The 60,948-nt window shown below is 35.8% G+C and overlaps 3 protein-coding genes across 3 annotated transcripts; all 3 read right to left on the minus strand.

Moving 5' to 3' along the window:
* Positions 1–5,085: 5,085 nt before the first annotated feature.
* LOC134256130 (golgin subfamily A member 6-like protein 7) lies at positions 5,086–5,589 on the minus strand. The gene has a single exon (XM_062738737.1). It carries the CDS (start codon positions 5,587–5,589, stop codon positions 5,086–5,088), a length of 504 nt encoding a protein of 167 aa, XP_062594721.1.
* A 22,937-nt stretch (positions 5,590–28,526) lies between these two features.
* Positions 28,527–29,402, minus strand: LOC134256131 (uncharacterized). Its single transcript, XM_062738739.1, has one exon. It carries the CDS (start codon positions 29,400–29,402, stop codon positions 28,527–28,529), a length of 876 nt encoding a protein of 291 aa, XP_062594723.1.
* A 27,689-nt stretch (positions 29,403–57,091) lies between these two features.
* On the minus strand, positions 57,092–60,005 carry LOC134256077 (tripartite motif-containing protein 3-like). The gene is made up of 2 exons (XM_062738675.1): positions 58,704–60,005; positions 57,092–57,963 (listed from the first exon to the last, which is right to left on the minus strand). Exons 1-2 carry the CDS (start codon positions 60,003–60,005, stop codon positions 57,304–57,306), a joined length of 1,962 nt encoding a protein of 653 aa, XP_062594659.1. The 3' UTR covers positions 57,092–57,303.
* Positions 60,006–60,948: the final 943 nt, after the last annotated feature.

A 60,948-nucleotide genomic window follows, 5' to 3' on the forward strand; every position in this document is an offset into this window, starting at 1 on the left:
ACAGACGGACAGACAGACAGACAGACAGACGGACGGACGACGGACACCTTACTATCGCATAAGCTCTTCTGGTCTCTGACCAGTAGAGCTAAAAACCAATACACAGAATTATGTACCTTATTGTAGTCTACTTGTGTGCCAAGTTTTATTGAAATCACACCAAAACTGTAGGAGGAGTAGCATTTTGAAAGAATTTCACAGAAATTTCAATTTTTAGTAAACACCTTTCATCGAAATCAAAAACCGATAAATAGAATTATGTATCTTAGTGTAGTCTACTTTTGCGCCAAGTTATATTGAAATCAGACCAACACTGTAGGAGAAGTAGCATTTTGAAAAATTTCACAAAAAATTCTATTTTTAGTAACCACTGCAACACCGTTCATCGAAATCAAAAACCGATACACAGAATTATGTATCTTAATGTAGTCTACTTGTGTGCCAAGTTATACTGATATCAGACCAAAACTGTAGGAGGAGTAGCATTTTGAAAGAATTTTACAGAAATTTCTATTTTTAGTAACCATGGCAACATCTTTCATCAAAATCAAAAACCAAATACACAGAATTATGTATCTTAGTGTAGTCTACTTGAGTGCCAAGTTATATTGAAATCAGACCAAAACTGTAGGAGGAGTAGCATTTTGAAAGAATTTTACAGAAATTTCTATTTTTAGTAACCACGGCAACACCGATCATCGAAATCAAAAACCGATACACAGAATTATGTACTTTAGTGTAGTCTACTTGTGTGCCAAGTTATATTGAAATCAGACCAAAACTGAAGGAGGAGTAGCATTTTGAAAGAATTTTACAGAAATTTCTATTTTTAGTAACCACGGCAACACCGATCATCGAAATCAAAAACCGATACACAGAATTATGTACTTTAGTGTAGTCTACTTGTGTGCCAAGTTATATTGAAATCTGACCAAAACTGTAGGAGGAGTAGCATTTTGAAAAATTGTTTACAGACAGACGGACAGACAGACAGACAGACAGACGGACGGACGACGGACACCTTACTATCGCATAAGCTCTTCTGGTCTCTGACCAGTAGAGCTAAAAACCAATACACAGAATTATGTACCTTATTGTAGTCTACTTGTGTGCCAAGTTTTATTGAAATCACACCAAAACTGTAGGAGGAGTAGCATTTTGAAAGAATTTCACAGAAATTTCAATTTTTAGTAAACACCTTTCATCGAAATCAAAAACCGATAAATAGAATTATGTATCTTAGTGTAGTCTACTTTTGCGCCAAGTTATATTGAAATCAGACCAACACTGTAGGAGAAGTAGCATTTTGAAAAATTTCACAAAAAATTCTATTTTTAGTAACCACTGCAACACCGTTCATCGAAATCAAAAACCGATACACAGAATTATGTATCTTAATGTAGTCTACTTGTGTGCCAAGTTATACTGATATCAGACCAAAACTGTAGGAGGAGTAGCATTTTGAAAGAATTTTACAGAAATTTCTATTTTTAGTAACCATGGCAACATCTTTCATCAAAATCAAAAACCAAATACACAGAATTATGTATCTTAGTGTAGTCTACTTGAGTGCCAAGTTATATTGAAATCAGACCAAAACTGTAGGAGGAGTAGCATTTTGAAAGAATTTTACAGAAATTTCTATTTTTAGTAACCACGGCAACACCGATCATCGAAATCAAAAACCGATACACAGAATTATGTACTTTAGTGTAGTCTACTTGTGTGCCAAGTTATATTGAAATCAGACCAAAACTGAAGGAGGAGTAGCATTTTGAAAGAATTTTACAGAAATTTCTATTTTTAGTAACCACGGCAACACCGATCATCGAAATCAAAAACCGATACACAGAATTATGTATCTTAGTGTAGTCTACTTGTGTGCCAAGTTATATTGAAATCAGACCAAAACTGTAGGAGGAGTAGCATTTTGAAAAATTGTTTACAGACGGACAGACAGACAGACAGACAGACAGACAGACGGACGGACGACGGACGCATTACCATCGCATAAGCTCTTCTGGTCTCTGACCAGTAGAGCTAAAAAACTGATGAACGCCATTGTAAAATAGCGTGCAACACTGAATATTTATTTTTCTTCTGATTTAAGTAATTTTTTGATTATAACTATATTTAAAATACAAGATAATGCGTGCGTGTTCTTTTTAAGTTTATAAATAAAGTTAAATCACAATACCTTTGTGTTTTATTAGAACCGATGAGTGAAGGATGAGATCAATGATACATTTGAATAAATCATCCCAGTAACCGGGTACTCGATCGGAAGATTATGCGAGTAACCGGTTACGAAAAATCGTCCGATTTGCCAACACTAGTCAATAGTAATGTCTTTTGGCTGAATGCAAGTATCAAATGGAAGGCCACTTAATCTACTTCTTTCATCCTCTTCATCAGATGTGTTGTCTTCATCATTGGTTTCTGATTCAGAGTTTTCAGAATATGTGTTAATTAAAGTGGTCCACAAATTGTCGTCTTTCTCTTGAGCTTCTTGCGTCCAATTCTCATTTAAAATAACATCCTCATATAGAGGATTTTTCATCACATACTTTAGATTTTGTAAAGCATTTTCAATCTTCCTAGGTCTGATATTTTGCATGTAAACATGGCCTTTGTATTTGATCTTCCTTTTGAGTTTAACAGTAATAAATGAATCTGATGATGGAACTCTCGGAAGTACAGATAAAGTCTGTTGTATTTCTATAGGAATATTTACAACGCAACCATGTATTGATTTTTGTTTTCCCCTAGGTAAAGCAACCAATTTCATAAATGGAATTCTTCTAGAAATGAAAACTGCTTCTAAACTATTTAAATCTTTCAACTCATTTGGAAGTTCATCAAGTTTCAGTCCATTGGCGACTGAGATGCTTGGAATAGTACATGTACCTTTAAGAATAGAAGACTTGCAAGAGCTACATATGTACTCAAGTCCACCATGTGATTTTACAGAGGATATACATGACGACAATAATTCTTCTTGAATATTCACAAAGTTTTCCATATTGAGACGAGAGACAGATGACCGATATAATAGTCTTTGACAAGAAACACAAATAAATGAAGGTCCTTCAAAAATTTTTCTCTTGAAAAGACTGATTGCATTATTTTCTAATGTTGGAGGAGCTCTCTTATTTCTTCTTGCAACTGTTTCTATTGATCGTTCATTCTCTCTAATGCTAGGATTCTTACGTTTATTTCTTCTAGCACTAGTATCTCTCAACTGTTCCTGCTGTCTTATTTGAGGATCTTCACGGTTTCTTTTCCTGGAAAGAGTGTTCTTTAGTTGTTCTTCTTTTGATATTTGAGGGTCTGTTCTTTTTAGCTCTACTGGTCAGAGACCAGAAGAGCTTATGCGATAGTAATGCGTCCGTCGTCCGTCCGCCTGTCTAGCTGTCCGTTTGTCTGTCTGTAAACAATTTTTTAAAATGCTACTCCTCCTACAGTTTTGGTCTGATTTCAATATAACTTGGCACACAAGTAGACTACACTAAGATACATAATTCTGTGTATCGGTTTTTGATTTCGAGGAACGGTGTTGCTGTGGTTACTAAAAATAGAAATTTCTGTGAAATTCTTTTAAAAATGCTTCTCCTCCTACAGTTTTAGTCTGATTTCAATATAACTTGGCACACAAGTAGACTACACTAAGATACATAATTCTGTGTATCGGTTTTTGATTTCGATGAACGGTGTTGCTGTGGTTACTAAAAATAGAAATTTCTGTGAAATTCTTTCAAAATGCTACTCCTCCTACAGTTTTGGTCTGATTTCAATATAACTTGGCACACAAGTAGACTACACTAAGATACCTAATTCTGTATATCGGTTTTTGATTTCGATGAACGGTGTTGCCGTGGTTACTAAAAATAGAAATTTCTGTGAAATTCTTTCAAAATGCTACTCCTCCTACAGTTTTGGTCTGATTTCAATATAACTTGGCACACAAGTAGACTACACTAAGGTATGTAATTCTATATATCGGTTTTTGATTTCGAGGAACGGTGTTGCCGTAGTTACTAAAAATAGAAATTTCTGTGAAATTCTTTCAAAATGCTACACCTCCTACAGTTATGGTCTTATTTCAATATAACTTGGCACACAGGTAGACTACACTAAGGTACATAATTCTGTATATCAGTTTTTCACTTCAATGAATGGTGTTGCCATGGTTACTAAAAATAGATATTTCTATTAAATAGTTTCAATTTCCAACTGCTTAAGTACTTTTCTCTTGCTTTGCTATAAGTACAAACCAGTAGAGCTTCAGTCTCGATAGAGACTTCTGGTTTCTCTTCTAGCACTAGTATCTCTCAACTGCTCCTTTTTTCTTATTTGAGGATCTTCACGCTTTCTTTTCCTGGAAAGAATGTTCTTTAGTTGTTCTTCTTTTGATATTTGTGGGTCTTTTCTTTTTTCTCTTCTAGCACTAGTATCTCTCAACTGTTCCTGTTTTCTTACTTGAGGATCTTCACGCTTTTTTTCCTGGAAAGAGTGTTCTTAAGTTGTTCTTCTTTTGATATTTGAGGATCTTGTCTTTTTTCTCTTCTAGCACTAGTATCTCTCAATTGCTCCTGTTTTCTTACTTGAGGATCTTCACGCTTTTTTTCCTGGATAGAGTATCTTTTACTTGTTCATCTTTTGATATTTGAGGGTCTTTCCTTTTATCTCTTCTAGCACTAGTATCTCTCAACTGTTCCTGTTTTCTAACTTGAGGATCTTCACGTTTTTTTTCCTGGAAAGAGTGTTCTTTAGTTGTTCTTCTTTTGATATTTGTGGATCTTGTCTTTTTTCTCTTCTAGTGCTAGTATTTCTCAACTGTTCTTGTTTTCTTACTTGAGGATCTTCACGCTTTTTTTTTCCTGGACTGAGTGTTCTTTAGTTGTTCTTCTTTTGATATTTGTGGGTCTTTTCTTTTTTCTCTTCTAGCACTAGTATCTTTCAACTGCTCCTGTTTTCTTACTTGAGAATCTTCACGCTTTCTTTTCCTGGATAGAGTATCTTTTACTTGTTCATCTTTTGATATTTGAGGGTCTTTCCTTTTTTCCCTTCTAGCACTAGTATCTCTCAACTGCTCCTGTTTCTTATTTGAGGATCTTCACGCTTTCTTTTCCTGGACTGAGTGTTCTTTAGTTGTTCTTCTTTTGATATTTGAGGGTCTTTTCTTTTTTCACTTTTAGCTTTAGCGTCTTTGACTTTTTCTTCTTGTCTTTTAACAATATCTTGTCTCCGATTCCTTTTATTTAACATATCCCTTTGTCGTTCTCTACTGCGATATTCAGGGTCAAGTCTTTTGACTTGCATTCTACATGCATTCTTGGTAGGGATGTGTTGAGTTTTACAGGATGCGTGGTTTTGTTGCTTAACATGCTGGTCTTTTAAGTATGAATTCATCCATTGAGGAACATTCTGCGAATATACTTGAAAACTTTCATCTGATAATTTTTCATCTTCTTTTTCTATTACATGTGGTTCTGTAGAAGAATCTCTTTTTAAGATACTTTTATTTTGAGATAATAATCTTTCTCTCCTTTTTCTCAGTCTTTCTTCTTCTTTTGTTCTTCTATTCATGCTTAGTCTGCAAAAAAGAAATTATTTAGAATTAAATTGTGAATGGGTGATGAATATGTAATCACTCCATCCATTGGCAATTTCTCATAAGATTAATATGTAGGTTTGTATACACAAGAAACCTTCGGGCAGATACACCCACCTATTATGCTAGCCTGAACATTTACATGCCCAAAATTTTATCAATTTATTTTATTCTAATTTGCCTTTTCATGCTAAGAAAATGATCTGAAATCTATTCTATCGATGTATTGCCTCACCAGTAATATTGTTAATATTGCTTTCAATCTGTGCATTTTTTGTGTCTCCTTTGCAAAAGTTTCTTGGAAATCACGGTAGAATAAACTGTCATTAAAATTTTATTTTGTGTTTCAATGTAGAGTGAAATTAATGACTATTAACACGCCTGCTAATCGATCACTTGCACAACCAGCAGTTGTGTATAACAATCAAAAGAGATCGATTTCCGGTTATGCAAGTGAATCAAACTTTTTTAACACACACATGGTAAGTTGACCCGATACAGGCAATAATTGAAATTTTAATTAAAATATAAGAATGTGATTCCATGAGCAATTTATTTTTCTTTTATTTCACACTCTAATAAAATGCAAGGATTGTCGTTTAGCGACGATTTTTGTTTTGAAGCAATTGCCGGTAGAGCGAAAACGCTGATTGAAAACATGTTTACCGACTGGAATTCGTCTTACTCTCAACTAACCTTAAATATTCTGAGTTCCCCATTAGACTGCATCAATTACATCTTATCCACACAAATTTGGACTTTAGTATGTGTATTGTTTGGTCAATATTCGAAGTAAATAACGTTGCCGATGCAGGAGATCCTTCAGTTGTGAAAGAGATCTCGGGTTATGCCTGAGATTAATAACAAAAAGTTTCAAAATTTTTATGCGATCTCCATTATCCACCTACTACACCACATTTCCCCTTTTTAATGATCAAATTTTTAAGTATTGGCTATAATATGAAGACATTTCATTATATTTGCAAGCACATTTTGACTTTTCTATGCCTTTGAAGGAAAATCAAATGCTGCATTGTTCATTATCAATATTTTTATAAATTCATGCATTTTATTCATCGATGATCATGCACATGATGATATTATTAAACTTTACTTAAAGTGTATTTGCGACCTAGAACTGATCATCGAAATATATTGGACATGCGGTAAAATTAATGTTGATTTTTAACCCCCCCCTCCAAAAAAAAAAAGGTATGGAAATACATGTAATAAACTTTTTAACCATTTCTTTAATGATGTATCACTGCGTTATTTGGTGATTAATTAAAAGCTTGAACCTTTAAAATAGGACAGGAGTCGTCAGTAGAATTTAACGTGTTTATTTCTTGAAGTCCGAGGAAAAAGTGGTTCATAAGGTAATCATTGAATCACAAAATAATACTAGCAAATTTTTTAATGCCACTGTAAAAATTTAAACATGCGGTGGCACAGATAATTTCACTGCGCATTACACCTTGAAAACAATAATTAGGTTTCACATTTGTTTACAAATAATTAGCATTGCCATGATGTATTATAAAAAAAAATTATACTGTAAGTAATAAAATAAGATGTGTGGTGACACGATAGTTTCATGTGTAAGGGCAAAGTTGCACATCATTGACTTTACAGATATTGAGTGAAACAAATGAAATCTTATTAGAATGAAATGGAAATAAAAAATTACTCAAACATTAACAGAACTTCGCTTTGCATCGAGCGATGTTATTTCATACAGACATGAATCATTAAGTTTGTTATAAAACCCAAACAGATTATGGTTAAATATTCTCTCCAACAATTACACTGACCCTGATTACAAATAATTGATTCTTTTACGCTTCTTCATAATTTAAATATATTATTATACATGTTATACACTATTGCAGATGTCTAGTTTAGGCAGAAAAGAATTTAAGTGCAGACAGTGCACCAAATGCTACTCGCAGAAGGGGAGACTTTTATCCCATGAAAAGAGAGCTCATGGAAAAGAAGAAAAGCTGTTCAAATGTAATTATTGCGAAAAATCATTTAATGTTAAATCCAACACAAAGAGACATGAACGTGTAGTGCACCTGCAAATCAAGTTGTTTCAGTGTGAGCTATGTCCAGATACATTCGCTACGAAGGTTTCTTTTGAGGGACATAAAAGAACAATGCATGGGTGTTCAAAGTTTGCATGCGCCTGTGGTTCACAATTTGCATATGCATACAATTTAATTGATCACAAAAAAAGATGCAGCTTAACTAAATCTGCAGCGCCACCACAGAACAAATGTGATATATGTCAGCACACATTTACTACAATCAGGGCTTTGAGACGTCACTCCAGGTATGGTCACCGAGACAGCAGCTTCATGTGCGAAAAATGTGGGAAGTCCTACCAATACCCATCATCTTTGAAGATTCACAAAGAGAAATATCACAGTGACTAACTGTTTATCAGAGTAGACCAAAACAAACTCGTACGTTTCAATTATGTTTACTACATTTGGTCAATTAATGTGTTACAATGCACAACCTTGTTACGAATTCGGTTCATGTACAAGATGTCAAGACAGACATTTTTATGCAACGGTTTATGTTTATTGCATGCATTCATGCAATTTCATTTAATATTTAATTTTTAAAATTGTTCATTCATTTTTTTGATAAGTTTAACCTTGCTGTCAAGACCGACTTTTTAAGTAGATGAAGAAAACATTTTAAAGTTTTTACTAAAATGCACAATATTCATTAAAGATTGGTTCTGCTGTATTAAACGTCATCTAAATTCAGTCCAAGTCTTTTCGAAGGTAGTATTTTTGCCTCATTAATGCGATACCCGTATTGCTGACGTATCGGTTGGTCCCCACGAGCTGGTGCATTGATTTCCGAAAATTGGAATGGTTTGTCCTGATGATGCTGACATCTAGCACGGTCGGCTGTATCAAAGAAATGATCCCTGCAAAAAAAGATAAATAACCTGATTGCGATGTTCATAATTCTCTCTCTTTCTCTTCCCTACCTTCCTGTGTATGTATGTGTGCAAGAGGACGTGTGTAAAGGAGGGTGCGTTTGAAGTGCGTATGTCAGGGTGAGTGAGTGTGTGTGTGTGTGTGTATATGAAAACAAACCTTGGTTGTATGCAGCTGATCAGATTGTTAGCTCGGCATCTGCATGTTCCACTGTGATCAAATATGGATGATTGCTCCGGAAGAGAAGGAATGTGCTGCAATGGGTAGGCTGTGGATCTCTTAGTTTTGACAAAAAAAGGCCTGATTCGAGGAAAATGTAATTTCATAAATACCTGCGTTTTGGAAACAGTTCAAGTTCTGCAGTTTATAATGTCTTTTTTCATTATTATTTTGTAGCAATTGCTCAAAGCAATAAAATCATGCAAAAGTTTTCATTAATGCCCACGTGTGTATATTAACATGATCATGTCATATAAATAAAATAATCGTGTACATACTTATCATCCTTCATTTTCATCGCCGTTACCATTGTAAAATCTGTTATGTATTTTTCCACTCCACTCGTTGACAATATTCCCTGTCCCCAGGGATCCATCTCTTGCATTGTAGAGAAGAATGATTCAGAACACAGGGTGTTGGCAGCTCTAACGCAGTAGGTACCTTTCTTGGGAAGGACATAAAGGTATAACTTAGCTTCCATACTGGTTCTGAGGCCTTCATAAAGTATATAGGACAACCCTTTAATTCTTGACCCGTACGGAGGAAATTCACCAAAGTTTACTCCCTCATCAAGCCATTTAATAAGTGCCATGCGATATCTACATCTTTCTAGAGCACTTATGCCTGGTTGATCGTCTGCAATATACAGAGCCTCCCTTATAACTTTGCAAAAGTTTGCCTCATTGATATCATGATTCTGCAACATGATAGATTCAACATTCTTGCTAAACATATTTCTTGCCAAAGCTTCCTTCATTTGGTCCACAATCTTTCCCTCTTCTGATACTTCCAACAAAGTAGGATTTAAAATATTTGGGTTTGAATTTGAGACTTTCTGCCATGCTTTTTTTGAAATTCAATCTACTTTGTCAACACAGACTGCTTTTCTCAGATTGCTACCTAGATGCGTCTTATCGTAGACAAAAACCTCAAATTCACCTTCCTGATTTAAATCTGGTACGTAGTATGGGATCAGTGTATCTTCTATACCCATTATCTTTATTTCAGGAAGCACATGGGCGGTGCTGTACCACAACTGCAATCGGTCAGACCATATGAACTGACAAAATGCAATGTTTAACACTTGCTTTGGATATTTCTTCATCATAATAGCACGCCTTACTATGTCTTTCAGTGGAACTACACGTCCTTTTCTTTTGCGTCTATTCGCCTTTTCAATTGTTGTCCCATCAGAAAGGACGTTAGAAAGTTGGTTGACCAGATCCGCTTTAAGAACCCTTCCTGTTTATAGAACAACTTTGTTCCGCCTTTTGTGCACATTCCAGTAATTTGTTATTTCAACCAACTCTTTCACAGTGAATTTCTTCAAAGTTTCTGCTGATTCAAAGTAGCTTGCAAGCATTTTTGGAGTCTGGCTTTACCATTTCTTTGTGTTAAGATTTATAAGCACTTTCAAAATCTCTTTTATTTCTTCTTCTGTGAGTTTTGCTTCCTTTTCTGGTTGACCTTCAATCTCCATTGAACTCTTTTCAACTGTGTCATCTTCATGATAATATAGAATTGTAGTGTCGCAATCCACTCCACCTGCACGTTGATCATTGATATCGTCTGCATTGCTTTCTGCCATATGTCCATAATTTTCATCATCTGAATTGGCCATCTTCTCAGACTCTGTCTTCTTTGATTGATCTTTCTAACCTTTGCTGGGTGTACATGTTTTTTTCAAAGAGGAATTGTGTGATTCGATATATAGTATTTTGCAAAACTGTGACTCGGTATTTTGAGAGTAAACCAGATGTGCTATTGGTTTCTTGCATTCGTTTTCAAACCTCTCCAATATTTCACCTTTCTTCATTCTGCAAACCTCTGACCATAAATCTTTACTCAACTGAAACTTTGATAGTGGACGACCGTCTCTGCTTCGTACCATAAGAGGGTAAAATTCTCCATCCGAAGAGCAGGCTACAATATCTAATCCATTTTTTCTACATTCCTCTTTACAATTCTCTAATAATTTCCTCATTTTGTCCATTGGCAAGCTATAACCTCTGAAAAAATACATAATTGGGACAGCATGAGGCTGTTCCAACTTCCAAAAACGATCGAGGTCTGCGAGAAGTACAACTATAACCTGTGATGCCATCTGCCTTTGTAATTCATAAGCTTCGTCCACAACTTCTTTACTAATCAAAAGATGTTTTATTACATCATCATAAGTGATTAGTCGGTGCTGCAAGGGATCGTGTGAGACTTTCTGCATTTCAAAATATGGTGATTCTGGGTCGCTGTTGGAAAATTGCTTTGAATAATATCCGAAGACAGAAGGAAATTCTCCAAGAAACTTGCAAGTTTTTGAAATATCTACTAATGCTGCTTTAATTTCCTTTGAAGCCTCAGAAATCTTTCCTGGTCGTTTAGGAATCGTGACGTTATATACACTATGTAACTCCTTTTTTATTTGATTGCAGACATCTTTGTGAGGAGGAATTAGAAAAACTGTAGTGCTTTCAGGTGACCATGATAGGTAAACTGTCCCATTTGCTTCTAACACCCTTTGTTCAAAAAGTACTTGAGAAATATATCTATCTGGTACTCTGTAATGAACAGGTGTCGTAAACGGGTTATCAACAGGAGCCTTTCCTTCGAAAGCATATTCAAGTTTTCCCCCAGACCGTAAGCTTCCATCTGGCGAAACGAGTATATTTTCAGTTTCGTAACAACCTTCTTCGTAAAAAACGAGATCTGGGAAAAGGACTGGCATGATTATGCTGCATATTGTTGCAATTTCGTGTATTTCACTGTCTGTCCCATGTTTCATGTTCTTTTTTTGTTCTTGAGATGGTTCAGGGGGCTCAATTTTACTAACTACTCTGTCAAAGTGTTCTCTTTGTTTTTTCAGACCATCACAACCCAAAGCAGTGAAAATTGTGCTTCCTGTAACCTTTTTATCTTTTCGGGCTGAATACCATTCCTCTGTTCGCTGCTTTGTTATGCTTTCATCTAAGAACGATGTATTCCAATCCCTTTTTATGTCTTTAGGATCTCGTAATATTTTCAGGTTTTCTTGAAATGATAAATCAACTCTCTCCGAGTGTGAAAAAAGATGTTCGACGCCATTCAAAGTTGACATTACTTCACAAAACATCCTCTGTGCAGCAATTGACTTTGTAATGCAATTTTCGATTTTGTACAGCTGTGTCATACACATATCAATTGCATATACAAATTTAGATCCTCTCCAGTTTGACCCCGCTTTTTCTTTTAATCTGTTCAAATTCAACGACTTAGATTTTTTCATGTCTCTTAACTGTTGAAGAATAAGCGACAGTAACTGAATGATAGCTAAGATTTCATTCTTTATTTCTGATTTGTCTTTTGACAATGTTTCTCCCACCCTGTTTGTTTGTTCTTGCATTTTCTTAGCAACATCTATCGCTGATTTTATGGTTTGCAAACCATTTTCCTTCTCTTGCTTTCTTTCTTGCAGTGGCCGATCTTCATGTCCCAGAAGATCGACATCACCACCTCTCTTCACCTTTTTTCCATCAAACATAAGAATGTAGGATGTAGCATTGTCATCTTGTGCTTTTTTCAACGCGATAACCGAATTTAAGATTCCCGGCTTCAGAGTATCGGGAAATGCTTCCCCCATTGGATTAATTCCACACAGGATATTTTCGCCAGGACAAGCAAAATTGATTTTGGACTGTTGCGGATGAAGCATATTTTGTCCAACCAAAAAGTCTGTTTCGTTTTTTAAACCAGACATAAATCTAATGAACTTTCCACCAAATAATTTTTTACCTAACCAGAAAAATTGCATTGTTTCTGATGAGTATCGCATCAACCTGGTATCACTTAATCCATACCATTGGTCAACATCTGCCCATAAACGCAGCGCAATATTATTAAGGGGGAATTTCTTTTCAGCCACGAGCTTCAGAAAGTTCTGAAGCAATGTTCCATAGCCTTCTTTCTCTAGTTCTTTGAGAACTGATGGTACCAAGTTTACAATGGTATTCAAATCATCATTTCTGTTATCAGGCGATGGGACTGGATGACATTCCTTTAGCTCAATATGGTCACCTGAGATTTCCCTAATGTTAAGAAAGCTAAACTGCTCTTCCAAATTTTCTGAACTATTGTTTGTTTGATTACATGCACCTTGATCACTAAACTGCAATTTTTTTTTGCCTTGTAAAATTGGAGATAAACATAATGGCTTTTCTACATTTTTGGCGATTTACTGCATGCTGCACAGGTGTTGATATAAATATAGAATCATTAACTTTCGCCGGTGAACACAATCTCAATCTTTTATGTAACGGAGAATTTATTTGACTGTGTACAAGTTGAACACATGAGGGTTTAGAATTCCTTTTGCAATAGTATCTCTTCTTCAGGGAAAGTCTTAAACCACGTTTGCGCTTCCCCTTAAAAAGTCCCATACCCGTTTTTTTTTAATGTCTGTTCCTAAAAAAAAGAACATATATTAAACTTGTTTTTTGTCTTACTCCAATTATGATACTTCTGATTGTGTTATCTTTATTGATTTTCAAGGAATTACTGTTTTAAAAACCTGAAACATAATATTAATGTAGGATAAAAGGGCGACTATGTAATTTAAACAATATCTGTAATGTTGTCTGCATAATAGACATATATCAGCGATACTTTGGGTTTTTCAACTGAAAAGCATACATAGAATTTGAGATGTATAAATGGACATATAGAAAATGTAAGTGTAATTATATTTAAATTAGTTTGCAACTTTGCACTGATTGTATAAATGGACCCCCCCCCCCCAACAGATCTACTTCAATAGTTTAAATATCTTTGGATTTATTTAATCTTGTTTTGCAGTAAAATCCCAAGTTTTACTTTTTACATTTTTGGAAAAGTACGTTATAATACGTTATTATTATATAATATTCAGTTTTAATAACCTTGCATAAAAAATTTGAAACTTTTTGTTATCAATCTCATGCATAACCCGAGATCTCTTTCACAACTGAGGGATCTCCTGCATCGGCAACGTTATTTACTTCGAATATTGACCAAACAATACACATACTAAAGTCCAAATTTGTGTGGATAAGATGTAATTGATGCAGTCTAATGGGGAACTCAGAATATTTAAGGTTAGTTGAGAGTAAGACGAATTCCAGTCGGTAAACATGTTTTCAATCAGCGTTTTCGCTCTACCGGCAATTGCTTCAAAACAAAAATCGTCGCTAAACGACAATCCTTGCATTTTATAAGAGTGTGAAATAAAAGAAAAATAAATTGCTCATGGAATCACATTCTTATATTTTAATTAAAATTTCAATTATTGCCTGTATCGGGTCAACTTACCATGTGTGTGTTAAAAAAGTTTGATTCACTTGCATAACCGGAAATCGATCTCTTTTGATTGTTATACACAACTGCTGGTTGTGCAAGTGATCGATTAGCAGGCGTGATTAAGTGCATTTAATGTTATTGATTTTTAGCTCTACTGGTCAGAGACCAGAAGAGCTTATGCGATAGTAATGCGTCCGTCGTCCGTCCGTCAGTCTGTCCGTCCGTGTGTCTGTCTGTCTGTAAACAATTTTTCAAAATGCTACTCCTCCTACAGATTTGGTCTGATTTCAATATAACTTGGCACACAAGTAGACTACACTATGATACATTATTCTGTGTATTGGTTTTTGATTTCGATGAACGGTGTTGCCGTGGTTACTAAAAGTAGAAATTTCTGTGAAATTCTTTCAAAATGCTACTCCTCCTACAGTTTTAGTCTGATTTCAATATAACTTGGCACGCAAGTAGACTACACTAAGATACATAATTCTGTGCATCGGTTTTTGATTTCGATGAACGGTGTTGACGTTGTTACTAAAAATAGAAATTTCTGTGAAATTCTTTCAAAATGCTACTCCTCCTACAGTTTTAGTCTGATTTCAATATAACTTGGCACACAAGTACAGTGTAGACTACACTAAGATACACAATTCTGTGTATCGGTTTTTGATTTCGATGAACGGTGTTGCCGTGGTTACTAAAAGTAGAAATTTCTGTGAAATTCTTTCAAAATTTACTCCTAGAGTTTTAGTCTGATTTCAATATAACTTGGCACACAAGTAGACTACAATAAGATACATAATTCTGTATATCAGTTTTTGATTTCGATGAACGGTGTTGCCGTGGTTACTAAAAATAGAAATTTCTGTAAAATTCTTTCAAAATGCTACTCCTTCTACAGTTTTAGTCTGATTTCAATATAACTTGGCACACAAGTAGACTACAATAAGATACATAATTCTGTGTATCGGTTTTTGATTTCGATGAACGGTGTTGCCGTGGTTACTATAAATAGAAATTTCTGTGAAATTCTTTCAAAATGCTACTCCAAATACAATTTTAGTCTGATTATAATATAAATGTGGCATGCAAGTAGACTGCACTAAGAACATAAAGAGACTTAATCAAGGATCATTATTCTATTTATTGCTGTTGAAAAGTTTCAATTTCCAACTGCTTAAGTACTTTTCTCTTCCTTTGCTATGAGTACAAACCAGTAGAGCTTCAGTCTCGACAGAGACTTCTGGTTGTTTTATTTTATAATGCTGAGGCTTATGCGTCAGAATTTACATGCCCTTTAAACTTGGAAGAGTACCTGCTTCAAATTTATTTAGGTCCCGGACTTTGGGTTCCTGGTATTTTTTTTTTTTTTTTTTTTTTTTTTTTTAGAATTATTTATCTGCAGTTGAGCAGTATTTTTTTACCCCTCTCTGACTTCCCAATAAACATAGCTGTGTCCTTTGTTTGTGTCTGAATGAGGCTTATGCGTCAGAATTTACAGTTATGTTGTGAACAGTTGAATGAATGAAAAGTGATTACAGATAGGTATATACAACACAAAACAGCAATAAAAGGTGAAATAATGTTTTTCTTATTTTAGCTTGTCATTAAATGACAAAAATGGGATCATTCAAAAATTTGTGTGATATTAGAAGGAACATGCATACGTGGTTGGACAGTTTTCCTTATTCCTAGCAAAAACATACCACGTAAGCTCTAATATAGTTTTGAAAAATATACTCACAAGAAAAACCGATTAATGATCGAGTCTTCCTGAAAGTCTCATGCTATAACTGAAAACAATTATCTACACAGTTAAAATGAAGTTATGGGAAGAAAGTGCGAGCTACTGAGCTACTACGAGTCCGGAGTATGTTTGTATTTATCGTAAATAGTGTAAACGTCACGACAATCTCGAAATTGTGAAGAATATTCGACGATAATAATACCCATTTTATTCCAAATTATGAAATATTTGTCAATACGTATGAATATGTTTAAATTTAGGTTTAAATTTACATTTAAACATTTAAGAAGTTTCAAATTTATCTTCTTCCTCGGATTCGCAGTCGACTATTTAATGAATTTCGATCCCGACTCACAGCGATGAATTTTTTAACCCGATGTAAATAGACTCCTTCGGTTTGACAACGGTTCAGACTACATATTAATGTCATAGATTTTCCAACAACAAATAAACAAAGAATTAAGATTCTGAACTTTTTATTTACACATTTTAAGTGACAGATTTTCACACAAATAAAAAGACAATTAAATTTTTTATGTACACACTTTTAGAACTTTTAAATGTGCTACAAAAATAATAAAGTTAATAAAAATTGAATCAACCAAATTTTCAAGTAACCCTCTAGTGGAAAGTATGAATGCTTTATTTATCCATGTTTACTACAGTGACTGTAGATCAAGATGCTCAAGACATAATCTTTGTTTAAATAAAACAGGAACTTAACAAGTTTATCCATAAGAAAGATATGGACCAGACACGGATTATGAAATTTTTAACTTAAATGACCTTGCCTTAAGATCATAAGACACCCTCAGGTTATATGCAATCTTTGTGTTAAGTAGTAGATTCCAGTTTAAGCATAAGAAAGATATGGACCGGACACGAATAATGAAATTTTTCTTGCAGCGACCTTGAACTTCTCCAAAGGACCTTGGGTCAAGGTCATGACACACCCTTAGGTCATAAGCAATGTTTGGGTGAAATGGGAACTTACCAAGTTTATGCACAAGAAAGATATGGAGCGGACACGAATAATGAAATTTTTCTTGCAGCGACCTTGAACTTCTCCAAAGGACCTTGGATCAAGGTCATGACTCACCCTTAAGTCATAAGCAATGTTTGGGTGAAATGGGAACTTACCAAGTTTATGCATAAGAAAGATATGGAGCGGACACGAATAATGAAATTTTTCTTGCAGCGACCTTGAACTTCTCCAAAGGACCTTGGGTCAAGGTCATGACACACCCTTAGGTCATAAGCAATGTTTGGGTGAAATGGGAACTTACCAAGTTTATGCTTAAGAAAGATATGGACCGGACATATTTGCAGAGACAGACGGACAGACAGACAGCTAGACGGACAGACAGACAGACGGACAAGGTGATTCCTATATACCCCCCCCCCCCAAACTTTGTTTGCGGGGGGTATAAAAAATGTGGAGAATACCCAGTGGCATCATTTTTCACAGCATTGTAGGCATGCACTAATGTTGTAACATAAGACTTCCAATCTGCTTTCTGGCTTTCTTTTAGTGTACTCAACATTTTAATAAGGGTTTGGTTAAATCTTTCAACTGATCCGTTGCCTTCTGGATGGAATGGCGTTGTTCTTGATTTCTTGATGTTAGCTATCTTACAGAATTCTTTGATGACTTTGCTTTCAAAATTTCTCCCTTGGTCGCTATGGAGTTGATCTGGAAAACTGTAATGGACAATAAAATTTTGATATAAAGCTTTAGCTGTTGTAGTCGCTAACTGGTTTTTCAATGGAAATGCACAGGCGTATCTGGTAAAGTGATCTGTAATTAGAATATTTTCAAACCCCCCTTTACATTTCTTAAAGGACAAAAAATCAATACAAAGGATTTCTAATGGTTTGGTTGAAGTAATTGGATGAAGATGGCTCTCGATCTGATAGGTGTTTTACTTCTGATGCATCTTTCACAGTTCTCTACCCTTGTTTTGAGATGTCTTGCTCTAAACCCTGGATAATAAACTCTCTGCTACGCTAGCCAAATGGTCTTCTCTATTCCTGGGTGTCCTACTTCTTTGTGAATTCCTACGAAAACTACATCTTTGAAATGATCAGGCAAACAAAGTTGAATAACTTTCTCTCCGTCTAAGAAGGAATTTCTGTATAAAATTTCATTGATGATCTGAAGTTTCTTTCTCTCTCTTAAATATTTCTGAACCATTTTTGTTTCTTTCATACCCTTCTCTCCCTGCTCTAAAATCTATATGACTCTGGCTATGGTTTTATCTTCTCTCTGTTCTTTCTTCCAATCGATGTTTGACATATCTGTTGCTGTAATCTCGTCTGATGGAAAATTCTGTGATAATGTTTCTGCAGCTGAAATGTCTAAAGAAACTGAATTACAAATGGCTTTAACTGAATCTGAAAATAAATAAGATTTTCTGGAAAGAGCGTCTGCATCCGAGTTGAATTTTCCGGGACGGTAAGAAATACTAAAGTTGTAATTGGCAAGAACAGAAACCCGTCTATGACTGGTTGCATCTCTCTTTGCTTTGGATAGTGCATAAGTCAATGGATTGTTGTCGGTAATGATTTCAAATTGATTTACATACAAGTAATCGTGGAATTTTCAGTAATGGCCCACTTCAACGCTCAAAACTCTAACTTGTGAGCAGGATAGTTGCGCTCAGCTGGTCTTAACCATCTGCTTGCATAGGCGATTACCTTGTCTACTTCATCTTGTCTCTGATACAACACCGCACCAAGTCCATGACTGCTGGAATCTGTGTGTACAATAAATGGCTTGGTGTAGTCTGCATATGGTAACACTGGTGGCTGGGTAAGTAAATCTTTGATGGTCTCAAATGCTGTTTGATGGATAGTTTCCCATTTCCATGCTGGTTCTTCATGTTTCTTTTTGAATTTTCTTACTGTGCTGTGTCCCTGTAACAAAGAATTTAGAGGTTGGACAATCTGAGAATAATTCTAAATAAACCTACGATAATACCCTGAGAATCCAAAAAACTGCCTTAGCTCTTTGATGTTCTGTGGGGTTTTCCATTCTCTAACTGCTGATAACTTCTCTGGATCTGCGGAAATTCCGTGTTCTCCGACGACATGGCCTAAATAGGTGACTGATGATCTGAAAAATTCGCATATAGAAGGCTTAAGTTTTAAGTTATGGTCTGAAAGTTTTCCAAAGACTGATTCTAATCTGCTCATGTGGTCTTCAAATGTTTTCGAAAAATCAAAATGTCGTCCAAGAAAATAAGGCATTCTTTCAATAACATGTCTCCCATACATTTCTCCATCAGTCGCTGGAATGTGGCGGGTGCGTTGGTAAGACCAAAACTCATGCGGTTACATTCGTAAAACCCTAAATTTCCAATGGAGAATGCTGTCTTCGGCTTGTCTTCTTCAGCTACGGCCACTTGCCAGTATCCAGATCTCAAGTCAAGTTTGGAAAAGAATTTGGACCCTGATAAAGTATCTACTACATCATCAAATCTGGGAAGCAGATATGCGTCTTTTCTGGTCTTGGAGTTAAGAACCTTGTAGTCTATGCAAAATCTTAAGCTTCTGTCTTTCTTTCGCACAAGTACCACGTTCGGGGAATATGGGCAATCTGATTCTCTAATTACCCCTGCTTCCAGCATATCCTTGATGTGTTGGCGTATTTCATCATACAAACCAGGTGGAATCTTGCGGTATGGTTGCTTAAAGGGTCGATCATCTTCTAAAACAATGCGGTGCTCTACTAAGTCTGTTTTGCCTAGGTCGTTCGCATTCCTAGAAAACACATGACTCCATTTGCATAAAATCTCTGAAAAAATTTCATTTTGTTCAGTGGTCAAGTTTTTCTTATCAATATGTACATCTGGTAAATTTGACAAATTGTGCTCACTATGTACAGTGCTATCAGAAAATTTCTGAGATACTAAGTTGTCCACTATCTTAACTTGACTAATCTGACACACATCAGACTTCGGTCTTATGGTGATAAACTTTGCAGTAATATTGCAGATTTTCACTTGAATTCTACTGCAACCACTCTTGGACAAACAATGTAGTTTGACTCATTGTCAGAGCATTCAGCAATATACTGTGCATTCTCACCCTTAACTCCTCTAACCAGACCTTGAACTACATAGGATTGGTATGGCTCAACTACAATGGGCTTTTTACTCATCGAATGCACGCAGTAAGATCCTCCCATGCTGTTGACTGCTAAATTCCATGCTTGTGGAACATCTTCAACACCTGAAACAAAATCTTTGTAAAATCATGTCACATTTGTTCCCAGTATGACAGGACATTGTGTATTGAACTCAACGTCTGGAACAACTAGAATAGGTACATACAGCTCTTGTTCATATAGTAAAGGAATGTTAAAACAACATTCTACATAGCAAAGGTATGGTAACACAGAACCATCAGCTACAGACACTCCAAGAGAATTAATATATCGTAACTCAGGTTTGTCAATAAGAGTTTTGTAACCTGACAGTGAAATGGTAATGACCATAGACCCACTGTCTATAAGTGCTTACATTGCCTGATCTTGAATCATGACAACACTTTTGTTACTTTCACCCACTAACTGACAACTTTTTTGGCCATTAGATTCACCAACCTTTGATTGGCCATCAGAAAAGGCGGTTAATCTTTTGACTCATTTTGTCTTGTAAATTTATTACCTGAAATTCTTTGTTGTCCTCGGTTGTTTACAAAGTGTCTACCATTACGTTTGTAATTACCTGAAATTCTTTGTTGTCCTCGGTTGTTTACAAAGTGTCTACCATTACCTTTGTAACCTTTACCTGTGCCATAATTTCCTCTGAAATTTGAACCTCCAGCAGAGTGAATTTCAAGTCTCTCTAAAATTTCGTTAAATTTGTCATCCATCTTGGTTTCTATTTCACTCACCTTAGCATCCAGCTTTCTCTCAAGTGCTGACAACCTTTTATCTGTCTCATCTGTACCAGTGGTAATCAAATGGCTGTGAACTTTCTTTTCTCTAGGTACACTTGTACTAACCTCACCTGGTTTAGATTTACCTCCACTGCTGATGCTGATTTCTTTTTCCACCTGTCTTATCTCCCTAAGCAACTGATCATAGTTTTGAACAGTATCATACGTTTGTCTAGTTTGGGACTAAGTTTTTCACAACGTAAAGAAGTCCAAAATTTGTGACGTAAGAGATCATTTTTTAGCATCCTTGCGCAAATGATTATTATCAATAGCTGTTTGTAAAAGCGACTCGATTCTATAACCAAAAGATGTAGCATTTTCATTTGGTGACTGAAAAGAATTGAAAAACTCCTGCATTATCATTCCATTTGTTGAAATATCTGAAAACAATGCATCAAGTTTGTCTAAAATCTCACCAGTAGTTGCTTTCTTACCGAGAGGTATCAACATCTTCCTAGCCGTGCCTCTAAGAGATCTACGCATTGCTTGTAGCAAATGACTAGAACCTACCTCTGTATCACTCTGTAGACAACTGGTTTCAAATCTCCATTCTGAATAACATACATCTCCTTTCTGGGGTGGATCATCACCTGAGAATGGTGGAATTTTGGGAATTACTTCTGTTGAAATAATTTGAGAATGTCCCATACTATGTCCTACTACCTGATCATCCTTTGTCTGATTCAAACTGAAAGTATCTGACAGTTTAGCTCTATCTCTTCCAACAGAATATGTTTTAGGAAATGCTCCACAAACACCTTTGGGCGTGCTTATCTTTGGCAGTATATCATATTTACCACTTGCAATCAACTTTTTGATCATAGCATCTTCTGAACCTAACTACTCATCCCTTCTGCACCTTCAACTATATTTTCTTTGTCTGACATACTTCCACTTGCAGAAGGCAAAAACAAAACATAGAAAAAAATCGTCGCGAGTAGGAGTATCAGACAGAATTCTACAATTCCAGCTCGGTGTCAATGAACATGCAAACATTTGTTAACAAATATTTCTCACATACTCACACAAACTGAAAAAAAAAATTAAGTGATAATTGATATGTTTAACATAAAGAAACATTATAAATTCTTTCAAAAAGAAATAAGTAATTATGTAAAATGGAAACCTCAGATCTCTTTTCTGTACTAATTAAATAATCCCTGTAAACTAAATGGACTGAACTGTCTAAGTCAAATATCTAATAAAATAACCTTTGTAAATTAAACAGACAGGACTATTGGGCATTATTATGCTTCCTGTCAGTTTGTCCCTATATATCCCATACCCAACTATTCTCGCATAGTGTTCTAAGGATTCATATAACGTGCGAGTACCCATTATTGCCGAAAAATATCACATTTTTCTTTGTCATATCCAAAATATAAGTTTATTTAAAATAATTTCTTTATGTATCTCTGCAATGTTCATTCAATTAACATGAGATATATTTTTCATTTGAAACAAGTTCATCTCGACTTACTTTCGGGCTAAAAATAAACCCTGTCCATGACCTTTGATAAAAAGGAAGTAGAGTACCCATTATTGCCGCTTATATCTTTTCCTCCTTATTCACCAAATAATCGAAAAATAAACCAACCCTTTTTAAACTCATGACAATAATAGGCAGAAAAATGTCTTAAATATAAAATTATGCAATTAGAAACGCGATTTTAATGTTTTATTTTAATTTTTGGTGACCTATTTTTTTTTCGATGTTGCTACGACCTCGTGCGCGAAAATAAACTTATGGAGGAACATGTGCTTTGCAGTTTTATCGGAAATGACAATGACCGAAACGCTGTTTTTCCAAGTGGACGCAGTATTATGACAGATAAGAGAGCTGCTGCAGAGCTTTGGCAAACACTTTTAAACCAGATTTTGCGTATACTTTTGCTTGTGAACCAGCCTTCAAATATTCCTTCCAACATGATGGGAGGAGCTCCTTGTTAAAGCAGAGAGGCTTGAGCCCCACGGCGTACTTCCACATCGATGGCAGTAAATGGATGTAATTGGTCAGTGTCATCTTGATATTTTTTAAATAATATGAAGTATTGATAATGTTTTTCATGTGCATTAAAATATATATCGAAACAAGATGTGTTTGTGAAACACTGTGCCCCCGGCGGCAACAAAGTTCGAAAAAGCTATTCTTAGCATAAAGGTTACAGTCAAGTTCACAAGGTCATTGACCTTGGTGTCATTTGAAAGCACTTAATTAGTGAAGTAGGCATACCAAATATAAAGTCTCTATCTCCTATGGTTCAAAAGTTATACCGAAAGTTCTAAAAATCTATTTTTAGCACATAGGTCACAGTCAAGGTCAAAAGGTCATTGTCTTTGGTGTCAGTTGAAAGTGCTTATCTAGTGGAGTATGCATTTTAAATATGAAGTCTCTATCTCGATCTGTTCAAAAGTTATGGCAAAGGTTAAAGTTGATAACAAATAGAATAAAAGTAGGTCAAACTCCAAGGTCAAGGTGAAGAGGTCAAATTTGGTGGTACCCAAAGAAAGGTCATGTCACAAGTAACACACCTATGAATTATGAAAGCCATAGCCCCAACCACTCAATAGTTATGGGCTAGGTTAAAGTTGTGGGACAAACAAACAAACAAACAAACAAACAGACAGACAGACAGACAGACAGACAGACAGGACAAAAACAATATACCCCCGATCTTTCGATCCGGGGGCATAAAAATCCCAGCCCATCCCCCCACGCACCTGCACCTGATATAATGCACCCGAACTGCAAGTTTGGATGTTTTTTTTTGTGGTGTCACTTCTTCAGCAAGGTTATGTTACTTGGATGTTTTTTTTAATAATAATAACTAATATGAAATGTTGAATTTTGTATAATTTTTAACATTTTTATGAAACATATCACGTAAACCTCTCCCCCATCCCAACTATTTAGTCCGAAAAATCTGACGTTTTCCTGGCTTTTTTACGATTTTGATATTTTACATGCCAGGAAAACGTCAGAACCGGCGCCATAACATAAACTTGTTAATTGCTGCCTCCAACCGGGGGCGGCATTCTCGAGTTGATTTTTGATACTTGCGAACTGAATTGAATTTCAAAGTCAAAAGTTTTCAATAGTACAATACTTAAAGAATTTACCAATATAGTTTTTATGGTTCATTTATGAAATAAATAATCCGTTGAAAAAGGTTTTATCACACTGTCGAGATTTGTCTTCAAATCGTGCATTTTAAAATCTTGCATGTCCTGTTACGAAATGTGGAGTGATATTTTCTTTTCATCGATATTTGTGAGTACTAGAGGCATTGTGGATTTGATAAATTTTGATTTCGGCATTTAGTTCGGTTCACAAGTATCGAAAATCACTCCAGTTGAAGAGGGGAAATTTCCAGTTTTTGTAATGGCGCCGGTTCTGACGTTTTCCTGGCATGTAAAATATCAAAATCGTAAAAAAGCCAGGAAAACGTCAGATTTTTCGGACTACCCAACCATTATGCAACAAACTGCATGCAATAAAGGAAATCTATAAGAAACTATCAACCTTGAAGAAAATTAACTTGGCAACTGAGAGTCATATTTCTCTGGAATCAATGAAAGTATAATTATTTACTTTATATGTGTTCAAGAATTCATCATGATTCTTTATCTTTGTTGAAGGTCCTTTTCATGTGAATTCAGAAGTTTTTGGAATAAGACCATAGACTAGTTGGTGCTTTCCCGCACAAGATAACACAGTATTTTGTGACTGTCAAGAGGAGCTTCTTTGAGGAAGATGAGAGATGTGCAAAGGTATAATGGTACCATTTAAAAAAATAATTATGACATCCTGTTTTTTTGGCCAATATCACTTGCCATGAGTCCTTAAAACCACATATTGACCTTTATGAAGTCTATAACTGTATATTGTGACAAGATAGCGGTGTTTTTCTTTGAAGTTTACTGTTTGGGACTATGGTGGGCATAGCTACTTTCCGTTCTGTATTAGCCCTGTATACTGTCTTGTATCAGCCAACTATTCTCTATCTAAAATACAGCACGATCTAAAAATTAATCTGATTCAATTTATCAAAAGCATGTACAAATAGTAAATGCTGATGTTTTCCTGCTATAAATATTTTGGGAGAAATATTTCCCTGGGAATGTTAAATGCCAAAATTTCACAATCACTTTTAAAAACGTATTCTACACAGAATCTACACGTAATTTCGATCCAGACAAGAAGGAAAATTTGCAATAACAGAAAACATCCACTCTCCTTGTGCAAAAATCATTCAAGTCCATTTTTTGTGTTTTTTATTTTAAAAATATCATCGTAAATCGCTGACGACAGCCACACATCTCTTTCACTTCATTTTTAATGTCATAATTCAATTAGAAATTAAAAATTTGTGACATCAAAGTCCATCGAAGAGTTTTCTGTATATCCTGTTTTTGCAAATCTAGTTATTAAACCGGGATTTTAAGAGGGCTGAAGTATATTATAATCAATCTCAAACTCCAACAGACCACAACAAATACAGGTTAAATCCTCAACCTTATCCAAGACTGACCAACACTCATTACGTCCACCCCATTAAATTGTCAAAACCGATCTGACCGAATCGTACATATTTCATGGAAGTACCGGATATATATACTGCGGATGGGTACTCCTTGACGGGGCTTCATGTACAGAACACTGGCGGAAGTTTGGATGCTGCACAGTTAAAAAGTGGGTGGGACTATTTTTGATTGATCGTGTCACAAATCATTTAGAGAACTCGACAGGTTCTGTATCGTAGATACAAATTTGGGGGTGGAGACTCGTGCAACGCACTCGTCCACCCCCAAATTTGTATCTACGCAGCACAGTTAAGGTTACAGTAAGGAGGCGGGGCCTAATTTGTACGGGAAATGTTTACTATGACGTCACACATAATGTAAGGTCTTCAAAATACAACAAAATGAAATTATTTGTTATTTCAAACAGCTGGATAGCTGTATGCTACATACAAACTTACTATTACATGCAGTTTTGTCGTTTGTTAAATCCCACACAACAGTATATAAACGATGCATCGATCACAATGCACTTGTCAATGTGACGTCATCTCGCAAAAAATGACGCAGTCTTTACACAGTGAGAGGCTGATCAAGTCACATTTTGTACAATGAAAAAAGTCTTTTGTTCTCAGATAAAATATTATTTGTAGTAAAATAAATAGCCGTTAACTTGGATGCGATGTCTATTTTAGTATTTTATTTATAAACTGTACGTGCATTCTCCAGACAAGCGATAATGTCGTGTGTTTGTATGCAGATTCATTGAAAAAGTAATGGAAGGGCCCTAATAAATCGATTTATTGCAAGGGCATACCCTCAATGTATCTTTTCAAGATTTTACACAAACTTAAGAAGCATTAAGATATTTGAAAAGTGCTGCGAACCTCTTGAAATCTTGCAAATAAATTAATTATAGCTATATTTAATGTAGTTGACCAGCAAAATATTCAACCTGCCGTCCAACAAATTAAATTTTACCAATTAAAAAAATGAATCTATATAGGTTCGCAGCACTTTTCACAAACTACATATAGTGTTGTATAGGATTATACAATGAACTAAGATTTTTAACTTGGTTATGCCCTTGCAATATTGAAATATATAGATGACCTCTAAACTGCAAGTATAATTGCCAAAGTCATGTGACGTCGACATCGCATCACAATTCTAAATAGAAAAATTATATGTCCCCAACATGTAGATTTAAACCACATTACATTTTTTTGATATCAGTAAATTCCTAAAAAGAATCGCCCACCCTAATAAAGTATGTATTTTTTATCTTTAAAAATCGCCGATATTTCCATTTGTAACCTTAACTGTGCTGCGTACGATACAGAACGCGTCTTGTTATCTAAATACATGTAATACATATTAACTCGGAAAGGTTCTTTGAATCTGTCAAGTAGTAGATTTTAAATTTTATTTTCTGTTACAATTGTGTTTAAAGATATTTAAAGTTCTTAACAACTAATCTTCAGTATGTACTGTTAATGTTCGAAATATTTTTAGAAATAAAAATTGGAATTAACTTTAATCATTAATCAAATAAAAATAACTTATTTGTTTGTTTATTTATTTTGGATTACTGTTCTATATCCCAAATTTGTTCTGTTTTTTTTAGGCACATATCAAGCACTTGTCCTCACTTTGCCTTGCCAATGACCAAATAAATGGTTGACTACAGTATCTGAAGATTTTTTAAGGAGTTGAATGTCATACAGACCTCTGCCTATGGCTGCTAAATCAAAGTTTTACAGTGTTATGTGAAGAATTAAAAAAATATATAGGAGTATGTAAAATATGTTGTAACTGTAAATGGAAGTAACTTTTATCTTTTTTCATCTAGATTAAAAAATGTTTCCATAAGTTATTGTGGGTCTCCTGTTTCTGAATTTTACCCTTTAACTCTAAATGAAAAGTCAGGTTGCAAATTTATAAAAGTTATTATGGTGCAAACAATGAATAACAAATAACAATAAGAATTGGCAATTAGGCAATAATAAATTATGGGTCACCCGAAAATAAATGGGTATCCGGATCAAATGGGTCAACCGGATGAATTTATAATCAAATAATCAATTGGGTATGGATCTGCCGGGGATTGGCATCAAATAATCAATTGGGTATGGATCTGCCGGGGATTGGCATCAAATTCAAGCTTTTACAAATAATTGGGTCTAAAAGTCTTAAATAATATTTACCATTCTTTCTGGATCCGGATTATCCATAATCAATTTCCAGTCAAACCAGTAGCAAATAATTATTTTCAAAGCTTCCAAGGCCAAGTGACTTTTCGGTATGGGCTGGGGACGAAAAGTGACCGTTGGGTCTAAAACCGCTGTATATATACCTTTTGATCACTAGGGCCGAATGTATCCTCGCGCGAACTGAGCAGTACCGCTCAGTTTAGCGCCATATTTGGGAGAGATGAACGCTTGGCCTAGCCTTGGAATTAAACGTAAAAGGGTGTATTATAGGGAGATAATGGTAGGGAAATGTAAGAAAAAGACTTAGTAATTGATGCCATAGATAATACAGGTAAGAATTGGGGGTTACGGGTCTTGCAAATATAATGATGTGCATGGTTCAAATGTTTATATGGAGGAAATTCGGGTGACCCTACGATAATACATACAAACATGTTTATACATCATTATCGATAGTATGGTGATATTCCCACATCGGACAAATTAAGAAATGAGATGATACAATATTATTAACACAATATTTAATAATCGGGACAAATACAACATGACTGGGGTAGTAAAAACGTAACAGAGCCCCCCTCCTAAACACATTCGTCCCGAATGTTAAGCATAAGTTGTGGGAATATCACTTAATAATTTAATTACATAAAAACATCATACATGTGAATACAATATGCAATTATAATGAATAACATCATAATACATTATTATAAGAAAACTTTCCATATTATGAATATGACAATGTTTACAAATGGACATGAACAAATTATATCATATAATAATTCAATTCATTTAATACATGTAATTCAATTACAAAGTTCATACATATACCTTCAACTCGAGCAATGGGGAAGTGTCCAACAAGCACTTAATCACTGGGTGACTCCATGGTCCTTCACTGAATATTGAATTCATAAACACAGTTTTCACAATATAGATAAACGTATCCATAGTGCGCGCAAAGTTAATAGAAGAATCCGCGATCGCAACGTCCATAAAAAGTTCACTTAATAACACGAATCCTTCAATAGGTTTTCCAATACCTTGACGAGGTCGTCTAATTCCAAGAATTTTGCTTCCATCAAAATCTCCTGTAGGGTTGGTAGGTCCTTCGGCAGGGTTGAAGTTTGTAGTTTGAAGTTATTCCGTAAGTAATCCAGAAGAAAAAGGTAGTGTTTCGGGTTCCTGTCTAAGAAGAGCTGGTTTCTGTCTGAAGAGTAGTTTTCCGAAGAGATTAGAAGAGCTAAAATAGATGATGGGTCCGCCCGCAACGTGGTTTTAGAAGTTTTAAAAATTTGTCCTCCAATGTCCAGGGTTATTGTTTCCGTTTGTTGGGCTTCCAGGGTAAGTAGTTTAATTGACTTCTTGTCCATTAATGGGGTTCTTGGTTCTGAAACCTGAGTGGTTACATTTTTGGCATTGGGAATTGTTTCTTCGGTACTCGGTTCTACTGGGTCAATTTCACCATCCGTAAATAATGACAACTCGTCTTCTTGTTTTTCAGACTTTGTGGACTCACTAAGCTGGAGGTCTCCTTCCAGGGTTTCCTTATTGCTTGTCTCAGCCGGAGGGGTGTCTGGAAGAGGATCCGCAGGTCCTGGAGGTGCTGGTTTGGGTGCTGGTTCTTGACCATTAGTGACATCTTTCGTCAGATCTAAAGCAGTTGTTGAGGGGGGTTCCACATGTCCTGGTCCTCTCATCTCTGCGTTGAACGATGGTGGAATTGGCAGCTCCAACTCCATGAGTGCTGGTATGTTTTTAGTTTGTTGAATGTTTCTCTTAGTGTATCTCCTTTTCTTCTTTGGAATAGAGGGATCTGTAAGAAGGGCTCTTTTGGATGACTGGTTGAATAAATGTCGATGGTTTAGCGGTACATTCTTCATGAAAGGAATACAGAATTTAGATCTTGTTTTCTGAAAGTTTTTCAAATTCCGCTGCTTCCTCGCCGGTAAAGGTGCAAGTTGATCTTTTGACAATTTGCAGGGAGTAATTTTGGCATCCGTGTTTTGCGTCCCTTTTGGTAAAGACCATACCACATTTTGTACACATGTGACCAAATCCAGAGTGGACGGCAGTCATGTGACACTCACAAAGGCTGGGTAGGGAGAATTCTGCATCACATATCCCACACTTATATTTCTGTATCTGTAAAAATATTAGGATATTTTGGTATTGGGAAATGGATGATTTGGCAGTAAATAATACAAAAATAATGGATATATTAAGGGGTGAGCACAATCATCACAGAGAGGTAAGGGGGTTTTGTGTACCACGGTAAGGTTTCAATAGATTATGATGCACTGTTTTAGGTTTCTGTTTAGGGGCTTTCTTGATTTGGTATATGACATCATTAACCCTTTTAGTGACAGTGTATGGACCAGTCCAGGGTCTACATAACTTTCTGCCATGTAATGGGTACTTGGGTGAATAAAACCAAACCAGGTCACCAACATTGTATTTGTTATGGGTTATTTTTCTACTGTTCTCTCTAACCATTTTCTTGGAAGATAACTGTAATTTGTTTCGAGCAAAATTGTGGATAGCTTCTATTTTCTTACTTAATTGGTTTGAGTATTCTGATGCATACATTTGATTTGTTTCAGGGTTTGGAGTACCAAGGACAAGGTCAATGGGGAGATTGATGGGACGACCAAAGACCATTTCACCAGGACTAACGCCTGTAGATTCGTGTATGGAAGAACGATAGGCCATCATTAAGTAGGGTATGAGTTCATCCCAATTTTGTTGATTTTCATCAACAAAAGTGGCAAGCATGTTCTCAATAGTTCTGTTGGCTCTTTCGATCATGCCATCAGATTGTGGCCTATATGGGGTTGTTCGGGTCTTTTCAATTCCCAGGATTTTACACATTTCTTTAAATATTTTAGATTCAAAGGATCTACCCTGATCTGAATGGATTTCCATAGGGACTCCAAATATAGTTATGATTCTTTCTAAAAGTTTTTGGACAATGGTGTGGGACTTCTGATTCTTTAAGGGAATGGCATCGATCCATTTTGTGAAATAATCACCCACTACCATGAGATAGCTATTCTTTTTCTTTGTAAGGGGAAGGGGTCCCATGATATCAATAGCTAACCTTTCTAATGGGGCTCCCACTACATATTTTTGTAATGGTGCTTTAGGTAGCTTGTTCGGGGATTTTCTGGATTCACATATGTCACATTGTTTACTAAAATCTTGAACATCATTTGACATGTGATGCCAGAAATATCTGTCTCTTATTTTGGACAAAGTCTTTTTGGTACCCATGTGACCACCAGTTATACTAGAATGTAGTTGTTATAGGACTATTGTTTTTAGGGACTGGGGTAGAACTAGTTGGTATTTTGTTTGAGCATCTTCCCATTTATGGTACAGTATGTCTTGCATTATTTTGAAAGAGTCATATCGCACCCAGTAATACTTATGAATTTCACTGAGGTGGAATATTTGCTCCCATTTGGGACTTTCATTAGACTTTACCCAGTCTTTGACCGTACTTAAGATAGGATCTTGATCTTGGGCAAGTTTGACATCTATGGAGTCAGACAACTGGGTTGGAAGGGTACTATTATCATCATTACTGGGCTTAGGGTCTTTAGATGATCTTGTTACAACAGATAAGGGTAGTGATTTCAGAAGATTGAATTTATCTTCTGCCTTATTGCAATGAACACAATTTTCAGGGCAAGGTCTTCTGGAAAGAGCATCGGCATTGTTATGGATTCTGCCAGCTCTGTGTTCAATTTGAAATACATATTGTGAAAGGTACTCAAACCATCTAGCAATTTGGCCTTCTGGGTTTTTGAAATTTAAAAGCCAAGTTAAGGAACCATGATCGGTCCTAACCTTAAATTTTCGGCCATAAAGATAATGATGGAAATTCTTGATGGATTTGACAATTGCCAATAGTTCTCGGCGTGTTACACAATACCGTCTTTCAGATGCACTGAATGTTTTGCTAAAGTAGCTAATGACTTTTTCAGTACCATCTTGAACTTGTGATTACACTGCCCCTAAACCATTGTTAGAGGCATCGGTATCAAGAATGAAAAGTCCCTCATTACTTGGGTATGATAAAATTGGGGAGCTGGTGAGGGCACGTTTCAGTTTATCAAAGGCTTCTTGACAATTACTATCCCACAAAAATTCTTGTTTTGACTCAGTTAGCTTGTGGAGGGGTTTGGCAATATCTGCAAATTTATGGACAAACTTTCGGTAATAGGTACATAAGCCTAAGAAACTTCTTATGTCTTTAACCGATTTTGGGACTGGCCAATTTTGAACAGCTATAATTTTGTCTGGGTCAGTGGAAATTCCGTTCTCGTTTACAACATGGCCTAAAAATGAAACTTGATTTTGTAAAAGATTGCATTTCTTGGGATTCATCTTGAGATTTGCAGATTTCAATCTTTCAAAAACTTGCTTTAAATTTTGAATGTGTTCATCAAACGTTTTTGACAAGATAATAATGACGTCTAAATAGACCATGCATATTTTCCAGGACAGATTGGAGAGCACCTTTTCCATCAACCTTTCAAAGGTTGCACCTGCATTGCACAGGCCAAAGGGCATGTTCAGGAATTGCCAATGTCCACCCCCAGGTATGGAAAAAGCAGTTTTGGGTTTGTCATTGGGGTCCATTTTGACTTGCCAGTACCCGCTCTTTAGGTCTATGGTGGAAAACCATTTCGAGCCTGACAGAGCATCAAGGGTAAAATCAATACGTGGGATGGGGTAGCTATCTTTGATGGTCACATCGTTAAGTTTCCTATAGTCAATACAGAAACGAATAGACCCATCTTTCTTTCTGACTAACACAATTGGAGAACTCCAGGGGCTATTAGAAGTTTCAATAACACCTTTTTCTAACATGTCATGTATTTCTTTTTCAACCTCTTGCATTTTAGCTAAGGGTATTCTTCTGGGTGGTTGTTTTATTGGAGGGGCATTACCAGTGTTGATTTTATGTTCAACTAAATTTGTCAGGCCTTTGTCAGTAGAAGATGTTGAGAAACTATTTTGGTACTCTAACAATAAAGTTTCTAGCTTTTGTTTTTGTTCGGGTGAAAGTTCTTTGGTAGTGTTTTCTAAAATACACTGCAAGTGGGTGGGTAATTTTGGTGAACCATTTGATTCTATGGTATTGAGGGCAAAAGTTTGGTTGGGGTCTTTGGGGTTTTCAACCAATTCAACATTTTCAATAGTGGCAATATGGGTGTTCTTCTAAAGTTTTTCACTCTCATCTTTCAAATTTAAGTATCTTACAGGAATCTCCGTTCCCTGTACTTTTGTAATGATTTTGGGTATCAATACTTCATGTTTTTGAACAAATTGTTCCAGGGGTTCAATTAAACCAACTTTTGATTCAAACAAAGGATCCGTAATCCTAGCCGGGGCAACATACTCAGAATGGGGAGGAATGGTTATATCCTCTGCAAGACTTATCTTGCAATAAGACACTTCCTTATAAGATTTGTTAAAGCAAGGTATTTCTAGGCCCTGAATCTTTAACATCATCTTTTTCAAGGATAGGTCACAAGAGTTTTCACTCAGAAAATCTAACCCTAAAATACATGGGGTTTTAATATCTGCCACTAACATTGTCTGAGAGATTCTCAAATTTTCAAATAATAATTCGATGGAACATTTACCCTGTACAGAAATAAGGTCTCCACTTGCAGATACAAGTTTAATAGAAACTGGGGTAATTTGGGGCTTTTCCTCAGATTCTAAATTTCCAAAGAACTTTGTGCTTAAGATTGTGACACAAGCACCTGTATCAACTAACATTTTTGTTTCTTCATTTAAAATTTTACCCTTGACATAAATGCCATCATTTTCCCCCTTAATGTCTCCCACTAAAATTTCTTTTGTATTTTCAATGTTAGGCTGGGGGCTAATTTTTACATTTTCTTGAACTGGGTTATTCTTAAATTCATCAGTACAACAATTAGAATTTTGCCTAACATTTTGTGGGAGGGTTTGAGGAGTTACTGAGAGTGGTTGGGGCCTGCCCCGTGGAATTGCCGATTTCCGACCCCTGAATTCGACAAAGGCAGGTTTCCCTGTCCATTGGGTCTGAATTGGTTGGGTTCAGGGCTTTTGTAATTATTTTTCCAATTTTTGTTTTTATGAAATGGTTTTGGGGGTTGATTCGGTCTTGGCCCAAAATTCTGTTGAGGGGACATAACTCCGTTGGGTTGTGGTTTAAAGTTATTGAAGTAAGGAGTAGGGCCTTGATTTTGGTAGGGTGATTGAACTTTGGGTGGATAATAGGGTTTTGGATTTTGATTGTTTGTCACTATTTTTTTTATAGTGATTAACTCTTCCCTAAGGCTTTGGAACTCATTACTGTGAATGGGGTTGATGGTAAGGGTAGAAGCAGATCTCTGAGCATCAGCTATTCTGTGGGTTTCAAGGCGAATAGCTAGAATTTCCGCCTCATTGATATCTTTGGGTCTTGCCTCTCTTAATCGGAGACGGATATCAGGGTCAGGTAGGGCATCTATGAATTGTTCTAGGGCTAAGATACTTAGCACACTTTGATCAGTGGTTGGGTAGGCCTGGCGGGTTAATTTCTTAATGGATTGGGCCAGTTCAGATATGGTTTCATTGTTTCCCTTAACCCGAGTTTTAAGTTGGGCTCTAAAATGTTCCGCTCTTTCTACAGACCCGAATCGTCTGTTTAAAATATCCACCAAACACTTGTAATCCGTTCTTTGGGTTTCATTTAACTCGGTGAGCAGAGCTCTGGCACTACCGGCAAGGCTGCTGGCTAAGTAGAGGGATTTTGTTCTATAGTCCCAGCCATGCAAGGTTACCAGAATTTCAAAATGGGCCAGGAAGTCGTTAAAATCCTCCGACCCGTCAAAATCTTTTAACTTTACGGGTGCGTTGGATTTAACAGACACTGGGTAATAGGTTCTGTTTTCTTGAGGAGTTGAAAACTCATTTATGGGATGGTCATTCATGGAAATGGGCCGGGAGCAATCTTTGGACCCGAATGAGACACTGTAGGGACAATTGGACTCGTTTACATTGTTGGTTTTGGATTGGGTTGTATGTGACGGGGCACTGGGACTGTGATGATTGTCTCCCCTGTCACTATATAATTTTCTATGTTCAGCATTATCCCTTTGCAGGATTTCATTTTGTTTTTCAACATGCTGAAATTTCATTCTCATTTCTTGACTATCTTGTTCAAATTTGGATTTCATATCATGTAACATTGAGAGAATAACATCAAGTTGATTATCTCTTGCAGGTACATGTAGCATTGAATTTGATGCCGGCATGGAATGGTGACTTGGGATATCCGGGCGGTCATGAGAATTAACATGAACATTGGGTGAAATTGGGTGCGGTTTAAAAATAATTTCAAAGCTTTCATCAGCCTCCATTGTACAAAAATTTGTATCCAAAAGAAAAATTTGGAATAATAAAAATTTACAAAAATATTAAGAAATGGTTTTCTTTTTCTTGGGGTAAACAAAAACAAGATACAAAGATCCCACTTCTGACACCAAATTGTAACGTTTCCGCCTGTTCCAGGGTTTGTTACAATGAAAATAAATTATTGTGGGTCTCCTGTTTCTGAATTTTACCCTTTAACTCTAAATGAAAAGTCAGGTTGCAAATTTATAAAATTTATTATGGTGCAAACAATGAATAACAAATAACAATAAGAATTGGCAATTAGGCAATAATAAATTATGGGTCACCCGAAAATAAATGGTTATCCGGATCAAATGGGTCAACCGGATGAATTTATAATCAAATAATCAATTGGGTATGGATCTGCCGGGGATTGGCATCAAATAATCAATTGGGTATGGATCTGCCGGGGATTGGCATCAAATAATCAATTGGGTATGGATCTGCCGGGGATTGGCATCAAATAATCAATTGGGTATGGATCTGCCGGGGATTGGCATCAAATTCAAGCTTTTACAAATAATTGGGTCTAAAAGTCTTAAATAATATTTACCATTCTTTCTGGATCCGGATTATCCATAATCAATTTCCAGTCAAACCAGTAGCAAATAATTATTTTCAAAGCTTCCAAGGCCAAGTGACTTTTCGGTATGGGCTGGGGACGAAAAGTGACCGTTGGGTCTAAAACCGCTGTATATATACCTTTTGATCACTAGGGCCGAATGTATCCTCGCGCGAACTGAGCAGTACCGCTCAGTTTAGGTGGCAGAGGATAGTTTTTTTTGCAATCAAAACGTTTGACTGACGGTTTACTTAATATTGAGCTGCTTTAAAAATGTGCATTGAAAAATTTTTAATTCCCTCTACATGTAATAATAGTATGATGTAGTCCCTTGAGAAATTTGAAGCTTTTAGGAATAAAACATGTACAACTTACACAATGAGCCCTAAAGATGGCGCAGGGACAATCTCAAAATTTCATGTGAATCAAGCCTATTTTCACTATTTCGCCGCAGCCGCATCTGCTTCCAGGCCCGTGCGCCTGACCTAAGCTACCACACAAATTGCAGAATAACATTTGTACATACCAATGAACAGCAAGAGATAATGGCTCAACCACCTCGTTTTCAAGCTACAATTCATCCTGTGAACCCACCCCGCTTTTCTGGTGAAATACCGGTAGAGCGAGTTTTGAGCTTAGTTTCGTATTTCTAGTCCATATCCCATATTCAGTAGTAGTGACACTAAAGTGTCATATTTCAATAAAATATACAAGGCCACCAATTCCCTCCAAATGCACCCATAAAATATTCTAGGAATAAAATTACCTATAATATGCATTCAAACCTCGGGTTTCTCTATTTTTTCTATTTTTTGACCGGTACTTTATTCGAAACTATCCTCTGCCACCTTTAACTTTCAAAGTTTGTCTTGCAAGTAACAAACCTTGCTCAATTCAAAAAGAACATGCAATTCTGAGTAAAAATATACCAAATATGTCTTGATTCATTGAAAAATAAAAAAGTTATGGCCAAATAAGAGACCTCACCAATTCTCGGTCAACCACCTTAACCCCATATTGTTTCTTACACATAAAACAAATGCAATTCTTACAACTCCAGATGATAAATATACCAGCAAAAAAGTGTTAAATGGTAATTTTAATCTATTTCAAATACATTTCTATGTAAAAAGTCAAATATAAAGGGCTCATCTTGGTGAAATGTACTCCCATGTATCACATACTCCCCTATTTTTCATGTTCTATGAAATTCCATTTTATCTCTTTTTGACTTGGTTTTATATACCTATAACTTCTTTGCAAAGTTAAAACCCCTTTCAACTTTCAAGATATTTATCATGATATGCAAAAAACCCTCTTGCATCATATGCTAACGAAAAAGTGTCCAGGAAATGGCTGTTCAACACCCTACCCCTGCAGCCATTTCTTCAGTGTAATGAAAATGCACTGTAAAAATGTGTTTGTCCTAGCTGAATTCTTTCTAAGTGTCTGATATTCACTTTTAACAGTTATGAGTAATCAGATACATACATTTCATTCTCCTGAATACTAAAAGTGATTATTCTGTCCATCCTGGGCAATTGTGGGCAGATTATATGGGCCTAGCAGAATTCAATAATTACATGATAATGCACATTTTATTGATATCACTTCATTAAATATGCAATATAAACTCTTTGTTTTGTTATTATTCAAAGAAAAATAGTCATTTTATAGCAAACCATTGAAAAATTTAGATTCTGCCACATTTAAATATAGATAAATTTAAAAATTGAAAAGGGGGGGGGGCATATTTCATGAAAATATCAATAACAGAATAGGTTAAATTTGGAAAAATAAAGCAAAAAAAGTTTTTTTGTACTATATATGGTTAGGTTTAGTGACATTTAGGTATGCTGACTGATTTTTATTTTCAAAATAATTATATTTAGTAAATTAGGTTGAAAATATGGCAAATATATGTACATGTAATTTCAGTGATATCGCACTAATTAATACACTTAAATTTTAATTAGATTTAATTAATTAAAGCAAGACATGATTTTAATTATGCGACAATACCCAAAGTATCAAATTCAAGCAATTAATTTATTCTCTGGCAAAAAATGCCTGAATCCTATATGATTTATTATGCTGATGGTTCAAAGCCTTTAAAAATGTATGCTGGAAAAGAGTAACCCCCCTTGCTTTTTAGTGAATATACCTAACTGTACAGATTTTAAATAACCCAATCTTAGTTACTGGTTTTGCATGGTTACACTGTGTTACCATGGCAACCATAAAAGTTATTTATAGAATAATATTGCTTATACTTATATACTTAAGGTCAAAGATTTTCATTGTTTTTCTTAAGTCGTTGATTGAGTTTGAGCATGTAACACCTACCATTAGTGAATACGGAGTGTTTTTCAGCATATTTCAGCATTTTAAATGTATTCCAAATGTACCCTTGGATACCACTTACTCAGAGATATATTCTAAACAGTTTCTTTACAGTATAAGTGACATCAAGGTGTCATGTTTTTGTGAGAATGGTTTGTTTGCTTTTTCTAGTTTTTATTAAGCCACAGTCAAGATATAAAGTGACTGAAAATCTCGATTTTTCAAACTTTTCCGGCTGTTGCCATAGCAACCAAGACACATAGCAACGAAATTTTGTTTGATATTTGTTTCTAGTGTAAAGTACTAAGCATGGGTGAAGTTTCATCAAAACCGGTGACCATGCGTGGCAACGAAGTTTAAGTGGTTACAGAGAGTGGCTATTAAATAGCAACCCAAGTTAAACTGCTATAACCTGGATTGGAGCACTTTTTTTATAAACCGCTTTGTGTTGTTATAAATCATATCCAGTAAAGATTTTTTTCTATCAATTTTTTCCTTTATAACAACATCTAGCAGAAAAAATTATTGATAGTTATTTTGATTGTAGTTGTTTTTTTCGGTGGGATGGTAAAAACTGCTATCAAATGATTTGTTGCCTTTTTCGTATCAATGTAATATATGCATGTTTTTCTCACCAGATGCAGCAATGAATGGTGTTTACAGTCCTCCTGTAATTCCACGAAAGGAGCAGGTATCCTTATTTATGTCAGTGATGTTATTTACTGACTGTGATAAGGGGGCTGGTGGAGGTCCACCTCCTGTGCGTCTGGGATCTGTTGTGATCAGTAAATTGGATTTGGCATCCCTGCACATGTTCCTCCTCTTATCCTTGACCTCTTGGACACTTCTTTGAGTAACCCCAGCAGCATTGACCATAGATGTTATATTTTTCCATATTGAATGTGTTTTTTTTAGCTCTACTGGTCAGAGACCAGAAGAGCTTATGCGATAGTAATTCGTCCGGCGTCCGTCCGTGTGTCTGTCTGTCTGTAAACAATTTTTCAAAATGCTGCTCCTACAGTTTTCGTCTGATTTCAATATAACTTGGCAAACAAGTAGACTACACTAAGATACATAATTCTTTATATCGGTTTTTGATTTCGATGAACGGTGTTGCTGTGGTTACTAAAAATAGAAATTTCTGTGAAATTCTTTCCAAATGCCACGTCTCCTACAGTTTTGTACTGATTTAAATATAACTTGGCACACAAGTCGACTACACTAAGATACACAATTCTTTGTATCGTTTTTTGATTTCGATGAACGGTGTTGCTGTGGTTACTAAAAATAGAAATTTCTGTGAAATTCTTTCAAAATGCTGTCTCCTACAGTTTTGGACTGATTTCAATATAACTTGGCACACAAGTCGACTACACTATGATACATAATTCTGTATATCGGTTTTTGACTTCGATGAACATTATTGCCTTTTACTAAAATAGAAATTTCTGTGAAATTCTTTCAAAATGCTGTCTCCTACAGTTTTGGACTGATTTCAATATAACTTGGCACACAAGTCGACTACACTAAGATACATAATTCTGTGTATCGGTTTTTGACTTCGATGAACATTATTGCCTTGGTTACCAAAAATAGCAATTTCTGTTTAATACTTTCAAAATACCACTCCAAATACAGTTTTAGTCTGATTATAATATAATGTGGCATGCAAGAACATAAAGAGACATAATCAAGGATCATTATTCTATTTATTGCTGTTGTAAAGTTTCAGTTCCCAACTGCTTTTTTTTCTTCCTTTGCTGTAAGTTCAAATCAGTAGAGCTTCAGTCTCGACAGAGACTTCTGGATTCTGATTTGTTACAGTGTTGGATAATTTAGATTGTAAAATAGGTTGTAGCCTTACTTGATTCTGGATTATATTTGTTTCTGTTAAAGTAAAGTTTTGATTTCTTCCCCGTGGGGATCCGGGTTAGAATAGGTCCACAGTACCCCTTGCTTGTCGTAAAAAGCGACTAAATGGGGCGGTCCTTCGGATGAGACCGTATAAACCGAGGCCCCGTGTCACAGCAGGTGTAGCAAGATAAAGATCCCTCCCTGCTCAAAGGCCCTGAGTGCCGAGCATAGGCCTAAATTTGCAGCCCTTCACCGGCAATGGTGACGTCTCCATATCGGTGAAATATTCTGGAGAGGGACGTTAAACAGTATATAATCAATCAATCAATCTTTGGTTTTTAGAGTAGACGCCTTCAGCCATGATTGTGGTTATGTAATATAGGAAGTGAAATTGAATTGTTAATAACAAAGTGGTTAAGTGGTGGTTTAGTCATTTAACACAGTGTAAACTAACTACCGTGTTAAATAGGTTTTGAATAACACATTTTAACGACTGCGTTAGCTAGCCAGTTGGTTAGGATTTAACACTGTGTGAACATGTTAAAAGAAAGAATATAAGATAAAACAAATTTCAAAAGATGCTTTGAGAAAATAAGAGGAAAGAAGTCGCAAGAAAAATTCGCACTCAAAACAAATATCAGGGTACAGGATTTCCGCCGCAGAAAACAAAGAATCTTGAATGACAATGGACAAAATGAAAAGTTGAACCTGACATTTTCCAACAGAACTAAGAAACATCGTGCAGTAAAAGAACTAATTGAAAATCTCCGCTTAAAAGGATAGTAATTATTTCAGCATATACTGATAGTTAATCTTCAACTATTTGTCAAAGCTAATAAAAAATGCCTTCTCCAGATATAAATGAAATAAAAAGAATGAATGAAGCCGTCTTTCAAGATGTTAAATCCGTTATTGACACACAAAAACGCAAAAGATCTGATGATGTTCGAGCTGCAGTGAATATAATCTGTGCGTCCGAATCCGGAAATAGCGCAGAAAATGGAAGGAAGAAAAATTGTAGCAAAAACATCCGGGTGAGGCGGATATCTGAAGACAAGAGCCAGCGGGAAAGGGTTCTGACAACCGAGAAGTCATCTGTTACGCTAACAAAAAGGAAAACAAGAAATGATAAAATAACGGAAGCAAAGAAACGAATCGCATTAATTTTTTGATTGAGCCACAGAACTCCAGACCTACCGGAAATAAAAATGACCTAAAACGGGAGCGATTAGGCCCAAAACTTTACACAAGTCATGCCGTCCAGGTATTAAAGAAAACTCAAACCGGTCTTTACAATGATTTTAAAAGAAAATATCCAAATATAAAAATGTGCCAGCGTACATTTGAGCATTGCTATCCCTATTACATCGTATCTGTTCGTCCTAAGGATCGACAAACGAGCTGTTGTCGCTATCATATAAAGGCTTCTAGTCTCTTCAAATGCTGCATGAATTTCAGAGAAAAGAACAATACGTTTAAATTATTCTAATCGTGACCATCCTGTTGTTTTTGAACATTTGAAAGACCTAATCGCTAGTATCATATGTCAGTCTCTGGATGGGGATATTGACAAGAAATGTCTTGATCGAGCATATAACAACTGCGGTGATGGAAATTTTGACCTACTGCCAGGAATCAGAAATGTTTGAAAATTCTGAACTCGTTAGTTGGAGTAGATAATAGTATGTCAAAATACAGTCTTAGTGGAAGAAAATAATTAAATTATGCCTCATGAAAAAACTCCCTCCCCCGGTGAAATGTTAAACTACTTTAAAAGCCTATTAGCTACATTCCCGTCATGCACATCAGTTCAGAGCAAGCTAGCCATCTGATCAAACGAAAAATTTAATTTCAAATATGTCTCCTAGCCACTGCATTTGCTTGTATGATTTTTCCGAAAACTTTGCATGTTTTGAAAAGCACTCGCTTCATACAAGTTACTTCCAAAAAACTGAAGTGAGCATCCATGTTACGGTTACTTACAGGCATGCAATTTCGGAATATGATGGCATAGACAGCACCGAAAAAGAGCCCAATATTGTAACGGAACATTTTTTTCGTATTAAGTCCAGATCAGACTGATGACAGTCATTTCGTCTTTCAAGTTCAAAAACTAGTGTCGGAGTATTTACAATCCATCTCATACAACATTGAAGTCATGCACGAATTTGCTGATGGCTGTCAGTCTAAGTACAAGAGCCGTCATTGCTATATTTCCGAGGCATTTTCGAAACTTAACTACAAACAAATTATACGAAATTACTTTGAGTCTATCTCATGGAAAAGGACCCCATGACGATGCAGGTGGATTAGTAAAGGAACAAGCGACCATAGCAAGTTTAAGAGGTTCTGAAATAATTCAATCAGCAAATGTTTTCTACGACTTTGCCATTAGGCAACTTCAAAACGTAAAAAGCGGAGGTGTCTGCAAAAGACGTATTTTCAGCTGTGTAAAATCGCAAGGAAAAGCTAACTGTAGGTATATCTGTACACAGCCGGTCACATCTGAGCAATTTTCAATCGAACAATGAATATATTTAAGAACTTGTTTTCAGAATAGATGTTTTATATTTTTATTCGATAAAAAAGGGAGAAAAATAACGTACAAGAAGAGTACGTGAGAAAGAAAAAAGAAATAAAAGAGGTTTACAACAATTAAAAATAACACGCAACAAGGAGAAACAAAACAGAAGTCCCTGTCGAGACTGTAGCTCTACTGGTTTGTACTTATAACAAAGGACAAGAAAAGTAACCATCGGGACTTGATTATAACAGCAATAAATATAACTAGAAAGTCTGTTATTGCAAGCAACAGTGTATGTCGCCCCGAACTGGACAAGACTTTCATTTTTTCATCACGAAAACAATACCCATTAGCTTAGCTTGGACAACCATCAACTCTTATCAGTACTTTCAGTACTTTGATTTAAAAATCAAAGTTAAAGAATTTTCACTTTTTCCCTGTTTCCATGGAAACTATAGACAATTTGCAATTTTTGAATCCAATGAGCACAATTACAGATACTAATCATTACATAAATAAAATTTCATGAAGAATGTTTAAGGTACCAGAGAGAACACTTGCGGACAAAATTCGTCGCTTTTTGCAGGTTTCCATGGCAACGGTATCCATTTTGAAACTGAATGACCACACAACACAACTACAACCAGTGATCCTCGTTTGAGGAAAGATTCAAGAAGATTGTCCCAGCCATCTTCGAGAAACAGCCTGGATAACAAAAAATGCGTACAATCGCATTATGTCGCCCGTCTTCGTTCGGGGCGACATAATAATAACTAGAAAGTCTGCTATTGCAAGCAATAGCGTATGTCACCCCGAACTGGACAAGACTTTCATTTTTTCATCAGTAATACAATACCCATTAGCTGAGCTTGGACAACCATCAACTCGTATAAGTCTTTTCAGTACTTTGATTTTTAAAAATCAGAGCAAAGCGCACATGCATGCATATGCATGATGACCATACCATCTTTTAGGAATCCATTATGTCTATCTATATTATAAATCCTATCCTGTTTGATTGAAAACTAAAGGAGTTATAGCCATTTAAAGTTTAAACCAATAAGATTGCAGCGAACGTGTATGCACGTGTTTTCATGATTTTTGTTATATATCATATTGTAGGATATTCTTATGCATGACTATATTTCAAATTTCAAAGTATTTCGTCAAAAAACAAAAAGATATTAAGATTTTTGTTTCAGCCAATCAGAGCAAAGCGCACGTGCATGCACGTGAGTTCGTGCTAATTTGACAGTGTCATATTATCTACACTATTAATTTATCCTTATATAATATCCTTATATAATGAGTTTCAAAATATTGCATCAAAAATGTAAAAATTATAGCTATATTAAGGATATAAGTAATTTCACGTGTTGCATGCGCCTGCACGTGCATGCGTATTCGCGCAAAATGAATTTCGTTCCATACATCTACCCAACATGCCCATTAACCCTAAAAAGGTTTTAGCTCAATTTGATGGACAGTTTCCTAGAACTAGAAGCTTGGACAACCATCAACTCGTATCAGTCCTTTCAGTACTTTGATATAAAAATCAAAGTAAAAGAATTTTCACTTTTCCCCTGTTTCCATGGAAACTATTGATAATTTGCAATTTTTAAATCCAATGAGCACAATTACAGATACTAATCATTACATAAATAAAATTTCATGAAGAATGTTCAAGGGACCAGAGAGAACACTTGCGGACAAAATTCGTCGCTTTTTGCAGGTTTCCATGGCAACGGTAGCCATTTTGAAACTGAATGACCACACAACACAACTACAACCAGTGATCCTCCTTTGAGGAAAGATTCAGGAAGATTGTCCCAGCCATCTCCGAAAAACAGTCTGGAGAACAAAAACGGGAGCGATTAGGCCTAAAACAAAAACATGCGTACAATCGCAGTATGTCGCCCGACTTCGTTCGGGGCGACATAATAATAATGATCCTTGATTAAGTCTCTTTTGGGGGCAACTTGTGTGCCAAGTTATATTGAAATCAAACCAAAACTGTTGGAGAAGTAGCGTTTTAAAGGACTTTCACATAAAATTCTATTTTTAGTAACCATGGCAACATCATTCAACATAATCAAAAACCGATGCACTAAATTATAAATCTTAGTGTAGTCTATTTGTGTGCCAAGTATAGCCCAAGTTAAATTGAAATCAGACCAAAACTGTAGGAGGAGTAGCATTTTTGAAAAATTGTTTACAAACAGACGACGGACACCTTAATATCGCTTAAGCTCTTCTGGTCTCTGACCAGTAGAGCTAAAAAGCCACTGTGGCCACAAAACCAACAAGTCGCCCTTTTCCTTTATTTCCTCTCTCTTAAATGAATAAATTTCGTTTTATTAATCTCTCTCTCTCTCTCTCTCTCTCTCTCTCTGAATTACGGTGACTTTTTTAATTGTTTGAAATTCATACCTCTTATTAAAGGTTTTATTTATTTCTAGGTACATAGACACTGTACCTCCTGATGAACTTTCACGGTATAGACCAGTGCCTCATAAATAGATCGTTCATCAGATCATAACAACAGACTGCAATCGTGAATTAACTGATCATCCGAGATTTGTCCTGCTACAACTGTCAGAATTGTTCCGAGGGACAGTACGCAGAGTGAACAGATGTAAAATTTAACTCAAAAAAGCATAAAATGAAACTACAGCATGGCAATGTACCCAAATGAAAATGAGATAAATATTCTGATTGAAAAAAAAACACAATTCTTGCTCTGTTTACAGATGATCCAAACGAAGTGTACTACAAACTGATCATGAAGGCTTTATCGCCGCCTGAGGTATTAACAAAAGAAACGAAAGATTGATTAATATTTTAGGCCTACGCAAAATCGGCAATATTTAAGCCATATATCGTTGATAAAGAAACGAAGGACGGTTAGGGGATCAAATAGCGCATAACGTCTAAAAATTCTAAGCATAATCCTCAGCTACGTTTTATTCTAAGAAAAACAACATACTTACATTGTAAGTCGAAGCACTATGACGAAACTAGCAATTTGTCGTACTTTTTGCAACAACAAACGCACTCTTTTATGAAAGAGATACTAGCAATAAATTCAACTGATTTGATGTAAAAATAGCAGACTGGAAAATGCCAAAATGGAATCTCAGACGAATAGAAAGCCCAGTTGGAACGCTGATGAAACTCTTGCTTTAACTCACTTGGTTGATGAAAATAAACAATATTATGAGAGGGAAATTAGGACCAACATTGACATCAGACATGACAAGAATAGATATGGGTTACCCCATATCCAAAGATATTCGACTTTTAGATTTAATATGTTTAACAGTGTTTATAATGATGTTAATAAAAAAACTGCACTGTCTAATTACGGAACTGTTGTAAATTTCGTGAGTCCATAGCATTACGGTCACCCAGTCTCCTAACAAACAGTACACATATATAGGCCTACATGTACCTGTGTCCGCAAGACCAACATTAGCCTTGGTCTACACACGTGCGATGGAGCTGTCAAACGCATCCAGCGAGCTCGGAGAAACACGTTTTGTTTTGCCGAGAAGTTACGATGACAGACAAAACTTTTCTTTTCTTAATTAGACCATATGAATACGAATTCTGATTAATAAAAATTATACAATCCCTGTTGAACTATATATAGTTTGTTCTAACATTTGCATCTGCAACGGAAAATTCTAAACTGAAAACCTTTTTTGTTTTGAAAATTACTGAAATATACTAATGTATTCGTCGCAGAAATTACTTACATTATTCAAGTTCCATATAAAATGGCATGCTGAACTTCAACACGAACTCGAATCTCCAACCCAGTTCTCGTTTTGCCACACATACCCTACAGTTTACAAAGTGTACACACGAGCAGAATCCGGCCAGGGATTGAAAATTCCGTTATTTAATAATACACACACACAGAATGATTAATTTTTTCTTTAAGAAGAAATTTTATGATAATTAACGGACTATAGACATGTACATAATACAAATGTTGATATAGTATTATCAATTCATCGGTGAAAAGATATGAATCGAAGAATGACCTAATTATTCTCTGTTATCAAACATGTAAAAAAAAAAAAAGGCTGAGGAGGGAGCGAGCGTAGGAATATTGATATTTTTCATTTGCATTTCGGGGGGAAAGCGACTTTCTAATAATATTTTGACGTTATTTTTGATTTCTTTAACGTATGACATACACAACTTTACTCTTATCATGAACAATAATGTATCTACTTATCATGATGGAACTATTTTGGTCGGACCAATTTGTGTGAGCCGCCGCTGAATACAGTAATATATCTTGCATAAATAGTATGCACTGATCGAATATATTAAAAAATGGACACGGCAAAACACTGCATGGCTGCAATGGGTGTTGGTCTAGTCAGAACAGCTTCAGAGGTGGGAAAAAAAGTGGCCTAACATTTTCTCCAAATCTAAGTCAGAAATAGATGATCACAGGAGAGCTACTACTGGGACAGTTTGGTCAATACACACACACTTTCACTCGATCCGCGATCCGTGTTCAACTCAATCATCACCTGGTGAGGGGCTTGCAATATTGCGGTCTTTGTAGATATTCTGAAGAATGGAACAGGCTAATATCGCCTGACATGCCTTTTCTGGTGGTCTCACCATGCAGGAAATTAAAACGTCTCTTCAGCTGCCCTATCCCTCTCTCCACCATACCTCTCGTTTTCTTGTGGACTCTGTTTAACCAATGTTGAAAAAGTTTAGATTAAAACAATTTCTTGTCCCCCGCTTGAAAAGTGGGGGATATCAATTTGGGTCTGTCCGTCTGTCTGTAACGCTTTCGTTTCCTAACGATATCTCGAGAACCCTTTGGGCTTTCGCAATGAAATTTGGCATAGCAACTCCCTATGGACTAAAAAAGAACCCTATTGATTTTGGGGTCAAAGGTCAAGGTCATAAATTATATATAGTTTGTTCTAACATTTGCATCTGCAACGGAAAATTCTAAACTGAAAACCTTTTTTGTTTTGAAAATTACTGAAATATACTAATGTATTCGTCGCAGAAATTACTTACATTATTCAAGTTCCATATAAAATGGCATGCTGAACTTCAACACGAACTCGAATCTCCAACCCAGTTCTCGTTTTGCCACACATACCCTACAGTTTACAAAGTGTACACACGAGCAGAATCCGGCCAGGGATTGAAAATTCCGTTATCTAATAATACACACACACAGAATGATTAATTTTTTCTTTAAGAAGAAATTTTATGATAATTAACGGACTATAAACATGTACATAATACAAATGTTGATATAGTATTATCAATTCATCGGTGAAAAGATATGAATCGAAGAATGACCTAATTATTCTCTGTTATCAAACATGTAAAAAAAAAAAAGGCTGAGGAGGGAGCGAGCGTAGGAATATTGATATTTTTCATTTGCATTTCGGGGGGAAAGCGACTTTCTAATAATATTTTGACGTTATTTTTGATTTCTTTAACGTATGACATACACAACTTTACTCTTATCATGAACAATAATGTATCTACTTATCATGATGGAACTATTTTGGTCGGACCAATTTGTGTGAGCCGCCGCTGAATACAGTAATATATCTTGCATAAATAGTATGCACTGATCGAATATATTAAAAAATGGACACGGCAAAACACTGCATGGCTGCAATGGGTGTTGGTCTAGTCAGAACAGCTTCAGAGGTGGGAAAAAAAGTGGCCTAACATTTTCTCCAAATCTAAGTCAGAAATAGATGATCACAGGAGAGCTACTACTGGGACAGTTTGGTCAATACACACACACTTTCACTCGATCCGCGATCCGTGTTCAACTCAATCATCACCTGGTGAGGGGCTTGCAATATTGCGGTCTTTGTAGATATTCTGAAGAATGGAACAGGCTAATATCGCCTGACATGCCTTTTCTGGTGGTCTCACCATGCAGGAAATTAAAACGTCTCTTCAGCTGCCCTATCCCTCTCTCCACCATACCTCTCGTTTTCTTGTGGACTCTGTTTAACCAATGTTGAAAAAGTTTAGATTAAAACAATTTCTTGTCCCCCGCTTGAAAAGTGGGGGATATCAATTTGGGTCTGTCCGTCTGTCTGTAACGCTTTCGTTTCCTAACGATATCTCGAGAACCCTTTGGGCTTTCGCAATGAAATTTGGCATAGCAACTCCCTATGGACTAAAAAAGAACCCTATTGATTTTGGGGTCAAAGGTCAAGGTCATAAATTATATATAGTTTGTTCTAACATTTGCATCTGCAACGGAAAATTCTAAACTGAAAACCTTTTTTGTTTTGAAAATTACTGAAATATACTAATGTATTCGTCGCAGAAATTACTTACATTATTCAAGTTCCATATAAAATGGCATGCTGAACTTCAACACGAACTCGAATCTCCAACCCAGTTCTCGTTTTGCCACACATACCCTACAGTTTACAAAGTGTACACACGAGCAGAATCCGGCCAGGGATTGAAAATTCCGTTATCTAATAATACACACACACAGAATGATTAATTTTTTCTTTAAGAAGAAATTTTATGATAATTAACGGACTATAAACATGTACATAATACAAATGTTGATATAGTATTATCAATTCATCGGTGAAAAGATATGAATCGAAGAATGACCTAATTATTCTCTGTTATCAAACATGTAAAAAAAAAAAGGCTGAGGAGGGAGCGAGCGTAGGAATATTGATATTTTTCATTTGCATTTCGTGGGGATAGTTACTTTCTTATAATATTTTGACGTTATTTTTGATTTCTTTAACGTATGACATACACAACTTTACTCTTATCATGAACAATAATGTATCTACTTATCATGATGGAACTATTTTGGTCGGACCAATTTGTGTGAGCCGCCGCTGAATACAGTAATATATCTTGCATAAATAGTATGCACTGATCGAATATATTAAAAAATGGACACGGCAAAACACTGCATGGCTGCAATGGGTGTTGGTCTAGTCAGAACAGCTTCAGAGGTGGGAAAAAAAGTGGCCTAACATTTTCTCCAAATCTAAGTCAGAAATAGATGATCACAGGAGAGCTACTACTGGGACAGTTTGGTCAATACACACACACTTTCACTCGATCCGCGATCCGTGTTCAACTCAATCATCACCTGGTGAGGGGCTTGCAATATTGCGGTCTTTGTAGATATTCTGAAGAATGGAACAGGCTAATATCGCCTGACATGCCTTTTCTGGTGGTCTCACCATGCAGGAAATTAAAACGTCTCTTCAGCTGCCCTATCCCTCTCTCCACCATACCTCTCGTTTTCTTGTGGACTCTGTTTAACCAATGTTGAAAAAGTTTAGATTAAAACAATTTCTTGTCCCCCGCTTGAAAAGTGGGGGATATCAATTTGGGTCTGTCCGTCTGTCTGTAACGCTTTCGTTTCCTAACGATATCTCGAGAACCCTTTGGGCTTTCGCAATGAAATTTGGCATAGCAACTCCCTATGGACTAAAAAAGAACCCTATTGATTTTGGGGTCAAAGGTCAAGGTCATAAATTCGCAAAGTCTGTCTGTTATAACACTTTCGTTTCCGCGCGATATCTCGAGAACCCTTTGAGCTTTTGCAATGAAATTTGGCATAACAACTCCCTGTTGCCTACGGAAGACCCCTATTGATTTTGAGGTCAAAAGGTCAAAGTTCAAGGTCGTAATTTTATACATTCTCTCTGTGTATAACACTATCCCTTCTGGGCGATATTTCAAGAGGATTTTGAGCCGTTGCTATGTAATTTTATGCCAAAACTCCCTAGAACCTCTCTCACCCCTCTCAAAGAGTCCCACCCCGTTTTTTTTTTTTTAATATTTATTGTATTACATGTCGCTATTTTTAGCACAGGGGCATGAGGAGAGTTATTACGTATAAAACAGGTTCTCGGTGGACTTTATATTCTTATTACATCTATTAGAACTGTTTAATAAAGGTTAAATTATACACCATGCATTGTGTAAAATTGTGACAGTATCGAACGTGAATATATACATGTGTGTGACTTCATTTTTAGCATTTAATTTTCCCCATGTACCAAGCAGTTCTGTGGTCTAGTGGTATGTCTCTCGCTCCACATGTGAGAGTTGCCGGATTCGAATCCCGGACGAACCATTTTCTTTTCTTTTTTTCGAAATACTTTTTTTTTAAATAAATGATAGCATGTGAAATGAAAAATTCATGAGGTCTAGCTTGTATCATAACAAAAATCGCACTTAAAACTAGTGCTAATTGTAACGGGGACCGTTACAGATGTTCCCCAAACGCTCCCCAACTCCCTTTTGGTGCCATATTCCCTGTTATCTCTATTAAATAAGAAATACTTTATGGAATTTAGACTTAATCAAGGTCTTCCAAAAAAAAATACAAAATATATTTAAAAAATAGGCATTGCACGCGTGTTCATGTGCGTAACGACCATATTATCTTGTCTACACTATCTAAAATTTTAATAATACCAAAGCATTTAATCCAAAAGTATTAAAAAATGCACTCATTCGAGTGTATTTTTAATTTACTCATTTCACGTGCACGCACGTGCAAGCACGTGCATATTGACTACACCTTCTTGTAGGAGTCCATTATATTTATCCAAGTTCTAAATCCCATCCTGTTTGGTTGAAAAACAAGAGAGTTATAGCCATTTGAAGTTTCAGCCAATCAGATTGCAGCACACGTGCATGCGCGTGATTTCATGAATATTTTCTATATCCTATTTTAGGATATTGTAATGCATGACTATGTTTTAAATTTCAAAGCATTTCGTCAAAAAACAAACGAGATATAGCCATTTAAAGTTTTAGCCAATCAGATTACAGCACGCGCGCATGTGCATGCTTTTATTAAAATTTTAATATATCATGCTGTAGATCTTCATAATGTAGGATCATGTTCAAAATTTCAAAAGATTATGACAAGAAACAAGAAAGATATTGAGACTTTAGTTTCAGCCAATCAGAGCAAATCGCACGTGCATGCGCGTGAGATCTTGCTATTTTGACCATGCCATCTTGTCTATACTACTAATGTATCCTTACATTATGAGTTTCAAAGCATTTTATCAAAAAATAGAAAAGTTCCGACTATATCTATTATATTGGTTATTTCAAGTGTTGCACGTGCGCGCTCTTGCAAGCACGTGCGCGCAAAATGACCTTGATTCCGCAAATCTGCATAACATGTCTACTTACCCTAAAAAGGTTTTACCTACCTCGGACGAACAGTTTACAAGATCATTCCCGGACAAAAAAGTACCCAGGAAGAAGAAGAAGAAAAATAATAATAATAATAATAACTAGTGCTAATTGTAACGGGAACCGTTACAGATGTTCCCCAAACGCTCCCCAACTCCCTTTTGGTGCCATATTCCCTGTTAGCCTTATTAAATAAGACAGCATCTGTGCATTTTTGACTTTAACAACGTTTTCCCAAAAGGATACCAATTATATTCAAATTTTAATATTGCACGCGTGCCCATGTGAATGCACGTGCGTAGTGATCATATAACCTTGTCTACACTTTCTATATATTTAAATATACTTTATATTAAAGCATTTAGTCCAAAAGTATTAAAAATCACTCATTCAAGTGTTTTTTTAATTTCACTCGTTCCAAATGCACGCACGTGCGTGCACGTGCATTATTACCATACCTTCTTGTAGGAGGACCTTATATCTATCTATGTTCTAAATCCAATCTTGTTTGGTTGAAAACCAAGGGAATTACAGCCATTTCAAGTTTCAGCCAATCAGATTGCAGCACACGTGCATCCACGTGATTTCAAGATTTTTTTTCTAAATCATATTGTAGAATATCCTAATGCATGATTATGTTTTAGATTTCAAAGCATTTCGTCAAAAAACAAAGGAGATATAGCCATTTAAAGTTTCAGCCAATCAGATTGCTGCACACGTGCATGCGCGTGATTTCGAGAATTTTTTTCTAAGTCATATTGTAGAATATCCTAATGCATGACTATGTTTTAGATTTCAAAGCATTTCGTCAAAAAACAAAGGAGATATAGCCATTTAAAGTTTCAGCCAATCAGATTGCAGCACACGTGCATGCGCGTGATTTCTTGAAATTTTTTGTATATCATATTGCAGGATATCCTAATGCATGACTATGCTTTAAATTTCAAAGCATTTCGTCAAAAAACAAAGGAGATATAGCCATTTAAAGTTTAAGCCAATCAGATTGCAGCACACGTGCATGCGCGTGATTTCTTGAAATTTTTTGTACATCATATTGCAGGATATCGTAATTCATGACAATGTTTAAAATTTCAAAGCATTTCGTCAAAAAACAAAGGAGATATAGCCATTTAAAGTTTCAGCCAATCAGATTGCAGCGCACGTGCATGCGCGTGATTTCATGAAATTTTTTCCATATTATATTGTAATATATCCTAATTCATGACAATGTTTAAAATTTCAAAGCATTTCGTCGAAAAACAAAAGAGATATTGACATTTTTGTTTCAGCCAATCAGAGCGCAGCGCACGTGCATGCGCGTAAGTTCGTGCTAATTTGACCATGTCATATTATCTACACTATTAATATATCCTTATATAATGAGTTTTAAAGTATTTCATCAAAAAATGTAAAAGTTATAGCTATATTAAGTATATCAGTCAATTCACTCATTTCACGCGCACGCACGTGCATGCGTATGCGCGCAAAATGACCTTCGTTCCGCACACCTACACTACACACCTATTAACCCTAAAAAGGTTTTAGCTCAGTTGGGTGAACAGTTTCCGAGAACACTCGCGGACAAAAAAGTACCGGAGAACAAATAAGAAAAAAAATAATAATAATAATAATAAGAAACAGAGTAAAAACAATATGTTCCCAAACTCCGTTTGGGGAACATAATAATAAGAAACAGAGTAAAAACAATATGTTCCCCAACTTCGTTTGGGGAACATAATAAGAAGATAACATATGGGATGAATTTGTACTGGTCAGCTCAGCGTAATTAACGTGGCGGAGATAGCACACGTGGGCGCGATCATACAGAAGCAGTTAGATAGGTAAACAAATAAGAGTTGAACTTTAACCTGGCCAGTTCCAAGAAATGAATCGTTTATTATGAAAGGCATTTGGTTAGGAGGAAGGAGCGACCAATAACATTTGTGACCAGGGGTCAATTATACGAATAAATTAGATACAGCAAGTGAAAGTAACAAATTTTGCAAAAGACAGGAAGTAATTTTTAAAACGCAGTAGTAAACTAAAAGTGTTGAAGGATAAAGAAATAAGTGTTAAAAATTCAAATTGGAAATAAAAGTAATTATTGGAAATTTTGAAGGCGATCCGAATATGGAAATGAAAATCGGAGTAAGAGCTAAGGTATAAAATGAGCGGACGACGGACATACGCCAGACAAGAGCTGGATTGTGTTTGTCTCTGCTTCATTTTATACAGGTAAGATTATTTGGTAGACTTGCGCGATTTTGTAAATTATTAAGTTTTCAGAAGGTTTAGTTTATTTTCAGGTTTAGATTGTTTATATTGTAACACAGTAATATTTATTATAATGTTTAATATTGTGTGTAAAATTATTTATTGTAATTATAAAATAAACGGATTGTTTCTTTAAATAAAGACAAGAGCTGGATTGTGTTTGTCTCTGCTTCATTTTATACAGGTCTGGTCAGGGAAGGTTCTCAGGGCAAAAGGAATTGCCTATTGCAACATCAAAGAAAGATCTAACACAATCCAAAAGCGGAATTGAGTTGTTCCACTCGGTGTGTCCTCTCACTAAAATAAAAACGATCCCGGGTGTAAATGAACAAATTTATGATCGGCCCAACGTCATTTGGGACTCTGCCTCCTCAAACTTTGATGGTTGAGGTGTGATATACAGTTATCATAGGCGGGAGTCCTCAATGAGGTTGACCCGGTTATAATAAGTGGTGGAGAATCCGGGTAACTCATAAAATCGTCATTACAGTGTGATAAATATTCCATATAAAAAGGATCTTCTATACACATAATAAAGAATAAGCAATCAAATCTTTATATCCATGTTGGCATATTTTATTTGCTTCAGTATACATGTATACATTTTTACTTCTACAATAATGGCATAATAATTCAGTCAGGGGGATCCGACTCGATCCCCCCTCTCCCCGAACTGCGCATGGTTTACTTTTTCCCTAAGCGGGGGACACAAATTCTCTGAATTAGCTTGTTAGCATTAAGTTGAGGTAGCAGTTCTAAAATTAGAAGCAGGTTGAATGTTGAATGTTTTTTTAATTAAAAAACAACATCAAAAGTGAGATTATTGTAAATAATTAAGGAATTAAGTCTTCATTCGAGCTCTTAACTTAACAGTAAAAATTAATGAAATTAAGACAGCATTATTTCCAAACTTTGCTCTTTTTATCGGTTTGAAAGTTGAAAGGGCTTAAGGGTCCAGGGCCCACTTGAGTTGATTACTTTGTAGTGAAGGAGAAACTTAGAGTACTGTGCAACAATAATACAAGAAGTGGTGTAAATCAGATGTGGATACTTAAAAATTCCAAGGAACTTTTGGACAATTTGAAATCACAAGATTTTACCGAAATCAACAGCTTAAAAACTTTCGACTTTTCAACTTTATACACAACCATTCCCCATGTTAAACGAATGTCCAGGCTTTTTGATATTATAACAGCTGGTTTTTCAACAAGAGGCCCATGGGCTTTATAGGTCACCTGAGTATTATGTAACAAATTTCCAACAACTGAATTGTTCGTGTTTTAAATCAAAAGCCATGAAATTCAAAATTTTGAAAGAGGCACTGTTGCTTATCATAAATATACACTTAGCTTGCTTAGTTTGGTTACTTAATACCCAGAGGTAGATCAGAGTAACAAAGAGAAAATGCATTCCCACTTTATAATCAGTTGTGCACCCCACCCCACAGGAACCACTTACCCTGGGGGCACATATTTCAAAATTCTGGAAATTTTATCATAAATTTTATTTCATCATAAATGGTTGATTAATACCAAAGAGCAGATTTCAAAGCATTAATTTATTTTCAGACTATGTAACCCCCACTCCCGTCCCACGTACCCCGACCCAGGGGCCCTGAAAACCATTTTGGAAGAGGAACCTTTCATCATCATTAATAAGTACTCAGAACATTGGCATAATACCCTAACCCCAGAACCTCCAACCCAGGGGCCATGAAATTCACAATTTTGGAAGAGACATTCTTGCTCATCATAACTCTGTACTTGGTTTGTTTGTTTAATACCCAGGAGCAGAGAAGGTGATTTTCAAAGATTTTATTCATTTTTCACTATATAATTAATAGAGTCCTACCCTAACACTAGAACCCCTGACCCCGGGGCCGTGAAATCCACAATTTTGCATTGAAGAGGCAGCCTTATTAAATATAACTATGTATTTGGTTGGTTTATTAAATACCCGGGAGCAAAGAAGAACATTTTCAAAGAAATACAAATGCATTTACACTATATAATTTATATAGCCCCACCCTAACACCTAAGCACCCCTGACCCTGGCCATGAAATTCACACTTTTGGAAGAGACAGTATTATTCAATATAGCTATGTACTTATTTAATTTATTTAATGCCCAGGAGCAGGGAAGAAGATTTTCAAAGAAATAAAGCATTTTCACTATATAATCTAATTAGCCCGGTCCTAGCACTAGAACCCCTGACCCAGAGCCATGAATTTCACAATTTTAGTAGAGAACTCAATGCTGGTTACAATCATGCAAAAAGTTTAACTGCTTGATGTCCAGGAGTAAAGAAGAAGATTTTTAAATATTGCATTAATTTTAGTTGTTTTGGTCCCACCCCTCAGGCACCAGGGGGGAAGGATCATGAAATTCACAATTTTTGTTCACCTTCACCCATAGATACTTTATCCCAACTTTGGTTGAGTGGTTGCAGAGAAAATTAAAGCTGAAAATGTTAACGCACGACGCAAGACGACGGACAAAAACGAATAGCAATGGGTCACCTGAGTTTACTCTGGTGACCTAATAAAAATGGAACTCGTAAAGTTACATTCTGATTGTACACACAAACTCCACAAGTACACTGTTTTAATATCATTTTTGAATTTTTCAAGGACAACCTTTCTTTATTTGCCAAAGCTTAATATTTTATCGTACTTGTATTAAATTTTCAACACTTGCATTCTGGTTATGGTTTATTTGTTATACATATTATAGTCTTAATATAAATATTTTACATTATGAAACATTAAAAAGCAATCAGTGCATTGGTACATAGAATCTAATTAAACCAGCAATGTTTTTTTTTACTTTGAACGGATTTAAGCAAAATGCACAATCTATTGTGAAGTTGATATCAAATCCAAATTACATTCTTAATATATAGTCATGAATATTGACATCATTTGGGAAATTACATGAATAATCATTTAATGCGTAGAAAATTTATCCAACGTACCGAAAGATATATTAAAAAACATAATGAAAAGTGGAAGTGATGGTTATTTAACGGGTATATAAACAAGTCTCCCCAGTAGTGCAGTGAATCACAAATGTATACACTGGAAGTTATGGCAAGATTACTTTTAGGATTTCTGATTAATAAAAACGGCCAGCCGGAGATAATTTCACTGAACTTGAAAGGCTGGCAAAGATTACGAGAAGTAGATTACATTTCATTGTATAGACTAAAATATGTGTTTAAATATCCAAAGGAAACGTTAAATATGCGATTAAATTTTCTTTAATAAGATATATCATTTCACATTTCTTTTCGGAGAGTGCAGGAGGTAGTAATATACAAAAAAGTTTATCCTATAAGCTCTTTAAAGAGATTTTGTAGGTAAAATGCACGCATAAGAAATTGCAATAAATCTTATTTCTTCACCCAGATATTTTTGCTAAGGATAATTTTGTTTGTTTGCGTAATATCTTCGACATTTGGCATTGGAAAGCAATTAAAAAATGTTGACACAAGGGCTGTGCACCACTATTTTTACTGGTACGTGTATATGGTAGTGTTCACTTTTTTTTTTTTTCATATTTTGTCCTATGAATAGCTAAACACCTTAACCATTCCATCACTCTGAACTATTACCATCCGATTGCTTCCGCTTACTCTTATTGCCACGGGTTTTTCCAACGCGCTCTCTATTCCGAGTACATGTCTCTGAAAAGTACCATCACTGGCCAGCAACTGTACGCGATTGTTACCGAAATCGGCTACAAAGAGGTTCCCAATCTTGTCCACGCATGCGCCCTGTGGTTTCTTCAGGCTATTTGGGCCATCAGGTTTGTACCGGAAAACGACTCTTCCGTTATGGTCCATGCAGATGACAGCGTTTTGACCGACATCTGATATGATTACAGTTCGATCTGGTGTTGCCGATACGTATCGCGGCTCGTTGAAAAGAACCCGATCACCTGCTCCACCCCCAAATGATCGCAGGATGCTTCCGTCAAGATGGATTATATCAACTATCTGGTCACGCACTGACGAGACAATAAGAAAGGCATCTTTTTCAGAGTAAGAAATTCCATCGTATTGTCGTTCTGTCTTTGCGCGTTTGATGAGCTGCATGGTTTTTCGCGTGGCCAGGAAGATGACGAGCTTGCCTATCATTGTAATGGCGACATCATCTCTGTTCCCGCAGGTAGTGATGTCCCTTGGCTCGTCCTCAAGCTGAACGTAATCAACCAAATCTCCAAACTGCAAAGAAACAAAATAGAATTACCAATTCACATACCTCGTAAAAGAAATTAAATTCAATTTGCCTTTCATTTTTCAAAACATTGAATTTACAAAGATTCATGGAGCTAAAAATTTATTAAAATCCGTCTATTTAAAAACATCATTCATAAGGATTCGGCGACGCAAGTTTCTTAAAAACTTGAGTTAAATAAAAGGTTGATTCTTAACAATTTCTCGCATAAAGCATTCATTCAACATTTTAGAAAGGTAGTGCAAAATTTATTGCAAAATTGATAGACAAAATTCCATAAGACAATTTTTACTTTACAAAATATGTCTACCTGTCAGATATTTAACTCAGTTTGAGGTGCATAAAAAACATTTACGATCTGCCAATAAAGTAAGGCCATTCCAAATCTTTTTCACGTTTGTTTAATGTTCACTCATTTTTCTTTTCAAAGTTATACCTACTTTCTTGCTAAAAAATATACAAATTTGATAGTCGAAAATGAAAAAGATTTGATTTCAATAATCTATTTTTTTTTTAAAAATAAGAAAAAGATTTAAATTTCAGATATACCTTATATGACATTGTAGAGAAATATTTAGAGAAATGTTAGAAAGACCTATTTTACAGGATAAAAATTTTAGGGCAATTTTTTTTTATATGGGGGTGTCAAAAACCAAGGCGCACAAGGACGCTTAACATAAAAAAAATCTGGAATGGCCTTATGATACACCTACTCTCCAATTATTACCTTACTGAACTTCTGAATGCGCTTGTTCTTGCAGTCTGTAACAATTATGTCGTCGGATGAAGTACAAGTGACACCCCAAGAGTTAATTCCTTCGTCAGAATCTCCCTCATCAACAATTAGATCTCCAAGTCTTTCAAAGCTTTCGATAAAACGCTCAACTGTTTCGTCCAAGACGAATTCTATTCGGACGGAGGGAGCTTTTTGTTCTGTGTTACCAATAGCACCCTGGCAAGAATCTAGCTTTTTCCGAACTTGGTTATATGCTAGCAGTATCTCGACATCGCTTCCGTAACGTAAAATTGTCTGCATCCTATCATTTGCAGCCTTTATTGATTTCAACCCTGATTTTCTAGGCTCGATGCGATCTTGTAGTAGCCCTTTAGCTTTTTCTGCTTGCAACTGGAGGTTCTTTATTAGACTTGACTGATACTGTCGAACTCTATTGCAAATGGAGTCGCAGACAGTGTTGACTCTCTCTTGAGCTTCATGAATGCTGCTTTCTAATGTTCTGTCTGGCTGACCTATTCCACCTACATTCTCTACGGCCATCTGTAACTTGTGGAGTCTGGTGACAACGTCGTTGACATCTGCCCTAGAAGTTAATGCGTCTGCAACGGTGATAACATTTTCACATCTGCGATGAGACACAGCCATGCACTGAACACAAAGGGGTTCTCGACAGTCGACGCAGAACAAGGTTATGAGTTCATTGTGCTTTGAACAAGGGACTTTGTTCTTTTGTTTCATCAATGATTCCAGGGGAATTTTTCTCATTTCTGCAATAGCTAGACAAGAGTGTCCTGCCGTTGTTTTTCCATGAAGGTGGACCTTGAGGCATATATCGCAGAGGGCATCATTGCAATCCATACACCAGTGTGATGCCGGTGTCTTTTCCTCTCTCCTATCACAAATATCACACTCTTTGCCCTCACACATTGCACTTTGTAACTCTACTAGTTTTGTTAGAAAGAGATCGTCTTGAAATCCGTGAGCGTACTGCCCAGGTAGTGCTCCAGAAGGAATCTCACATTTCTCCTCACACACTGGGCATGCAAAATGTCTCTGTCCATTTTGATTCAATGACTTGGAAATATGGTCCTCTAAGCATTGGCAACAAAAACTGTGAAAACACGGTAGCACTTTGGGCAAGTTGTAAATATTTTTGCAGATAAAACATTCAGCTATCGGGTCACAAACTTTCTTTTCTTGAGTTTCTGGGGTTGAATTTTCAGAGTGGTCTTCAGAGTGGTCAACTCCATTCGTTAAAGGTGTTGAAACCTCCGCCTCCTCCTTTGGCTCCATTTTTATCAACTACTTCACCTGAAAGTCATAGAAAGCATATTATTAGAAAAAGGCATTTAAAAGTTAGTACTTTTTCATTCCTAGATTTAAGTAGATTATCTTAATAAGGATTGGCAAGCTAAGTCATTGTTACGCATTTTTAAATCTTGCTGCTCTCGAAAAAATTCCTCAGACCGATTACTGAAGCAATAAAGATATAACTCACTATAACTTAATCTAATGTTGTTTTCTGTCGAACCTTGATATTTTGAAACACTTAGAATTTATCTCTATTTAAGACAACAATAGTACCAGGTCGGGGCTTCTCTGTAAATCACATTCACTCAATAAAAAGTGGCAATTTTGAACAAATTTCTTTGTTTCCGTGTGCAAATATTTTGTGGAGTAATCATTTTGGTGAGCAATGGTGATCAGTATAAGTGGATTACAGCCACTAGCCTGTAGATCGAGATTCCTGGCTAATGCCTTTGGATTTCAACAATACAGATATTTAATCACCTGTCATATTTACATTGAGATATTTCTATTTGTTATATTTGTCTGTGAGCCAAAAGCTTTTGAGCTCTTTGCCTTTCTAACTTGTATGATAAAATATTTAAGGTAGAAAATAAATTTTAAAGAAAATGACTTAGGAATTTAGATTTTGCTGGAAAACAAAATATGTGTGATCAAAAAATAAAATAGGAGATGCACAATGGCAATATGTAATAAAGTTCTGTAAAATATAAATTTCAAATTTGAAGAAAAAAATTGAATTCTTTATTAAACAATGTTCATCTAAAAAGATTAGAGTAAATATATTAATTTAAATATGAAACTATACAGTGTATTTGTTTTATCATTATGACTGCGAAGATTTATTAAACATTTTATGCACCCATAATAGAAGATTCGTGGGTATATATAGTTTTTGCTGTGTTCGGCTGTCTATCCGTCTATTTTC

This window comes from Saccostrea cucullata, unplaced genomic scaffold (assembly GCF_032062105.1).
Source record: "Saccostrea cucullata isolate Sc308-1 unplaced genomic scaffold, CSIRO_AGI_Scuc_v1 ctg141, whole genome shotgun sequence".
In the NCBI taxonomy this organism is placed as follows: domain Eukaryota; kingdom Metazoa; phylum Mollusca; class Bivalvia; order Ostreida; family Ostreidae; genus Saccostrea; species Saccostrea cuccullata.

Coding starts and splice junctions, on each gene's coding strand:
- LOC134256130 (XM_062738737.1), bottom strand. CDS start 5,589: ATGAATAGAAGAACAAAAGAAGAAGAAAGACTGAGAAAAAGGAGAGAA.
- LOC134256131 (XM_062738739.1), bottom strand. CDS start 29,402: ATGAAGAATGTACCGCTAAACCATCGACATTTATTCAACCAGTCATCC.
- LOC134256077 (XM_062738675.1), bottom strand. CDS start 60,005: ATGGAGCCAAAGGAGGAGGCGGAGGTTTCAACACCTTTAACGAATGGA. Junction 57,964..58,703: donor GCATTCAGAAGTTCAGTAAG/GTAATAATTGGA, acceptor GTTTCTTTGCAG/TTTGGAGATTTGGTTGATTA.